At 38.5% G+C, this 60,948-nt stretch overlaps 1 protein-coding gene across 1 annotated transcript; it reads left to right on the top strand.

Annotated features, from left to right (window-relative positions):
• Nucleotides 1–1,193: 1,193 nt before the first annotated feature.
• On the top strand, nt 1,194–23,876 carry GHRHR (growth hormone releasing hormone receptor). The gene is made up of 13 exons (XM_030496087.1): nt 1,194–1,250; nt 6,170–6,275; nt 7,467–7,574; nt 10,344–10,444; nt 12,302–12,399; nt 14,089–14,221; nt 15,104–15,257; nt 16,546–16,606; nt 16,713–16,782; nt 18,379–18,470; nt 19,199–19,328; nt 20,883–20,924; nt 23,427–23,876. Exons 1-13 carry the CDS (start codon nt 1,194–1,196, stop codon nt 23,547–23,549), a joined length of 1,275 nt encoding a protein of 424 aa, XP_030351947.1. The 3' UTR covers nt 23,550–23,876.
• The last annotated feature ends 37,072 nt before the right edge of the window (nt 23,877–60,948 follow it).

The following is a 60,948-nucleotide window of genomic DNA, read 5'->3' as shown; positions in this document are numbered from 1 at the left end:
GCTGTGGCGATTCTAGGAGCTGGGAGACTCCTTCCCAAGGTTTCAGCATTCTCCTACACAACCTGTGTAGATAAGCAGTAATAGGTTATTTGATATAACTGCAGAAAGATTAGCAGGGAAGATGAACAAAAAGCAGTGTCAGAGGCGAACACAGGGTTGTAGGATGGACCATTGAGGGAAGATGGGAGCTGGCATTAAAAACTGATTTTGAGGAATGGCATGACATGAGAATAGAAGAGTGGAGAACAATATTTTAAAGTTATTTCGCAACTTTTCATATTTCTGATTTTGCAATGTTAACATTTGCTTAATGTTAATGTGGAATTTGAAGTCCTTCAAGATAGTATAAATTGATAGACAAGCTTTCATACATATGCAGCACAGCTGGAGTAGAGCTGACCTTACGATGCCTAGACATTAGACATTTAGCTCTAAGTGAGACTGAGTATTTCCAGAGTGGGATTCATCTGGCTTGTCTTAAAGCTTAGGATGAGCTGAATGAGCTGAACGAACATGTTTCTATGTTTTGACTAGAGAAGTTGGCTAGCTTGGATTTAAACACTAAACTGTCAGAAGTACAAAGCAAAGTGAGAAGGATAGCTTGTGAACTTTGCCAGCAAATCTATGTCCAACAGGTACCGAGCCGAATTTGTGTTCACATACCTGTGAGTAGTTTTTGATCCTGTATTTTAAAATATAGTCCCATGGCCATTATAATCCATACAAACACATCCACACACAGATACACTGAAGTCGCACTGTGAAATGTGTTTCATTAGAATAAAATGACATTAAAATTAGCTGTTAGGACAGGGTTTCTCTTATGTCAGCCATGTTGTTTTAATTCGGGATTAGCAACTTTTGAAGCTGTCTATCCTTCCTACAATAATAATGTGTTACAAAGGGAGAAACAGGGGTCTTGCCAGGAGTTACAGGATTCCCATAATCTTGGGATCAATTACTGAATCCAGTCCAGTATTTGAGCATGCAGCAAAGTCAAAAAGGTGGAAAGCAGGCTAAATACAGCTTAGAGAATTGTTAATATTTATCCCACTTCCCTGTACTGTTACGTCACTTCTGTGCAAAAAGATAAATGCTTCAAGTCAGCAACTGACAAGAGAAAGGGAAGTCAAAAGCAGGTGAAAGATGCTAAGAAAGGCTAAAGAAGTGAAGTCTGACTCTTGTTTTGGAACATGAAGTCTAGTGCTTTATACCACTGTGCTCTGTACACCCTGCGTCTGGCAGTGCTTGTAAGTAATTGCATGAAAAAAAAAGCTTTTACTTCATTGTTTTCCAATAATTGGAAGTTTTCTTCTTGGAGCAGATGGTCAGAGATTTACTTTTTGCATGTCTCTCTTTATTTGCTTTGGATACCAGTTAAACAAGGGAAGATGCTATGAAAAGTGTGAACAGCAGCAGAAGGGACACACATTGTAGGAACTATGTATCAATGCATTTCACTGCTTTCTTACCACATGCTCACTAAGGAGAAACAACATAATTGGCAGAAATCCCCCTTTTTGTGTACAGGCTTTAAAAGATAAGGACAAAGAAGAAGAAACAGAGGAGAACTGTTACATAAAAGGAGCTGAGTTTTGTTTAAGAGTTTTAAATTTCAGAGTAAGCAGTCTTAGTTACAATTCCAGCTGCCCTGTTTGTAGCATTAATGTTATTTAATATGTGAGCAGCTGGGATGCTACAGGTAAGAAATTAGTCAAATGAGCAGGGGTTATGGCAGAATCAGAAATATCCAAATACAGTAAAAAGCATAGAGGTCTTGCTGATATTTTACTTTGGACGAAGATTAGTAGACCAGCATTCAGGATCACACATATATCAGGAAAGATCTGTGAAAAGCGGAAGGATATTGTCTTTGCTTTTGAGAGTAATTCCATTTTGAGCATCTTCCTTTTGTGATCCCTTTGCTATATCTTTTCCTCTTCCATGGGAATCTCTTCTCTGAAGAAGCATTTCATGAGCACAACAGCTTGTTTTTGTGGGTCAAGAGAAATAAAACACTGTGAAATGACTGAAAAGACTTTTTGCTGATGCGAAGCTATTGTTCCTTTGTATCATCTGTGTGACAAACTCCACTTCCCTCTAGTGGGAGTAGATAAGTATGATTGCTCTCAAGTAGAATATCGGGATCCAGTGCTAGTACTTTACTATATCACTGAAGGTCTCTGTAAGAACCTGAGCCATTTACCCAAGCGACATAGCACAATCTTCTATAAAGTTGGATTGGTTATAATGTGATTATGCACTGATCAAAAACAAGTTTATGTGTAAGTGTATAATAAAATTTTCCTGGAGTGTGTTGCATATCTTATTATAGTAGGAGATAGATAAACAACTCTTATTTGAGTAGAAAATAGTGGGAAAACTGCCATCGGTTTTCACTGTTGGTGTAACTTGATAATATGCTTTCCCTGGAAAAGCTGAACTCAACTTTTGGAGAAGTTTCAGTATGCTTAAGAGGATGACTTATAGCTTTATAAACTTTTTTTTTCCCTGTCATTGCTTCTGTGGTGCCTACTGTAATGTGAAAATAATGGCAATATTAACCCATTCTGTTGTATATGAGTGAAAATGGAGGAAAAGCGTTATTCAAGTTTTGTATGCTATTATGAAAATATTGAGAATAATTAAAAAAAGAGAAGTTTACTTTCTTACGTGTGCATTTCATATCCCTCTTTGGAGCCAGATGTGGAAGAGGGTTTTCTCTTGGTTTTGTTGGTGGTTGTTTCTTTTTTATTATTATTTTTATCACATTAAGAAGACTTTCAGCAGAAGCCCTCTGACAAGGGTTGATTTTTGGTAGTTATGCTAACCCACAGCTCCATTTAATAAAACAACTGATGGACATAGCAACTGCAAATTCACATTCTATTTAGAACATATCAGTGTTTATTTCATTTGTAGTTTAGTCTTTCTCATTAGAAAGAAAATTTTTATATAAAGTTATTCAAGAGGACAACCTGAAATACTAACTATGGGCCTTTCAAAAAGATTTTCTATTTTGACTCCTGTTATGCAATTCCTATAATTTTTGCCCTTATAAACTTCTACTAGCATGGCAAACTCAAAGATTTTATGGAGTTCCATTTCTTTAGGGATCCTACAAACCAGAAACATTTGTCTTCTTATCAGCTGAGCTACAAGGCAGAGTAGCTCTGCTATAATGATCTGCGCACAAACCTGCGCAATGTCAGTAGCTGTAGTAAGCGGTATTCATCTAGCTCAGTGCTGACGCCGAAATTTAAAAGTAACCATGAATTTAACAGTCAGGGGAATCCTAGTGAATTGAGTCTAAACTATAGCTCATTCCATGAAGAACTAAATGTATAAAATAATTCAACTGATCTATGCACAAAAATGCTAGCTTCTCTCCATTATCCGCATAAAAGGAACCTGAGATAACTAGATCAGATAATGACTTCTCTGTAGATGTAGACACCAAAGAGAGCTAAATCACATACACAGACATTTATTCTTGTCTTAAAGAATGGCTCATACCTCTATCCCATTATTTGATGCTTCCAGAAATGGGCAGAAAGGAAGAAGGCAGAAAATGAGATTAAACAAGTAAGTCTATAGATGTTTTCAGAGTAATTTGGAACCTGATTCTACATCTTGTTTGGGACTACTATTCAGGCTGTTTGTTTGAAAAGTATAAGGGTCTGCTAGATGTAGTCAAATACTCTAGGGGGATGAATATCTCTAGAACATAGCCTAGGAGTGGAATAAATCTTTTTAGCTTATTTTACCTGAGTTTCTGTCATAGCAGATCTTGCACTCACTGTTTATTAAAGCAGCAGTTAATTCTGACTTGAATATAAATTGTGAGAGGATCTCTTCAAGTCAGGTCTTCTTGAAAGAAGAGGTAATAATTTAAATACCCACCACTTGATCAGCCTAATTTTTTCATTTGAGATGCATATGGTAAAGTGTTCTCACAAATCTGGAGACTTAGAAAGAAAAAGAAAAAAACTGTTTCCTGTACTGGTGAATAAGCCAAACAAGCTTTGTTCTTGCCATGAACACTTCAGTAAGCAAAGACAGTTTTCATAGGCATAACCTAGTCATTTTTTTGCCAGGAGAAATAATTTAGGACTGTGCAAATGGATACATTTCCTGCCTACTGAGGTTTTTCTGGGCACAGTTTGCTGAACCAAGAGAGTGTTGTAAAACATTTTTTCAGTAAATCAGTTGATTGTTTTTTCTACTGACTAAGAAAGCTAATTTTTGCAATAGCTACTGTACATAATGTAATGAGGTACTGTACATAATGTACATAAGGTAATGAGCTTTTCAGCATAGATGAATTTCATTGTCCAGGGTGAGTACAAGGGGGAAGAATATATGTTGGCATCAGAAGAGATATCAAGTGGTCAACAGTATTAAGACAGATGCTAATATTCTGCCATCGTGCCTACTATGGCTTATCTTAGTGGAGTTGAGGGGCTCCCTAGACTACCTGTTTTCACTGATTGGGGCTGACATCACTGAGGCTTCCCACACAACAGATCTCCACCTCCCGGGGCTAAGGCAATGACTGGCCCCTGCTCTATCCATTCATTGTTACCTTCCTCTCAAAGGTAACCAAAACCAAGATTCATTCAGCCTTGAGCATGGAGACCTCCTTTTCATTGTTGCCTTAAACTGATCCATGGAACAGCTGTCTGTCAGTTTGGCAGAAAAAATGCATCCTCCTAAAAGTCCATTAAATGGGAAGCAGACTATGTCCTCGAAGGGCATACATGTGGATGCTTTTTTTAAGTGCCAGGGTCCAAACCCCAGAAGGCTGCACAAATAATCCAGTATTCCCTAGAAGCCTGAAAGCCTCAATTTTTTAGTCAATATGCAGTCCAAATGCTCTGCAGATCAACATGAGATATGGACATTAACATGCATGGGAAACACCAGCTTATTGGAATGGATACAATCTGCCCTCTGAATGAACTGAAAGCCAGACATTTATTTTTCAAATTCCCTGAATATTAATCTTCCCTGGGTGGAATAAAACTGAACCGTATGCCAGCCACTTCTTCAAGATTCAAGTCTTATCCTGAGTTTATTTTCTGTTGCGTCTATCTGTATCTCTATATCCATATTCACACATTCAGAGCACACTGGCACCAATGGCCAGGGTGTAGATGAGAGTGTCTCTGATGACAACTGGCCTTCTGGGACTGCAACAATGGCTATGGTTGTACAAAGCACGTATTGCTTTCTTTGTGAAAAATAGACGTGTCTACTTCTACATAGTGGGTACATCAGTTGCGGTGTGTACCAGCCTGCTGCAGACTTTGTCTTTTGGTCAAAGTACTTTGGTGGCCAGAGTACTCTGGATGTCTCCTAATTCTATTGTGGTGTCCATCTAAGCACAAGTCTGAATAAGGACTAAAGCAACTAAAAGGCTCCTGCTGTTAAAACACGTGGTGCCAATTTTTTCTTTATACGAGTATACCAAACCAAAAAAGGCTTGGGTGCAGGGATTTCTTCCAAAGAAAGGAATTTTGCCTCCCACTCTGTGTAAAGAAAAACAGATGGCATAAGGAGAGAACAGATTCCCTCCTTTTGGGATGAAGAGCTCATTTAGAAGATAATTTTGCAGTAATTGTATGTGGTTTCAAGATGTTTCTTCAAAGGTTGGAAGAGGCATGTCTATGCTAAGGACCAGGTGGGCTCTGTAGTATGCCTTGCAGTGCCGGATTCTTCACTGTTAAGAAAAGGAGCCTGTCCAAGTGCACGCTGTCTCCCTGGGTCCAGATTTAGCAGGGCTAAAGTTAGGGTGCAAACAAGTCCTGCACTCAAATCCAGGCCCTAGCAAAGATGCCTTTCCTTATAACATAGCCAGAGAATCTTATAAAACTCCCAGTACAGAGCTGTAGCTACCATCTTCTGACAGCTATACTGCCTAATGATTTACTCTGATGTAAAGCAGCACAGCTCAACTGCCTTTGACAGAGCTCAGCTGGGCTCATCTGCAAAAGCATTGCAATTTGTGCAGAGATGATGCCACCCTTTGACTGCTGAACCCAAAGCTAGTGTTCTATGTCCTTAATACAGACCTGTTAGTTGCAAAATTGAGTCTGGACTTAAAGGCTCATGAGATCCTACCCAACCCCTTCTTATTAATCAGGTGAAACTCCTCTCCTCTCTGTAGGTTGCTGGGAACGTCCACCCAGAATGTGATTTTATGACACAGCTGAAGAAAAAGGAGGCTGAATGTCTGGAGGACCCAGAAGAGCATGAAAATGCAACACCAGCAGGTATCCATATGTGAGAGATTAAAAGAGTGAGAGAGAAACAACACCTTACCAGAGTCAGAACATAGCCATGCTGCCAGTGTGTATGTCCAAGTGTTTCACTTATTGTCCCACATCCTTGTTCTCTGGTCAGCTCTTCTTCCACCCACTTCCAGTCATCACCCACTTTCAATTCTTTTTTTCAACTTTTTTTTCACATTCAAAAATGTGTAGTCAATCCGAGTGAATCCTTGCGTCCTTGTCCTATTCCTTCTCCAACTGGATGCTATCATGGCATCACACTTGATGTGTGAAGGCAAGCTGATCTTTAAAAATAGTGTAACCCCTTAACAAATACCACCATGTCGTGGTTTGAGCCCAGCCGGTAACTCAGAACCACACAGCCGCTCGCTCACTCCCCCCCTTCCTCCCCCCGCTCCCGGAGGGATGGGGAGGAGAATCGGAAGAATGTAACTCCCACGGGTTGAGATAAGAGCAGTCCCGCAACTAAGGTATAATACAAAAACCACTACTGCTACCACCAGTGATAATAATGATTAGTGAAATAACAAGGGGAGAGGATACAATTGCTCACCACCCGACGACCGATACCCAGCCCGACCCGAGCAGTGATCTGGGCCTTCCGGGTAACTCCCCCCGGTTTATATACTGGGCATGACGTGCTGTGGTATGGAATACCCCTTTGGCTAGTTTGGGTCAGGTGTCCTGTCTCTGCTTCCTCCCGGCTTCCCCTCCTCCCTGGCAAAGCATGAGACTGCGAAAGTCCTTGGTTGGAATAAACATTACTTAGCAACAACTAAAAACATCGGTGTTATCAGCGTTGTTCCCAGGCTGAAAGTTAAAAAACACAGCACTGCACCAGCTACTAAGCAGGAGAAAAATGACTGCTATAGCTGAACCCAGGACACACCATCTGCCCTTTCTTCCAGCAACATTCTCCCTCCCATTTCCGCAATACATTTTCACTTTTTGCATTATGTCTGAAAACCCACCCTATTCTTACACAGGGGGTCTAACTAAAGCAGATTAAATAGTCCTCTGGAGGTGTTTGTTTCTCACTATAGAATAAAATTGTGGCTAAATTATTTTTTATAAGATATGTAAAGGGTAGCGTGGCAAAGTGTAAAAAGGTTTGGGTTTTCATTATACTCAAATATAATTATTCTTAAAAATAAATTTTGCTTTCTATCTGAGGTTGCAAGAGAGCTTGGGACAAATTACTGTGCTGGCCAGAGGCAGATGCTGGAGACATTCTTGCCTTACCATGCCCAAACATTCTCTTTCACTTCATGAAGGAGTCAGGTGATGTACGATCATGGTTGTACTCCTATTATTGTGTTGCATGCTTGGCAAAAGCATTTCTAAAAATGGGGGTGAAGACAGAGCATTCCAAGTTCCCACTCTCTAGTTGGATCAGAACATTACTGCAAATATTTCAGTAGGATCTGAGGGAGCTTAGAAGTTCTTTTCATATTTTAAATGTATCCATAAATATATCCATATATATGTATGGATATATCCATATATACCCACAGTCTGTGATGAGGCCAAGAGGCAAAGAACACTGAAATCAATAAAGTGATTTCCATTGGTTTCCATAGACTTTGAGATCAACTTGTTGCATGAAGTCTCCACAGAGCTTGTATGGGGGTTGTTTAGGTCAGAACTTAAGCATAGAGCTTTATGAGATTTATGCTCTGATTAGTGTGGGATGAAATGAAAGGCAGAGGAATGAATAATGTGGTTGTTCTTTAAAATCAAGGAGATACAAAGCAGAATTTTGTCATTGAAGTAGCATATGTGTTGGGTCAAATGCAAGACTCTGCAAACTAATGCCTTTGTGACTGCTTACTCTGTGGGTTGAATATGGCTAGGAACAAACTGCAAGCCCATAAGAAGGAAACCACCTTCCAGGAAAGACCTAGATTTGGCAGTTCCACAAGAACTGGCGAATGAAGTTGTTAGCTGGCGAACGAAGTTGCTAAACCGCTGTCCATCGTATCTGAAAAATCCTGGCAGTCAGGTGAAGTTCCCGATGACTGGAAGAAGGGTAATATAACCCCCATTTTCAAGAAGGGGAAGGTGGAAGACCCAGGGAACTACAGACCAGTCAGCCTCACCTCTGTGCCTGGCAAAATCTTGGAGCAGTTTCTCCTGGAAAGCATGCTAAGGCACATGAAAAACAACGAGGTGGTTGGTGACAGCCAACATGGCTTCACTAAGGGGAAATCCTGCCTGACCAATTTGGTGGCCTTCTATGATGGAGCCACGGAACTGATGGACAGGGGCAGAGCAGTTGACGTCATCTACCCGGACTTGTGCAAATTGTTCGACACTGTCCCGCATGACATCCTTGTCTCTAAAATGGAGAGACATCAATTTGATAGATGGACCACTCAGTGGTTAAAGAACTGGCTCGATGGCCACACTCAAAGAGTTGTGGTAAATGGCCCAATGTCCAGTTGGAAACCTGTGACGAGTGGTGTCTCTCAGGGATCGATGTTGAGACTGGTCCTGTTCAACATCTTTGTCAGCGACATGGACAGTGGGATTGAGTGCGCCCCCAGCAGGTTTGCCGACAACACCAAGCTGTGTGGTTCGGTTGATACGCTGGAGGGAAGGGATGCCATCCAGAGGGACCTTGGCACGCTTGTGAGGTGGGCCAATGCCAACCTTATGAAGTTTAACCAAGCCAAGTGCAAGGTCCTACACCTGGGTCAGGGCAATCCCAGGCACAGCTACAGGCTGGGCAGAGAAGAGATTCAGAGCAGCCCTGCAGAAAAGGACCTAGGGGGTTGGTTGATGAGAAGCTTAACATGAGCTGGCAGTGTGCGCTTGCAGCCCAGAAAGCCAACCGTATCCTGGGCTGCATCAAAGGAAGCGTGACTAACAGGTCAAAGGAGGTGGTCCTGCCCCTCTACTCTGCTCTTGTGAGACCTCACTTGGAGTGTCGTGTACAGTTCTGGTGTCCTCAACAGAAAAAGTACATGAAGCTGTTGGAGCGAGTCCAGAGGAGGGCCACGAGGATGATAAGAGGGCTGGAGCACCTCCCGTACGAAGACAGGCTGAGAGAGTTGGGGCTGTTCAGCCTGGAGAAGAGAAGGCTACATGGAGACCTCATAGCAGCCTTCCAGTATCTGAAAGGGGCCTATAAAGATGCTGGGGAGGGACTCTTCTTTAGGGACTGTGTGGTAGGGCAAGGGGTAATGGCTTCAAACTTAAACAGGAGAAGTTTAGATTAGATATAAGGAAGAAGTTCTTTACAGTGAGGGTGGTGAAGCACTGGAATGGGTTGCCCGGGGAGGTTGTGGATGCTCCATCCCTGGCGGTGTTCAAGGCCAGGTTGGACAGCGCCTTGAACCACGTGGTTTAGTGCGAGGTGTCCCTGCCCATGGCAGGGGGGTTGGAACTAGATGATCTTCAGGTCCTTTCCAACCCTTACTGTTGTATGATTTTATAATTCTATGAAGAAAAAGAAACTGCAAGGCCCAACCTCTTCCTCACCCAACACAAGCTAGCTATAAATGAGGGATAAGGAAAATGTCTTTCATCTCTGGAGATTCATTTCCTGCCCTGGGATTCTTTTACTTACCCTTCATCTGACTCATAAATCTTTTTATGGAAACATGCTGTCCTCATAGAACAAACTGCTTATTCCAGCCTCTGATCTGCAAAGAAAGAGTAAGCCCCAAGGAAGGTGGGAGTGAGAAAAGATGCATAAGAGGGTGAGTGCTGAACAAAGCAGAATTCTGGTGGAGCAGTGCTTGCCTATTTTCTTCAGTAGACATCCTTGCCCCTGATGGGATTTCTTCTTTATTCCTTCCAACCTCTATCTCTGTCACCTCAGTTGTCTCACTTCTTCCCACTGTTTGTCTCTAGATAAATTAAAAAAGTTTCTTTCTGACTACCTGGATGTACCCATGCAAAATGTCCTATCAACTCAGTGAGATATTAATGGAGATGATCCTTTCCTCCTGATATAACCTTCATAAGAGCAAGAGGTCTTCTCATGCATTTTATTTTCTGTGTTATGGGACACTTCATCAGAAAAAATAAGTGTTTCTGTTTCAGCTGGGATAGTAAAAAGGAACTGCACAAAGAAAGGCTGGTCTGACCCATTCCCTCCCTACCATATTGCTTGTCCAGTAGAAGATGAGATTCCACTTGACGAAGTAAGTTTAACTAAATAAATATATGTGAATTGTGTGCTGATGTTATAGGATTCCTTTCTATTCCTGAAGACTACTGCGGAGGGAAATATAGCTGAAGCTGAAATTTCTTACCAAGTGGGGAATGCAGTTAAAATTTTTCTCTAGTTACTTATTTTGGAGAATTACTAAGGAAGTTTTATTATTCCAGAGTAAGATTGTAACAAAACCAAAGCCAGTCGCAAATCCCATGCCATCATGCAGGACTACTGAACTTGCTCATGGCTATAATAGCTAGAAATATATCACAAAATAAAAAAAAAATATGAATCCAGACATTTCAATAATATCAGTCAGCAAGATGATTTTCTGGCATAACAACATCAGTACAGCAAAGGTGCTGTTGTAACAGCACTATTTCAAACAAAGAAATATCACAGGATGAGAAGGATTTCTGGTTTCTCATCCTGCCTAGCATAAAATATCTAATTCAACAAGAAAAAAAATAAATAAATAAAAAACCCCTACATATCTGTAATGCAATCAGAATTTGTCATTTCTTCACCTAGGTTTGCACAATTGTTGATAATTAGAGGTTATATGTACAGGGAAAATATAGTGCTTGATCTCTAATAAGGATACAAACATATTGTATAGATGTGCTTAGCTTCCTGTAACTCCTTTTCCAGAGAAAAGAATACACTAATAGCCAGAAATGCGCACAACATGGATGTAGGATCCTCAGCGCCAAAGATCTTGCTTTGCTAAACCAGATCTATCAACCTGCCCTACACCTGCAGGTGTAGTGATAGAACCTTTTTCTTGCTGGCAGAAAGTGATAAGGTCTCATTGTACAAGGAGTTGAATTGTGTTCTGTGAGTGCTTGTTTTGAGGGAACAGTTTTGTGTTAACGACTAAACAGTACACTTCTGTGGCCATGCTCCCATACAGCTTGTTTTAGTATAAACTCATCTGCTCATACCTAGGCAGCTAACTTTTAAGCACCTAAAATAAATGAAATAAATCCTACTTTATGTCAGACTTATAATACCTTAAGTTATACTTATGGCTCAAAATAAGTATCTGCCCTTCCACACAGGGAACTGTAGCAATATGCTGCATAGCTGTGCAGATTTTAGGATATAAAAACCTTGAAATAGGACCTAAAAGAGAAACCATGTTAGATTTAATGGAAAGATTCACAGCCTAAAGCCTATTCGTTCTATTTTCTGCTTCCATGTGTGACAACTGAAGTCAGCTTATCCTTACTCAAAGATCATGCCTGATTGAAGTGCCATTTAAATTGAAATGGTTCTGATTGACATTCTGACTGAGTAACAATTGAGTTTGGCAGCAAGAAAAAAAACAGGGAAAAAAACCAAGGCCAGGAAAAAATACAGCTCACAACACCAAAAAAAAAAAAAAAAGGGGGAAAGGAAGAATAAATGGCAAAACAATAAGTAAGGAAATTGAAGAAATTTGGAGAAACATAAGGAAAGGCTGAAAGAATTCTGTATTCATCATGCAGTCAGCTGCCAGCAGTATTGTCCTGTGACTGCTGTGGAGAAAACATGGTATAAAATGCAGTGCTTATAAAAATGCCTTCTTGGAAGACTGGCTTGTTTTTTTATGATTTTTTGAATGAGCTTGAAACCATCCTGATCAATACATGTTTCTTTATCAGACTAGGCTGTGGGATGGGTCTTCACAGAAGAAGCAATGAGCAATTTCAGTTGAATTATGCTGTGGGATTAAAAGAGGAAAAAAAAGGGAGTCAGGGATGTGAACAGATTGGAAGCACCAAAGCAAAACTACCAGAACCTGTGAAACAGCTGTCATTTGCACACAAGCTATGTGACAAATAATTCTATTATTTTATAGAAATCCTACTTTTCTACTATAAGGATCATCTACACTGTAGGGTACAGTGTATCGATCACCTCACTCATTATTGCAGTGACAGTTCTTATTGCGTTCAGGTATGTAAAGTTAATCTCTAACCTCAATTGTTTTAACAGTTCTTGTATTTTAGGCTGTGTAAGATAACATTAGACTTAACAAAGTAATATTGATAGAAATCCAGAAGAATAAAAATAAAAATTTCTGGCCATATTGATTCAATAATATTAAATTGAGGATAGAAATGAAAAGCGATCAGGCATAAGAAGAACTGGGAAACCCTGACTGTCTATTGGCAACTCACTTTGATCCTAAATAACCAGTAGTTAAATTCACTTGCTTTAGCTAGAATGAACTTTTTAATAAACTATGTGTGTTTGCTTTTTATGGCTTCAATGAACTTTGTATTAAGAAGAATACACATAAAGAACTTGATTCTGAATCAATGTTCCTATGGCACTGCACATATTGCTGTTGAAACATTTACAACTAAAGACATATTTTGAAAGACAGGCACTCTATGTTTGGTAAGATTTCTTTCCTACTGAACTATCCAGCTATTAGATATTTTCAAATAAAATTTAGATTGTCTAAAGTAAAACAGATTGATTATTTTCTCATTTAATGTAGATTTGATATTTGCTGCCATGTAGGATTTGTTTAATTAATCTATGTTTATTGCTTGTAAATCCTCAAGACAAAAAAGAATAGTTTTAGTATTATGCTGTGAGAGTCATGTTTCTCTGGGGAAAGTTTCTTGACCTCTGCTGGTTCCTAGTTCATGTCTGGAAGGCAACAGATATGTTTATTGACATCCACTCTGACCTCAGAGAAATAAACCAGCCTAAACGAGGGGAAGGAAAGAAACAATGGTCATAAAGAGACTTATCAATAGGGAGGAAAAAGTTATAGTTAACAATGGGGTTGGCATTTGAGTTAAGTAATAAAAGTCTACACTCTTGAAGTGAGTTTTAAGATTAGGTGACCCTGAGATTACTGGATCTGGATGTAATTTAGCTTTTAATTGAACTCTTTGCTTATGAGGTAAAATCTTCAGCTTCAAAGAAAAATATAAAGTTGATGCTGTATAACTCCTCCAAAAGCTTGTGTTTAATAACAGTAAAAATTTAATCTGAATTAATTGAGAATTTAAAGTAGATGCAACAAATTGTTTTAAAGCTCTCGTGTGAATTAATTTAATTCATAAGAGTAACTTTGGAAAACTAAGGAAAAATATTTTGTTTCTGAATAAGGCTGTCCACACAGGGGTTTAATGCAGTTTAACTCACCCACGGCATAGGGTATAGAAAATCTTGCTAAGTTTTACCCTGTTCATTGAGAAAACTGTCTCAATGTCTGGGATATCTCTGCATGCTTGTTCTTGGGAGTAGTTTAGCCATAGAATTGTAGCAGTAAAGATAGTCCCTCAAATGCAGGTTTCTCTTGGCCCCAAAATAATGCCAGCCAGAGGCCTGGCTCAAACACAAACTAAAACTGAGATTCCTGAAATTTGGCAGCAGGTGGCAGCAACATCACCAGGGCACCACCTAATAGCGAAGGAGGTTAAGATGTAAGACTGTGGGGTGAATTGCTCTACACGAGGTAGGTTTCTAACTCTTCCTGCCTGCAAAGAAAGCTCAGTGGATGAACGTGTACTTTCTATACGTGCTTGCAAGTACCTGAGATTAAACAAGTGCTTATTGCATATTTTAATTACTGTCTGCACAAGTCAGTTAATTACTTCAGAAGGACCTCTCCTTCTCTTGCAGGAGGCTTCGCTGTCCCAGAAATTATATTCATATACAGCTCTTTTTTACTTTTATCTTGAAAGCTATTGCCATTTTCATTAAGGATGCTGTTCTTTTCCAAGAGGAAGACATTGATCATTGCAGCTTCTCTACAGTAAGCATATCAAAAGCAGGTTACTGTGGTACTTGACGTTTTTGCATACCATCTGTATATGGTTTCACTTTTCATGACTTTTTTACTACATTCTTTTTTTTTTTTTTTTTTCTCCTTCTAACCTGGTAAAGAGAATTATATAATTCTTTTGTTCAGTATGTTTTATCTCCAAATTGTGTACCTCCTGCCTTTCTCCGTTCTGAATGCATTAATTTGTGATCCTGTAGTTCTCTACATCACATATAGACTTTGACACAAGAAAAAGTAGTATCATTAAACTGTTACACTTCTGTAATCTAAAGCTTAAAATTTAAGATCTCTGAGTATCTCATATCATAACTTTTAAGAGATGTTTCTTCTGGAGATGTTGGATTTCATGTTCTGGCTGAAAGCTCTGAATTATAAGCCACAAAACACACAAGGTACTAGGCAATCGACTTATCTTTGATCCAGCCACAAATACTGGCAATATGGCAACGGTTTTCAAACAGAGGTTTATGGGATGATTATTCTACATTCATAGAAATTAGAACTGAGCTGAAGTAAGAAAGTGGGTCTTTGAACATTTGTTGAAGGGCTATGGAGTATTTGACTCTACTTGCAGAAGTTGCACTGAAGGCAGTGCATTTGTGGGAAAAATCATATGCTATATTTCTAACCTAGAGACATAAAGCAAAGTAAAATGGAGATTCCAAGGTATTATGATGATTAAAGTCTTACTATTCAGAAAATCATTTTACATTTGAAGCTCTCCCTTTAAACATTCATGTAATTGTGAGATCTTGTTCTTTGTAGATCTCAGCCAAAATTACAGATGACTACTACAAATCAAACACATGTATCCACAAGTAATGCTTAAATTATAAATTTCCTGTTCCTTAGACTGAATGCAAGATCTCAGTTGTTTTCTGTCACTACTTCATGATGACCAATTTCATGTGGCTGCTAGTAGAGGCTCTTTACCTAAACTGTCTACTACTGTCATCCCTTTCTCATGGAAGAAGATATTTCTGGTGGCTTGTTCTCTTTGGCTGGGGTAAGTAAGGCTTTTACACGAGGTTAATAAAAGGCAAGATGTTAAACAAGAATCCCATTAAAAGTACTGGATGTGGAATCTAATCTGCCCAGCTGAAGTGCCTACCTTGGCCATTGCTTTGACTTTATTTTTGCATGTGTACTAGTGAGGAGCAATCAAGACTTTTAAAAGTATGGCATTAAAGTTCCTATGAGATAAGTGGAAAATTAAGTACACTTGAGAACCCACAGAGTGTGATCCAGTCCACTTAAACTTCTCCCAGCTGAAAACACAGATATCTAACGAGCTATCACAAACACCAAAGTTAAGAGCACCTTGTACCTGTTCATGCGGAGTATAGTTACACAGTCTTCGTGTGAGAATGGATCCCTCCGGAGTCATAGCAGGCATTTGTGCAGTCTTGATATTGCTATAGCCCATTTTTTGAATTGGGCAATTGTATGAATAAAGGAGCTCTATCCACCTAATAACAGTGCAGGTATGACACAGCAACATCCCCACTCCTTTTTGTTGTAGTCTGCAGTAAATCTAATTGTTTAGACCTTTTTGGTGACTTAGAAATCAGAAACTAAGCAGCTGCCCACATAAAGTTGCTGTGTAAAGCTAAAAACAGAAAACATGGCAGGTGAATGCACTTGCCCAGGGGAATTTTTGGTCAGTTCAGGGAGGCAATCATGTGTGTTACCACCAAAGGCTAAGGTAGGCCTGGCAAATAAGGAAACTGAATCATTTTGGGTATTTTAGGGAGACTTAAAATGGCTTTTGAGAAAGGTTTAAGATAGACTGCATTATATTCTGTGTTTGTAAAGTGCTAACATTTCTATTGTTTTAAGATTTGGTAAATGCTATTCCCCAATATTTTGTCATGCAAAAAGCACCCTTATTACATAAACCCGGGGTTTAATGTGCTATCTGCATGCAAGCGCTAACTTCAGGTGACATCATACAGGTGAATTGTGTTCATGTTAGTAAGAGGCTGCAAGTTCAGGCCTCTGGCAGAAATAGATCATGTCCAAAGTGGCTTCTATGTCCCTTTATATCTTCACAGTAATGCATGATCACCAAACAGTCAATGTTGTAACTTGCTTCATTCCATCATGGGTATTAGATTTCTTTTTAGCTTTATACTGTAAGTTTAAAGTAATTCTCATTACATGAACAGGCCACAAAGGGCAATTCCAGTTCTGAAAAGGAATGACCTATGTCATCACAGCAGAATTTCAGTGGAAAATATTTGGATTAATTGATAAAACTAGACAATCACAGTTTTTGTTTAAATGTCTGACAGGTTTTCCAACGCTCTTTACCCTTATATGGATATTAGTAAAATTCTACTTTGAAGACACAGCGTAAGTCATTGTTTCCTACATTATTGTATATTCTTGAGTTATATTTTTAATTAATTTCAGTGATTTACATGCACATCTTTTCCTAAACTTACTGTTATTTTCTCAGGTGCTGGGATATTAATCAAGGCTCTCCTTACTGGTGGTTAATCAAAGGACCTATTATAACTTCTGTTGGGGTAAGTATTTCTGAGTTTGACAACATTAATTAGAAGAAAAAAGACTGTTAAAATCTGGTTAGTGTTTGCTGAAATGTTGTTTGAAACAAGGAAGAGGAATGGTAAAATTTCTACTGTAATCTTGCCTATGTCCAATGCAATCTAAAAAAAGGCAGAGAACTGACACCCCCACAAAACAAACATCCTACAAACTAATTAAAACTTTCATAGAATTGTTACTATGGTTGAAATTAACAGCAGGTGTGTGGCTAAACCATCCTTACAATATTGAAAATAAGCTTTAGCCTGAGTCCAGAATCAACCATGAATTTTAATATGAAATTTCAAAGTCAGTAAGTTTCTGTTCATAGGTGATAACAATGATAATAACTCTTGAGCCCGACATTTACTGAATAAACTGATGGGCTTTAAATTATTATCATGTATGATTACTTCCACATGTCTTAAACACTTCTTAAACAAGCAGTGTTTAAGAAAGCAGGTAATGGATGACCTTAAGGCCATTTATTAAAAGCTTAATTGAATTGAAGGACAGACGCATACAAATAAGGCATATATACACAAAAAATGTAAATGAAGAATCTCAAGTTGACTTCTGGTCATAGTGTGCCATGTTTCAACAAAATATTATATTTCCTTCTATTACCATAAATTTTTCCACCACTACTAGAGCTCATCTGACATCCACATCTGAAGTAAAGAGATTCAGAGTTTTGCAGTGATGATTTTTCTGCTGGAGTGTACTTGAGACATCACTGAAGAATAAAAAGAGGTTGGACTTTCTGGCAAAATGTGGACATTCTTAGGCAAAAATAAGCATTCAGCCTCAGCTAAGAAGAGCTGATGTGTACGGACAGGCAAAAATGCATAGGGAGAAACACTCTGATTGTGGAAAACTGAGCAGTTTCACAGACTTTGGTAAAACTGTGCCAAATTGCAGTTGTAGAAAATTTGCAAGTTAGGATTGACCCTAGCTAGCTTTGGAGCTAAGCTAATGCTCCTCAGTTTTCTTCAGAGTCAATAAAGAGAAATATGCACTCTTGGTATGTGATTCATCTGACTTATAATAGATGCTGCCTTTAGAGGAGATGATTCATCCCAAACCTCACCTGGGGCTCCACTTACTGGGCTGGCTGTCTCTCCATTAACTACAAAGGGAGAACAGGGTGATCAGCTCAGATGCAGGCATCTTGTTGTACATACCTATATTTAGTCAGATGACTTCTACTAATAATGTCTAAAGATATTAGCCAGAATTTAATGCAGTAGTCATCTCAAAAGAGATTCAAAATTATATGAGCTACAGAAAATTAAAAGAATCACACAAGCTATTGACAAAAATAGTTTCCTTAACAAAGTTAGATTCTGAAGTTTTCATCTTCAGCTGTTTCTTTAAGAAGGAATGCAACCTATTTAGATGCTTGAATGCTTTCGACAGGAATTACATTAATCATCTTGCACTGATCTCATTGAAATTGCACAAATTGCATAATAACTGAAGTAAAATCCCCAGATTTTAATTGCAAAGTTTTACATTGGAAAGTAATCTTTTGTTTTCTTTCTCCCCCCTCCCCCCCCCCCCAATATTGTGAACAGGTCAATTTTGTCCTATTTATCAACATCATCAGAATTTTGCTGAAAAAACTAGACCCTAGACAAATCAACTTCAATAACTCTTCTCAGTACAGGTAGTGTATGGAAGAATAATTAAAAATCCAATTATTTTAATAATAAAAGCTTATATCATCTTTTCTAAACAGAGAAGCACTTGCAGTGCCACATACAGGCTTGGTTTGTCTGGCATTAAATTTTAGAAATTTCTAATCTTATCCCATTACCAAGAAAACTAGTCAAAGGATGAAAGTCATCTTACTTAATGTTTGGCATCTAAATATGATGTGTTCAGATGTCTACCTTCCAATTACACTCAATGGGGACACCAGGAAACCATTCATTGAACTCACATTAGATCTCTGATTCAGGGCAGGATAAATTACTCTCTGTAGATCTCCTTTCCCATACTTGGACCATAAAGAGAGGCTGCATGTTACTTTATTTGTAACTGTTTAGTCACAAATAAACATCAGATTTTCAGTGGATCTGATAGGGCAAAACATGTTCTAGTCCTTTGTGTTTTCCTGACAGTAATCTCATTCAGAAAGATAGAATGCCAAAATAGCATAAGAAAAGCCATGAACATGGTATTACCAATAAGGCAATGAGCATCAGAAATCTATTTCCAGCTAGTTTCTCATTATGCTTTCTGCCCAGCACTGTAGTCCCAAGAGATATGAACTTCATATGTAAATATTCAGTTCCTCTTTTTAGCTTCTGCTCATTACTGTGGCATATCACATGCCTTAATTTTTACTCAGAGAAATAATATTACTTTACCTCTTCTCATGTCCTAAACTAGACGTCTCTCAAAGTCAACTCTGCTCCTAATTCCATTATTTGGAACCCATTATATTGTCTTCAACTTTCTTCCGGAATACACCAGCCTGGGGGTTCGGCTTTACTTAGAACTCTGCATTGGATCTTTTCAGGTAAAATGACTTCAAAGGCTTCCTTCTTAGTAGATTTTCTAATTTAATCTTGTAATACTAGTGTCCACATGACAACTAGTATTTTACAAAAAAATATTGGATCCTGAAGCTAGTGCTTCCTCACAGTTAGTGGTTCTTTGCTGAGTTATGATATCTGAAAATGTGAGCTACATCACCCTGGCTGTAGGCTAGACTGTATATTTGCAGATTTTGCAAATACAAGGCCAAGTCTTTCAGATGCATGTGTAAATTGAGTGGTGGGTCACAGTCAAGCATGTAAAACCTTGTTTGCTACCAGTGTCAATCCACATAGCTTCTCTGACTTCACTAATAAGATCAAGATGATTTGCGCTGGCGATAAATTATCCAGTGGCAATCGAAGTTGTAGGTCCAGCCTTCTTGTTGATTCTTTGTCAAAGAATAAATTGATAGGCAAACATATGAAAATCAAATAGTGCCTGGTACACCTATCAACCCCATACAAACTACTGCCCTTAGGAATGCTCCATGAGTTTCCCTCCTGGGTAAGAAAAATGTTTGGTGTACTTTGAATGCCCCCAGCTGGTCTGAGTTGGCACACAGGGCATGGACAGCTTGAGGAACTTGGTGCCAACTATAACAGCTACTGGGGCTGCTCTGGCATATCCTCCAGGTGGCTTTGCTACCTGAGTTATGAAGAAGGCAGCACTCAGCTGCCCTTTCATTTCTCCCTCTCCCTGTGCTGCACCTCAGAGTCTTCGAGAAGCAACTGTGGACAATCCTACCAAACTTCAAAGAAGCATATCTCCCTCTGAATGGTTGGATGGCATCATTTGCCAGCACTCATCACCAAAAATCCAGCAGTTATGCTGGTTTCATCTTCTTGAGGATTTAATCCATTTTGGCACTACTATCCAATAAACCCTGCACATCTTAATCCTGACCATCTGTACCTGGAGCTTGCCTTCATTATGTTAATTAACAATGTAAGAAATGAGTCAACTGAATAAAAGAGTGAGGTGTTTAGCTGGTATCTGATCACATAGGTCCATTGACCTCCTACGATTTTCCTGGGATTATCTCAGTTCAGAATCTTAACAAAAGTATTCAATAGGCTATAATCTGATCTTATCTGATATATTGCAAAGACACAGAAGTTGACTGAAAGCTGTATGAGCTCCATACATGGACCTCCTTATGAACTCTATGTTTCCTTAATGATTTACAGCACGCAGAGAATTAGCTTACGGTGTGTTTGGCCGTAGAATGGAACATACTTTTGTAAGCATAATGTGGGAGAACATCAATTGCCATGTTATCTGTCATTGTGAATTCAGATCATGTTACTGACTTTGGTGAAATGCCACTAACTAGCTGATTATCTGGCTGAGCAAATTTACTGAGATAAACATGGAGCAGATTTACTGGAGCAGGTTTACTGGAGAGAAAGAATTTTCCAATTTATAACCATTCTTCAACATACAGTGATACTCGTCACAAAGGCAATGCAAGATGCTTTTTTAAACTGTGCTAATACTCAATACTTCTGTGTTTTGGGTTTTTTTCTTTTTTCAGGGGTTTATTGTAGCAGTTCTCTACTGTTTCCTGAACCAAGAGGTAAGGGTAAGGAAACTATATTCTTTACAATATTGCTTTCACTGGCAGATATACAGAGTTAATAATCAGTTTCATATAAGCAGATAATCAAATCTCTTAGTTCTTAGGATTATCCGTTAACATGGGAATAAATGAAGATGAATTTAATTTCAACTATCTTCATGGGAATGAAGCCATCTCGTGGAGAAATGAACTTTTACTCCTTTGCTATTCCATCAAGCATTTTTTTTAGCATTTTTTTAGCCTTTCTGCACATTTCCATACCATAGCAAGGCTTGGAAAACCCATGCTAGGTCCAGATCTGAAAGTACCAGCTGCTGCAGTGATGCGAAGAGATCTCCATTTACTAAAAGTCTATGACTAAATTGGAAAGAATTTAAATTTATGCTGATTGCCCAATACTGAAATATAATTTTTTATTATTTTTAATATGCTCATGAAGTTTCCCAGTATTACTGCATGTTGATGAATCTGATTTTACATTTAGAATATGTAAGTCAGAATTTTACTGTTAATGAGACAGGAATAATTTCATTTAGCTTAGTCTCCAGATCCATTTATATAGTTTAGATGTTATGATTAGAATGCATCTTAAATGAATTATGTAGGAAACATAACAGTTTATACTCCATATTTTAGAATGGGTTGAAACCCTGAAATTTCCCTCTGACTACAGGGTAGCTGAGACAGCTATTTTAGAGTATGACTGGGGTTCAGTTTCAGACTACGCTAGAAGTCTGCTGGTTTCTACCTGCAACTCCTAAAAAAGGAGAGTCCTGATTCATATATACCACTCAACAGGGCATCTTCTAGTGTCAAAGGTGTGTTTAGGCTGTGAATCCTATCCCTAAACATCAGTCAGTGAAATATTCAAATGATCAAGTACAGTTGTTTGTGTTGCTGACCCACTCTGGAGTCCATGGGCTGTATTGTCTAAATCTCCATTTTTGAAGTTTAAAGTCTAGGGCTGATTAAGGCTTCAAACAGTATTTAATTGTCCACTTGTGCCATGGTCCACATTTTACTTAATTTTTTCAGGAATTTCTGAAATATTAAAACAAATATCTTCAAATACGATACAATACCTTTCTTAGCCTTTTGGTTTAGTTTATGGCTATGAGTTGTTGATGTCTCTAATGATGCTTGTGTTCAGTTAATACTCCTGTTCATTAGTTTATTAACAATCCTAATCTCTCCTGATGGTAGACCATAGATTTACATTCATTTTGACACCTCAGACATACAGCACTTCAATATAGAAATTTCCTTCTTATTAAACAACTGGGAAGGCACATTTCTAATAAGAATCAGATGCGCAAGCAGACTTTAGAGGCTTGTCTGGACCCACTGTATGCTTCTGTGAACATGCCGATGAGTGGTACATCAAAGAATAGTCATAGAATGGTTAAGATCATCTAGTTCCAAACCCCCTGCCATGGGCAGGGACAGCTCACACTAGACTATGTCACCCAAGATGCATCCAGCCTGGCCTTGAACACTGCCAGGGATGCAGCATTTACCACTTCTTTGGGCTGTTCCAGTTAATTTTATGTATATGTATCTGTCAACAACAGAAAGAAAATGTCTCCAGATTGTTGATGGCTTTCCATTTACCATCTTAAACACCAAAGTAGTATTATTTCTCAGCCAAAAATTGGTGAATGTTGGTGAAGAAACTTGCAGATTATACTTTTCTAGAAGCAGATGGAAACATGACAACATCCTTTAGCAATTAAGGAAGAGCAAGTAATGTGGAGTGAATGTGTTTAATTGTGTAGGCAATGTTGGTGAGACCATTACTAGGATACATTTTCAAAGAGATATTTAAAATAAATGGGAGAAGGTATAAAAAAAAAAGAGAAAATATTCTAGTGGTGGAGAAAATGTTTTACAGTGCTAGAGTTAGAAATCTCAAGCTCGTCCCATTTCTCAGAAGAAGCTTGAGGTGACCTGACTATGCATAAAGATATCAAAATATAACTACTTTGATGGGAGAAAGTTACTTGGTGTTAATAGACTTTCCAATTCAGTGGAGGAAGGGGAACTGAGGACTATCAGGTAGAAATTGAAAACAGGTAAGTTAAAAATGGAAGTGGTACTGTCTTAATTTATTCAACTATGTGACAGGTCTAATAATGAACTTTGATTGTTGGGCCCATAGTCACTTAGGAGGAACACAAAACTGGTCAGACTCATATAAATTATGTCTTTTCTTCTTGTAAGGAAGAGTGGAGCTCATTTACTCTTTCCAACATTGGAAGGTAACTCTGAAGTAGCCACACTAGATGTTTTCATCAGTGCAGAAGGATGTGCACGTTGAGCAGGCTGGATGAAACATTCTCTGGAGGATCCTGCATTTCCCTGCTAGCTAGAAAAATAGCCCAATGGACTGAGATGACTAAATTTTATCACTATAGCCACTGTTTTTGTCTTTCCTCTTTCTCACCAGTCTAGTCCCAAGCAGTATTTGACCGCAAAATCGCATTCCTCTTTCCTTTTGAGGTGCAAACGGAAATTGGACGGAGGTGGCACGGTAAGAGATATGGACTTATGCCAGTGTGGAGAAGGACAAGATGGACTGTGCCGTCCAGTTCTGGAGTAAAAATGACCACGTCTGTGTGCTAAAGATGACCTCAGGATCTGGAGTAATCACATATAAGAGCTTAAGGAAAAAACAAGCAAACAAAGAAACCAAAAAACCCACCAAACATAATGATTGCTGTTTATATCGAGCAAATTGGAGGAGGATCCCCTTCCACAGCAGTTTTTTCCACTGGACAAACATTTCAGTGACAGATTACTGACTGGCCTTCGAAATAGTATCAATATACTATGCATCACAGCAAGCACAAATACCAACTCTTGGTTCACTTCCTGTACACTTTCACTGATGAACCATATATAAAATTATGGCATAATGTGCCTAGGGAGTGGACAGCAAGAGTACCCTATGGTGACACCATAAATGACCAGCTCTGAAAACTGGAATTCAATCCTCATGCAATGGGAGATGTAGTCTACCCAGTTGTTCAAACTGTTTCTTGTTTTGATTCAGTAGACATACAAAAAAGAAACCAAATGCCTTGTTAAACTGCAACACATTGACTAAGCAGTCCTCTGACATTGTCTTTTTTATATCATCTCTTTAAAAGTTTCAAAGTTCACAATAAATGCAATGCCGTCTCGTGTTCTGATGTTATTTCAGTAGCTACAGGTTAGAGAATTTCTGACAGCCAAGTAGCAGTAAGCGAAGGTGTTGGGAAGGACAAGGCTCCATAAGATTCAGGAATTACTGCCTTTTGCAAATAACTTAAAAAGAAAAGCAAACTTTTGCAGAGAAAGAGAATGGGAGACAGACTATGACATTGCTAGCAATACTGCTAGGTACTTTCTTATGTGTGACTATTTTTGCTCTTCAGTGCTGTTAAACATGCAGAAGCTTAAAAATAAACTTTAATTCCCAATGTCCGTATGTGAGGGCTTTTGTTTATCTGTTTTGCTTTTGTTTGTTTTGTTGGGGTTTTTTTTCCCCAATGGTTGTTGTGACCTGTAGATGAATGGTTTGATAAACCTTTTTGATGGGAACATCCAGGCTTGGAAGTAGGTAACGAAAACTAAACTGAACCAAATAGTTTGACACTGCTTTTGTGGACAATTCAGTGAGCTGGAAAGTCCTATTAAACAACAGAAATTATAACAGAGAGAAGTGGACTTTCCTTCCTTTTTCTTTTGCTGTATCCAAGTAATTATGTCTAACCTGAAGAAGTGAAATGTTATGTCATCTAGTTTTTATGTAAACAAGATGGAGGTCTCTATCAACTAGAATAGAGCCCAGAGTAATAGCTTAACTAATATGTCTAAATTTTACTCATGTCTACACATACATGCTTAGATAGAAAATTTCCTACAGCTGCTGCATTTCTGTCGTTGTATAACTATCTGTGAAGTGGCAAATTTACTCTGGAGACCATCATGCTCCATAACTGAAAGATAAAAGAAGAAGCAATAAGAAAGAAAGAAAACTTTTTCTTCTGGCTCAGCTGATTTCTGAACGTGTGATGTTGTTTTCTTACCTCCATGTCTCAAGCAGTGATGTAACGTGTCATATTAAGACTCTTGTAAGTAAGTCTTGACTGTATCAAATAGATTTTCTGACCTGCAATTCTGAGATGTTGTTACTATGATGAATCTGACCTTAAATGTACATGTTAGTAACATATATGAAAGCACATGAATACATGGACTGCTCAGGGCTCTTGTTCTCTGCTTTTACAGTAAACCTGCATTAAGGGTTTGGCCCCAAATCCATCTGAATCAAGAATAATGGCACTCTGTCCAAATAATTTCCATTGGCTTTGTATCATATATAATAGGGACAATTATTTGGCTGCAGTAAAGTACCTGCAGCATCCATTCTCATTTAAGTAGGGTGATCAAACACTAGGTCTTCGTCCTTTTCTAGCCATTTCACCTTTTTCTAACATGAACAGAGGCAAGAATCTTCAGAGAGCATTTCATTCCTTCCTCAAAGAAACAGCTTCTGTAGGGGGAATAATTTTCTGTGGGATAGCTGAAACTGGAAACAGAAGTGGCTAAAATCAGAAGATGTGACTCTAATTAATATATCAATAGCAGTTATGACTAGGCATGGCGTGTATATTAAGGTTACAGTATATTTTTAGCAAATTCAATCTTGAATATAAAGTGTTAAGTACAATTTGAAAACTTAAGCAATTCAGTTTTTCAGGAAGTGAATTGCATTGAATTCAGATAATTTTTACCAAGCTCAACACTAGCTTAAGAGCATGTGCACACTTACTGCATAAGATTATGTTTCTGCAAGTTCTTGCCTGTCACATGCAAAGTTTGATAAAACAGGTATGAAAAGTGTGAGTAACAGAAACTCCTTAACCTTTGAAGAATAAATTTTGCTAAGTATGACTTACTTTCACTTGGAGTAGGGCCAAAGCAATGGAAAACTGACCTGATGATAAAGAATCATTCCCAGGGTGTGCAAATTGCTACAGGGTTTACACTGCAATAAGTCAAGACAGAAGTAAAATAAAGCTTCCGTGCATGACAGCTGAGTTCACCTCATTACAGGCTGCAGAAGGAAATAAAGATCAGCAGTTTTAGGTGCAACTGTCAGGTTTCAACCAGCTTAGGTGCAACTTAAATCACTTGGACTTGCTTTTGTATTGTATCACAACCGATTGTACGACATTGATTAACTTTTCTCCTTCTAATTTTAAAGACACCTGCCAGATTCCAAAAAACAAGTAATATTTTTGACAGCATGACATCACTAAAGACCCCATCTTCCATTTATTTTTTCTGAATGGAAAAATCTCACTGTAGAGTATTTGATTAGTTTCTTCTACATCACACATTCAGGTAGCATTTTCTGTTAGGGTCTTGTCCATCAGTTTTGTCCTGAATTTTTTTTTTTTTCTCAGTCAGGAAATCACCCTTTTATACTTTTTCATCTGTCTGTCTTACTGCCTTACATCGTTTCCCCACACATTATAACTAGTAATAATGTCAATGGCGAAGTTTCTCCTACTAACAGTATATATTTTCTATTTTATATTAAGAAAATGAAATGATGCATCATATAATGACTAACAGTGAACACTTGTGGTTCTGCTGTCCTATCTAACACCAAGACAAGGTTACTACTGTTTTTACATCATGAAATAATTTCAAATCTGAGTGAAGCAAGGGCAGCTTTTCAGTGTTTTGCCTTATTTGAATTATGATTCAAGCTGTAATACAGTAAACACTTGGTAAATCTGCCAACGAGTGTCCTACAGTGATAATGGCATTGACCTTATTGTAGGACACTGTAGAGAATACTAAAATATTAGAAGTGTCCCAAAGTGTTTAGTGAGCTTTAGGTTGATTATTCCAATAAAAACTCTGCTGGCAAAATCTGTTATCTAAACCAATTTTTACCTGAAATCCTTTCATGTATTAAGATCCCAGATTTTCTGTGTTGCCTGTATGCATCAATAAGAAAAAGGAGATGTCCCTGCCTATCTATAATAAATTGGGAATAAGCATGAAACTTCTTTTATTTGTAATGATACTGTTCCCTGATGATTGGGGAAAAGTCTGGAAATTGAGATCAGACATGCATAATCCACATCAGTTTTGACTGCAAGAGAGACAATTACATCTACACAATCACTGTCTAGCTTGAATTGTGCTCTTATATTATCAAATTAAGATATTAATATGGTATCCTGAAGGTGAACGTCTTGGAATTCTCCATAAAGAATAAAGCTTTTAATCATATTTTGCCTACTGCAAAAGATGTCAGAATGATGGGAGGTTTTTGGTTAGTGAAAATGATTTTATAACTTACTATAAAAACATTAGAACTAAAAAGAGAATTAAAATTAAAATCAAAGAACTTAAAAAGAGAATTGCATTTTGTATGAATATTTCCCAATTTTTATGCTTGCAGAACATCAGTGTTGTTCAGTCACAAATAAAAATACATTGTGTTCATATCTTATAATATAAAATTACTGGAAAAGATTATTTCTAATGTATTTTGATTCAAATGCTATAAATTTTTAATATATATTAATATTTTACAATATGAGGAAAGAAAGGGAAAAGATTATTTGTAATTTTAAGTAACAATAAGATTTTCCTGACTTTTTGTGATTGAACAAAACTGCTGTACCAAAGTGGACAATAAACACCTTTCTTAAAGTGACAGGAGCACATCTGATAAATCCTTAGTATTTCAGTGTTCATACAGATGTCTGCAATAAATCTGTGGTTCTTTATTTCCTCTATTATGCTCATTTAACTTGACAGATTATTTATCTGTACCATAATTGGTCATGTGCAGAGCTGTCTTCATGATGATGACATTCCTAAGCTCCAAGCTTAGTTTATATAATCCTCTCTTCTGGTCAACCCACTTCCACATTGGAGGGCTATGGGTATCCATTTTCTTTTCCCAAATTTAACTGTAATTAGGTTGATCTTTAACCACTTTTTGCATGTTTAAAATATTAAAAGAAAAATGTATATCTTTCTTACAACCATTACCTGTTAAGCCACAGATAGAAAATATTGACTGAGCCAAATTTCACCTAGAAATTCAACAAAGCAGTGTCAGGGAGGTGGGAAGGCACACCTGAAGTGAATCTTTTCCCTTTCTTCAACAAAAATGGGTGAAGCAGAAATTACTAAACTGGATTCCCAGTAATTGAGACAAACAGCTAGAACTGCACCATTAAATTATGAATAGGATTCACCTCTAGCTGTTGCAGCTAAGCAAGGTTAGGAAGTTATGAAAGGGTGAGGTAGTGCCTACCCTGCTTTACCCAAGCACAAGATTTTTTTTAATAGCTCAGGTTGATTTCCAGCCAGATAAAGTTCCTTTATCCAATGGACTGTGTCCGCATGAGCGCTAGTACCAGCACACAGGAAATTTTAGAAACACCTTTTTTGGTAATAGCATTAATTTGTGATGATTTGAAGAGATTTTAGAAACCAGATGAGCATCCACACCTAATCCACACTGAGTGCATTAACAGGTTAAGGATTTTCTTCACCTCCTTACTGAACCGGTAACAATAATGTGTAAACAAGAACATTGAGCCCAAATCAACTTGATGGGAAAAAACACATGATATTCTCTTTATACTGTGTTAACTGTGCTTTTCTATCCAGTAAGGTCTACAGTAACAAGGTAAAATTTTGTAAGGCAACATGAAAACATGTTAAAGGAAAATGAGCAGTGCCAGTCTGGAGGCAGGAGGTTTTTTCCTTTGAAAGTTCCACCAGCCCATGTACAATCCTGAAAGCCTTGACAGGTGTGCAAAGTTTGAATCATAGAATCATAGAATCATAGAATCGTAAGGGTTGGAAAGGACCTTAAGATCATCTAGTTCCAACCCCCCTGCCATGGGCAGGGACACCTTGCCCTAAACCATGTGGCTCAAGGCTCTGTCCAACCTGGCCTTGAACACCGCCAGGGATGGAGCATCCACAACCTCCCTGGGCAACCCATTCCAGTGCTTCACCACCCTCACTGTAAAGAACTTCTTCCTTATATCTAATCTAAACTTCCTCTGTTTAAGTTTGAACCCATTACCCCTTGTCCTACCACTACAGTCCCTAAGGAAGAGTCCCTCCCCAGCATCCTTGTAGACCCCCTTCAGATACTGGAAGGCTGCTATGAGGTCACCACGCAGCCTTCTCTTCTCCAGGCTGAACAGCCCCAACTTTCTCAGCCTGTCTTCATATGGGAGGTGCTCCAGCCCTCTTATCATCCTCGTGGCCCTCCTCTGGACTCGCTCCAACAGCTCCATGTCCTTTTTCTGTTGAGGACACCAGAACTGTACGCAGTACTCCAAGTGGGGTCTCACAAGAGCAGGGTCAAGAATGGGTCAAGACAAGGCCAGAGAAAAATAAACTGAAAATTTGGAGAGTGACAGAGTCACAAGCAGGTTAGAATCCAGGAGATTATCAGGGAAACAGGGTATACATCTGCCCTATGCTTGCACTCTTCCCTAGGTGTGAGCTTTGGCCACCATCATTGATGAAGTATAGGCTGCTCTGATGGACGAACAAACAGTGCTGGTCAGAAAGTTGTAAAGTGAACTTTCAAGAAAAACATTTGTCACCTTTTCCAGCAAAAAAAGTTGTGTTGTGAAGTGCACATGCTAGAAAACAAGCTGGGGAGGGGGGATTAAAATGCCATATTATTACTCTGAAACAGACCAACTTCTCTTTAGTTGGGAATGAAATCTCTTGTGTGGTTTTCTACTGAGCTGAGAGGGAAGACACAAACTGCTTAAGAAGCTGTGGGCAAGACAACCTCAGTATTACTTTATCCCATTTCTTGTGATTACAATGTAGTTCTGCACTCAGTTTCATTCCTGTCTAGGCTACTTTATTTCTTATGACCTTTTATCCAGTAATGAAGCTATTTAACCTACAGATTACAGGTTAGTTATGTTATTCCCATATTTATATATTTATTTTGGTCTCAAGACACATCACCACTCCACTAGATGGCAGCCGGGATCTTCACAGATCTCATCCAGCTGGAACTGGATTATATTTTTGACGAATTCCCTTGACACATACTAATTAAGATGTTCCATTCAATGGATTAATTATTTCACCGTCTTTCCAGTGACACTCTGAGCATTCAGAACAGCACCAATGGACTTCACAACTCATCCTACAGCCAGGACATGACATGTTTCTTTCCTCTTCAGCTTGCCCGGAATTGCTGAAATGACGATAAAGGCACCTGGTGGCCTCTCTGCAGAGTAGTTCCATGTGTTCACACTGGACATCCCAAGGCCAAGGAGCCCTTGAAGCCAGCCTATCAAGTCTTTTATAGGTTGTGAGATTGTAAGTGTGGATTCAGGCATGGATGTAGCTGATACTCATCTCTGAGCATGGTCTACAAGCTCCTGGACCACCAAACATGACTGGAGAGCAGCTTGCAAGCTGTTGGGAAGGCTACTGCTGGCTGGAGGATAAGTGGGATACATATCACTTCACTTTTGCAGCCATGCTGGTGGAAGCATCTGGGAGGATATGGACTTCTGTGGGGCTATTCCGTCCCATTTGGACAGATGACGGAGAAGCAGGCAGATGGCAAAGTTGACAAAGCAAAGGCTGACTCATTTGGCTTTGTTAATCAGTGCATTGGAACCAGTGTCTGAGTGAAACCAACTCCTGCCAGACGCTGGGCTTTTTCAGGCTATAACCCATCAAGCAACAAATGTGGACTCGGTGCAAAAGCCTGCACCTGAGGTACAGGCAGCAATATTGCTGCAGTTGTATAGAGCTCAATTCAAGATTTAAAATCCACCTGAGATACCAAGAAAAAAATGAATTAACTGCTGATATGGGCTTAGTGCCACAGCCGTTTGGCTGTTCACAGTTGTAGAAAACTCTTTCATGGGTGTTCCTATGGTGGCTCAGTCACTTAGTTGTGACAGTTGTCAACGCAGTTGTAGTCAGCTCAAAAATTATATAGGGCCCCTTTTTCTAGTATTGTGATGAAACATCAATAGTTTCCTGTCTTTATTTTGTCTTACTATAGCATTTATGGTATTTTAATACTTTATAATAGATTTTAGAAAGAAAACCTTGAAGGCTTGTAGTCACCTCTGTGAGAATCAGTTTTGGTAAAAGGGCTAGACCTGAAATGCAGATGGATTTGATTCTGGTAGGTGGTTGTAGAGCTGTAGGGTTCCTTTAAAAATAATACCTCTTTTTTTAGTGTTTGTGGATAGGCAAAAGAGGAAGAATGAATAAAAAGAAAATTTTCTGGCTAGATGAATGTTAATAGAATTGTTTTTCCCATACCACCATCACAGATTATAGAGTTACCGCATTTTATGCAGGGGATTAAAACATACCTTTCCAGTTCTGACTGAAAATAGCTTTTTCATTTTCCTTCTGATAAAGAAAAGGTTGCAACAATGAAGGGATTGGAAACATTAGCTTACTGTTCATTTTATAACCAGGGATAGATGGAATATTTTAGAAAAATAAATATTTTATTGAAATATGAACATTTTAATACAGATTTTACAGTCTCTAATGTTTCTGGAGAGTCGTGGCATTCTCAGATAAAAGTCTACACCAACTGTGCAAACCAGCTCAACCCACTCACATGGTTAATGCTGCACACATACTTAAGTCTCTTCCTGGAACAAGTGCTAACCATATTAATACAAAGCGTGGGGTTTTTTGTATCTTTGTCGATATAAAATTTGCTGTAGTATCTTTGAGCAGGAAATGCAGACAACTACCACCATTAAAAAACAAAATACTTTATTATCAACCTATGGTGTTCCCTTTTGTTGGACATCTTATTTTTTTTTTCCTGCTGAAAGGGTGTCTGCCATAGAAGCTGTCTTATGGTCTTTATAATAGAAGAATAAAGCTTTTACCATTAGACATGCAGCCCCAGTGGGATCATCTGGCCAGCTGCAAATAGATGGGATTCATCTGACATTATTTGGTGAGTGCCTAAATTCAGGCCTGGCTGTTTTTACAGTCAAAAGAGAGGAATAGATAATTTTGAGATGTGATATATCTGATCCATTTTACACATTCTGTATTAAGATGAGATTAAGTGTACTGCAGACTCCCCTTGGTAGCTCTCCATAGCTTATAAAGGAAGCCCACCTAGGTCAGCTGTAAATGCATTGAGATTTAGTGAGGTGATCCCTCCCTGCATGTTCTCCTACATACAGATCAGTAGCAGAAAGTTATGAACATGGACTGCACACGCTGTGATGACACTGTACAAAATTACAGCGTTCAAGACCACCCTGGAGTCTCCTCAAAGCTCCTCAAAGCTTAGGGTTGTTATCAGACCCCCTAGGCACTATGCTATTTTATCTGCCCTGGCACAATTCCTCTGGCTTTTCCAACAGAAATGCCTGCATGTGCTGGATCCATTGCTGATCAAGAAACATTGCTTGTGGCAGTTACAACAGCAAAGTGATAGGCCTGCTCTCTCTGTAGTCTGGTCCTTGTGTTGAAGAAGGTTTTTTGGCCATGTTAAAAAAGAAGTAATAGCCCAGCCTTGGTCCCCAGTGCAATTTTAGGCTTATTAGCAGAGTAAATGTATCCAATGCATTTTCATATCCTGATTTCTCTAACTGAACTACCCAGAAAAACTCGAAGTTTTTTTCAGTATTTAAGCAGGTGATTACCTAATTTGCTAGCATGTGGCATTTGCTTTGCTGTTTCTGGCATTTGCATGGGCACAGGACAAAATACACTAAAGCAACCAGGTGCAAGTGCTGTCCATCCTCATCTCTCAGCTTTTAATGCATCTGTTTTCCTGAGTGCCCTTTCAGAAACTCAGTAACAAAAAGAAAGTAGCTTTTAAGTACTGGTTGGATTTTAATCTCAGTCTGTCTCTGCTTTAAAATCTTTGGAAAAAAATAGACTGGCTTTTAATAAAGTAGCAACAACTGGAACACCAGTAATTTTCTTCCCTCCCAGAGACACAGTGGAGAATATAATTTAATTTGATTAATTCACAGCTCACATTTAAAATATTGGGTTCTTTTTCTTCTCTCTTTTTTATTTTTTTTTTTTCCCTTTGTCTTCTTCCCCTACTTTCCCTTTGGAACTTGCATTTATCAGTTATTTGAAAACAATTTGGATGCTGTTATCAGGAAGTGGTTACCTCTGTACCCAGCAAGAAAACTGCCAGAACATTGGTACCTCGACTTCTAATATGTAATGGAGAGGAACATTTGGTGAGTCATGTAATGACACACTGAGACAAAAGGAAGCGAAATTCCTCTAATTTTTCTGCTTTTTCACCTCACAGGTGACTATTCAGCATTTGGTCATGTACTATATTTCTATTAGTATACCACCTGCCTTTCTTTATAGCCACATATTTGAGCAATGAAATATTAAAGTTACAGTTCCACAAATGTAGAACACTCTTCTAATGATTTCTTGGTTGGTTTTGGTGGCCAGTATGTGTATCAAAAATCCCTTCTCAATGAAAACAAGATATTTTGCATATATTATTGACTTTGAAGAAGGATTATCAAGTTCATGTTGAAATGTTTGATCTATTTGGAAAAGTAAAGGTAAAATCAAATATCAGACCTGACTGTTTCAACACAATTTAATTCCATGAAATAATTTTGAATGTTTTACTTTTTCATTTTCCTCAGGGTCTCTACGAGCTGTTGGAATAGGCATTTGCACAATATTACTTTTGTTTATTACATAATAGCAATTCGCAAAGACAGGCTATCCTTATGTTATTGAAACTATTTTAAAACATTGATCTGCAGAGTAATTTCAGGGAGGCTTTTGGAGAAATGTTAAACTCTTTTAATTTTCTTTTTCTTAAGGAAAAAAAAAAGAGGCTTTTTCTTCTTAGCAGTAAAAATAGTCCAGAATGCACACAGCCACACAAACACGCAGGTACACGGACACACACACGCTTTTTCCAGAAGTGTCTTGCCTGGCGTTGCTTTTCCCTGTATAGAGATGTTGAGTTTTTTTCCTTTATAGTTACCTAGTTTCACCTCTTCCAAGTTACTGTTCCTCTGTACGTCTGTTTACCTGAGCACTCATAAAACAACTCCAAAAAGCGTAACCACTGGAAATATCTTGATAAAGAGATTGTAACCAGAATCTGTCACGGTGTGTGGCAGCAGCAAGAGGGGATATAGGCAACACTGAAATAAATACAGTCTGATAAAAGATTCTTTAAAAAACATGCCCCCTCTAACAGGCTTTTGAGATTTGGAGTGCTGAAAAGCTTTTTTGATGAGCCAAACAAGGCTTTTAGCAAAATTGGACAAACACCAAGTAGCTGATTTCACATTGGGTAAACGTGCAGAGGAAAAGGCAGCAGGGGAGTACATGGCCTTTGTGGGTAGTCTGTGTTTATCCTGTAAATGAAGGAGTTGCAGGAATTGACATGTGCCAGGTGAAAACAAAATATGAGAGCCTATTGCTAGGGGTGTATGCAATAGGGCAGCCCAAATAACCAAATACAGTGAGTTGTCATGGTCAGCTTTGCTGTAAACGCTCAGTTGGAGAGTGGGTATTGGACAGCAGGGGAGCAAAAGGGATTGTGGCAGGGGAGGCATGGGAGCTAGACTCAGCCATAGAGAAATGGTTAGTGCTGGTGAGGAGCTCCATTCTGCAAGGGGTGCTTCTATCAAGTCAAATTATGTCTGAGATATGTCACCAAAACCTCTAGGGGAAAAACAAAAAAAAATCCAAGTCTGAAGACCTTCATATTTTCAGTAGAGGTGCATCAGAAATCACATGAATTAATCTCTAAGGTTCAGGTTTGAGATTTGAGCCAGTGTGTGAAGTATAAATGAGATCAAGCCTAAGAAGCAGAATGCAGCTTGACCTTTTCCTGGTAAAATTCACACTGATAAGGTAGCTGAAAAATACATGCCATTCTTCCCTTTGTAGTTGTGTAAAGTTTAAAAGTTATCACCCAAGACCTCCTGACTCATGCATTCCTTTTTCTGGTTCTCCTGTCAAAACTAAACAAAAATGGCTAACCTTTGATAACCTTTAATAATAATTGTTAAAAACAAAATTTGTCTTCAAGCAGAAATACTGTTCTATATGGCTGGCTTCATCTGATCCGAATCAAGGTATGTGTCATAGGCTTCCTATGCACTCAACAGGCTATAGTAGCACCTCCAGGCAGTGGGTATTTTTTCCTGTCAAAACACTTCAGTGAGTGAGATGAAGCACACTGCAGACATTATATCACTCACCAGTGGCTTTAAAAGATTTCTATGTCTAATTTAAAAGTTTAATTTTTAGGTATCTAACTTTAAGTGTCTAAATTACAGCATATGAATCCCAATTCTAGAATCAAAGCTGAATTCTGTCCCTATTGCATGGATTTGTAAAACATGCTTTTTTTTTAACCGAATTTCGGCTGAAAGTGGGCTGATTCTTTTTCAATATCGCATTGCTTTCCAAAAAAACAAAGCATGTAGGATACCAAGACTGAGAAGGGAAGTTAAAGGAGAAACAGAATGAAAAGCAAGGGTGCCTTGTGAGATGTTGCAGACACAAGAGATGAAAAAAAGATAGCAAATGGAGCTGCCCACAAAGAAAAAGACAAGGGACACGTTAGGCAGAAATTCAGGGCAATCGCTCTGTGGCAGATGAAACAAAGCGAACTTGCTGAAATGTGTCAAAGCCTGTTCAATTGCCCCTCTTGTTTTCTACTTCACAGCCCTCTGCAGGAGACTCAGGAGACACCCTTGGTCACTTTCAACAGGTAAAATGTTTAATTTAGTCCTCTCGCTTCTTAGATGTTAGGGCTTTGAAGAAGAGAACCCTGCTGCTTGTTCTGATTTTTTCCAGAGAGCAAATTAAACTACCAAATAGATCTGCAATATGGTCCTTAGAACTGATTTTTCCTATCTGCTTTTCTATACAACTCTGCTTGGTCAGTGTTCATGAAATGAAGTTTACACAAAACAACAAAACAAAATCTTATTATCTGTTTTATTATTTCTTCAGGAGTTTCATTTTCAAAATAAGACATGGAAAAGCGTCAGATTTGCAGCTGTGTGGTTTCTGTTATGCTGTACACTGAACTTGCCTTAGGGAAAGTGTTCTTCATACTAGCTTTCCTATATATTTCAAGTATGAACTGTGCTGGTCTGTAGTCAAGTAATTTTCCATATAAAACTGTAATGTGTTTGCATAGCTCCATACAGAGAGGAGGCCATGCTGGGGCAGGTTTGCCGTCAGGACTTGTGACCCCATGGGGGACCCACACTGGAGCAGTCTGTTCCTGAAGGACTGTACCCTGTGAAAGGGACCCACACTGCAGCAGTTCGTGAAGAACTGCAGCCTGAGGGAAGGACTCATGTTGGAGAAGTTCATGGAGGACTGTCTCCTGTAGGAGGGACCCCACGCTGGAGCAGGGGAAGAGTGTGAAGAGTCCTCCCTTGAGGGGGAAGGAACAGCAGAGACAACATGTGACAAACTGAACGCAACCCCTATTCCCTGTCCACCTGTGCTGCTGCAGGGGAGAAGGTTGAGAATTCAGAAGTGAAATTGAGCCTGGGAAGAAGGGAAGGGTGAGGTGAAGGTGTTTTTTAAGATTTGGGTTGTTTTCTCATTACCCTATTCTGATTTGATTGGTAATAAATTAAATTAAATTAATTTCCCCAAGTCAAATCTGTTTTGCCTGTGATGGTAATTGCTGAGTGATATCTTCCTGTTCCTATCTCAACCCATGAGCCTTTCATTATATTTTCTCTCACCTGTCTGGTTGAGGTGGGTTGATAGAGTGGCTTTGGTGGGTATCTGGTATCTAACCAGGGTCTAACCACCACAGTAATTCAAATACTTTGGGTAGGACTTATTTACCTTAACATCAGAGTTCTACATCTCCACTAATCAAACAAGGCTTCCCTGGATATGTGATGGAGAGAAGTAGGTAACTTTCAGAGAGCAGTACCTTATGTGCAGTATCCTGCAACTTAATAAGTAGTCCTCTGGTGATACCTCTCTCTAAATCCATAAAGGCAGCTGAGTGGACACTTATGTCAGACTAAAACAGCAGCCTTTCAGTGCTATGTTAAAGGAGACAAATTCTGTCCTGCATTCTGAGATGCAAAGAATTTTCTTCTTACTAATTAATTATTAATAATATGTTATTATTAACACTTATACCTAGCTTCACAAAAGAATGTAGGTGTTAGATGTTATCAAGAGCTGGGACTAATATTAGCTAAAACTAACCTTGTAAAAAACAGCTAGATTAAATTTTTCACAAATGCCTACTGCTGTTCCAGATGTCCTGAAATGCCTCATACACCTACATGATGCTGGCAAATATAATGTAGGAGCTGCATGAAACATATGGCCTTATGAGAAGAAGGGGAAGTGGAGGTATATCTGATACTGACAGCTAATTAGGTAGCGTCTTAAGATGTTATTCAGTTGCCCATAGTCATCTATAACAATGAACATTATATGAGATACTCATATGAGTTAATACAGTGTTTCCAGGACACTTAAATGGGACTGACAGATGGGACCCAGGTCAGACAACTGACATCTGAAAACAGATCCAAAAAATTCTTCACTTTTACTCAAGCATTACTCATAACATATACCATAGACACTTAGATTTAAATGCCTGTATTCAAAGCTAAATCTCACTGCTAAAAGTCGGAACATTAATATGAAGGACTTGATCCAGTTGTCCATACACAGGACTCTTGTGTTGTTTGAGATGCCTTGGATTACTCAAGGTGGCACATATGATTGAGGTTCTACAGGAGACCTGTGTCCTTCTGAACCATCTGCTAGAGACCTAGTGAGATAAGAATTTCCAGGAAGATGAAGGACCAGTGCACAAGTTTCTTGAGCTGCTGGATTGTGTGGTAACTTAAACTGTGGATCATATCGACTTCAGCTTGAAGCATATGTATAATTATTGTTATTTTTTACTAATTTAGGTGTTAGGTTTGATTTGGTGTCCTGGTTATTTTTTGAAACAGTACCCTAAGAGACACTGAGATTACTGATTGGGACTACTGTCCCTTGCTGCATAACAAAGTAGTTTTAACCTCCAACCATGCTATATGATAAGGCAAGGCTCTACCAACTAAATTGAATGGGATCTGTGAAGACTGATCATAGCTTTTATCCAGTGGCATTGTTTTTGGTGTTGCAATTTAGAGAAAAATTATTTTATTTTTAATGTCTGTCTGGAGGTTAGAAGGCACAGGCAAAATTTCATTCTAGTCTCTCACTGTAGTGTCTTCTCAAGAGAATAGAAAAGAAGTGTGAAGACTTCAAGCATTTCAGAGTCTCAGGAAAAACAAAGACTGAAAGAATGAGAACAGCACAAGTTGAAGAAGCAGCATCTTCTTTTATGAAATATTTCTTTTAAAATTTATGCAAAGAATATACAGCAAAGGGAATTGAACATAATCCCAAACACTGATGTCAGTGATCAGACAATGAGGCAAGTTGTTTAATTAGGTATTCAAATTGCAGAAGAATTAATCAAAATTCATGGCCTCATAGAGCATCATTGTAGTGTTTAGTCCTCTTAGATGATAGAAGGCTTGAAAACAGAAGATACTCTTTATTATTGCATAGGTGGAGGGAGATATTTTTCAAAGGTATGTAATGGATTTTGATGCATAAATCTGACTACCTGACAATTAAACCTCATGGCTAGTTACTATGGGCAAGCTAAAAATCCTCAATTTAGATTGCATTGTAACTTCTAGATATTGCCCAGGGGAGGATCTGGGAAATGGGGGCAGAAGGAGTATGTGCACAAAGCCTTCATAAAGATATAAGAAGACTTAGAGAGTGATGAACATAAATTAGTCTAAACAAAACAAGTAAGCAGGTGAAGTTCTTTTACCTTTTATTGGATATTCAGAAGTTAGAAATCAAGTCTAAGCTGGTTGTGTTAACCATCTCTATAGTGAATAAAATGAAATCAAATGAAATGAAATACAGAATTTCCCATTACTATTTTATCTAACCTCTGTTGGTCACACCTGAAGGGAGACTGAATTAACATTTGGAAGTGCCTGTCTGTCTCCACTGACTGTCTACAAATTTAGCTTGGAAAATAGAATAGCATCTTTTTGTTTGGAAGTGACCTACAATGATCATCTAGCCCAACTGCCTGACCAGTTCAGGACAAGACACTTAGCTTTTAGGTAAGATAAATCCAGCTTCATCTATCTGCCAGAAAAAGGTGTTTTTTTTCTAAATTATTGTTCATCAACAAGTGCAATTTGTAGTGCATGAGAGTGGCACACACAGAGCATCTGATTCCTTCTAGGTACCAGAAAGTATGAATGCGGAGATGAACGGATGACTTCAAGTTTATGGATTGCTTTCACCTTCAGTTGATTGACATTTTGCTTCTGATCTTTCATAGACCTTAAATTTCTATTTCTGCTAATAAAGAAACCCTTACACTATATGTAGATTGAGAGTGCTTTAAAAGCTGGGAAATTCTGCCTGCAAAGGACAACCAAAGGAAGATATATACATAATTTATTTTCCCTTGGGTAAGGGTATGAACCAGATTAATCACTTTTCACGAGCAACCACTGGCAGATTGACCCCAGCTATTATTATAACCATTAAGTATCTAGGAGGAAGGTAATCAATCAGTCAGTCTGTTAGACTTGTAATCTTAGCATCTGAAACAATCAAGGAGCAGCAGATCTATTCATGTGCCTGCCTGTCTGTCTATTTTTCTACCTATTCATATCTTCTAGATTGCTGTATCTATCTGTCTATCTATCTATCTATCTATCTATCATCTAATAGTCACTATTTTGTAAGACTCATTCTCAGCTGGTAGCAATGTAGAATTGTTCAAACCAGCTGAACATCAGCAGTTTCCTTTCCCTGATGGGTCAGCCCAATATTATTTCCTCTCTGTAGAGTGAAAGTTGGATGAAAATTAAAACAATTAACATTCAGATGAGCTGAATCAGGGACAGTTGGATCAAAGAAGCATAACAGAAACTCAGCATTGGAGAGGTGCTCTCTCTCTTTCCATCTCCAGAAGATTTCACGTATTAAAGATAAGCACTTTATTTTGCATTGTGATCAGGTCTTAATTACAGATGCAGTTACTAACAAATATCATTGCCAACAGCTGTTTCTGTTAATATATTGCATAAATCATGTCTCTACACATTAATCAAGTGGATGCAGTTCTTCTCAGAAGGGACCTTTTCTACCACCATTCTTCTGCCACTCCTGTTAGACCTATTGTCTTTAAGGATGCCTTTTGTGGAATAAGATAGCCTTCAGTGTAAAGATGGCCAAAGAACAGAGAGAAAAACTCAATGATTGTTCACATTGCTGAATGCCAACAAAGCTTTTGCAAGTGTTATTAATTCATGAGAGAATGGAGCCATTTACATGCATGTTTATCTATAGCACATACTGCTTCTGTAAACCAAGCAGTTCTCTGTCAAAGATCTTCCAAGTAGCCTAAAAAGAGCCAATTTATTTGTGATGTGCTGTTAAGTAATTGAAGAGACTAACAGAGGAATAATAACATGAGTTTGGTAGCTCATATAAACATGAAATTTCTATCATCTGTAATGATCCTCCAAAATTATTATTGTGCATTTTGAATCATATATCAATAACAAGTAATTTGGCTGGCTCTGTTTTGAAGATCTCTGTGCAGCCTGTGTCCCAATTTTCTTCAATTTTCTGTCAATGAAATCCATGCCCTGATAGACATGCTGTCTGGTTTTTCACTGCAGATAAGCACAAAACCAAAAGATCATTGAAAATAGAGCTGGAATGACCTCAAGAGGTTGCCTAGCCTATATTCTTTTCCAAGGGAGGCCCTGCTTACATAAAGAATTAGTTGAGATATTTATACAGTTTGTTTCTAATGAAATCCAGAACTGAGAATATTGTAATCTGTCTGGAAATACTTTTTGCTAGAATGCTTTAAAACTAATGCCTTTATAATTACCTGAAACACCTCTTGCTGAGATTTAAGTCTTTTATTAATTTGTTTTAGCCACAGTAGATGGAAACATGAACGTACAGCTTTCCTTTTGACAGACACATGTCTTTAAAAGACTGTTATCTGGAAATTGTAGCTGAAAAGGAGTAAGTATTATTTCTTTTGCTTTATACAGGCTTCCTACCCAGAATGTAGCAGATAGATAGAGTTGGAAAATCCTACAGATTAAGATACCAAATGCCAGAGAGAGAAACACAGCTGAGACACACACACACAAAAAAACCAAATAAAAATACTTCTGTGTTATGCTGTTATTTTTAAGTGACTGCATAAATGATGGAAAATAAAGTTCACAAAACCCAAGAGTTTCACATTTTTATTTTTTTCTGTTTTTTTCTCAGTTTTGCAGCTAAACACAAATCACAATTTACTATGCCTCCTCAAGCTGCATAGAATGATTTAGGTTGATATGTTAATTGACCATAATTTTATCATGAGAGGTCTCAATTCAGGCCACATAAGTAAGCAAACTATTTACTTAGAGTATTTTTGCCTGAGGTCATACTTATAAAACATGCAATTCACCTCACCTAATTATAAATATTTAAAATTTACATCTCTCTGTTTATACTAGTCTCCCATCTTTTATAGTCACTGGAAAGAAATATGCACCTAAGGAGGTAATTTTTATCTCAGAATTAGACAGATCCTCCTATTGCAGTTTTTATTTCTCTCCAGTGAATAAAAGAATGACTAGCTTAGGCTTCCACAGTCAACCTGCATACATGGCATAAATAAATTTCACCTAAGAGCAGAGAAAGAAATATGAACACAAAGTAAATTAAATTTAATGAGACTCTTTAACCAACCAAGATGGAATCGAAAGGGGATTTACCTAAAATTGTGTCAGAGGCAAGAACCAAGCACAGTTCTCCAGAGAGTCGTAGTATTGTAATACAGAGACATAATGAATTGTAAATCCCTGGCAGTATGATTGGTTGTTTCTCCACAGTAAAAAGTGAGGCAGGATGAACTGAGATGAGATTAGATGCTAGTGTTAAGTATAAGGTATCACTAGCTGTTGCCAAGAAAAGCCCCACTTAAACCAGAAAGCGAAAAACAAAAAGTGACTAAAAGTGCAGGGCAAATGTTCTCTAAGCATTTTATTTGTGTCAAGTATTTTTTCATTTATCCTATTGCCTTCCTTCCTTCACTGCTCATTAGAGAAGAGAAATCATGTAGCCCTCACTACATTCTCAGAATAATGTACCATCTGAAAGTTATGGTCTGGAACACACAAAGCAAGACCTTCAATGCTCACATCCTAGCCCTCTTGTAGATAACAGCAGCTGTTATCTCAAAATCAGAGTGACCTTTTCTTTGTGTTTTGTTAGAGAAGGAAATTGTTCATTTCAATTCCAAAGAGGCTAATGGTCTGCAAATATTTTCCCAGTTGAAAGCAGACAGGTTGAATTTCTGGGCTCTTTATATATAAACAGTATCTTGTCTACGAGTATGTGATGTGTCCAGGCCGCTGCCCGCATTTTTGATTCAGTTGTGATAATATAGCTGTTAGGTGATACTGGAGATACCCTAGGATGTCTGAGCGGCCTGCGCTGTGACTCACTGGTAGCCCCCAGGGACCAACAGAAAACCGAAACCAACTTGCTGTGGTAGGTGCTGGGAGGTACATCCTCATGTATGGTCCTCCATCTGAGTGGAAAAGCTCTTTAGGCTCCAAAGTATTGAGCAGACCTTCGTTGACCCTAATGACCACTTAGATACTTTGCACACGTATAGCTATCTATATTTAGACAATTATATTGGTCTGTTTTAATCTACACTTTGAGGTCCACCACTAAGGATGAGCAACTACTCGTAAATATACAGAAAGTGCCTAGGATGCCTCGCATGCAGAAGATGAATGAACATATATGTTTATAACAAGAACATCCCTGATTGCTTGAAAGAGACAGATCTCTACTTGCCCAAGGAAAGTTTTTTAAAATAAGGCTCTCTGTGAATAGCATTCACATAATCTCTTGGCAGATTGATTACAGTTAATCACTGACCAGATAATTTAACGGCCACCCAGACTCAGATCATTCCTCTGTGAAGGAGTTTATCAAGTATCTAAAAGGTTTCAGAGGTAATCCATACTGATTTTACACCAACAGTTCCTCACTTCAGTAAGAAAAGGGATATAAGGAAAGGGACACAAAAATTTTACTTATTAAAATTTCTTTCCTGATCCTTCTGGCAATGGAACTCCTTGGTTTTTGTTTGTTTCTAAGTAAGCATGCCAGGATCTAATATTTTAATCTCTATTTATTGAAATTATTTGAGGATTTAATCCTCTGGATAGAGAGAATTCTGACAAGTTTCTTCCCACTAGTTAATGATTCTTTAAGAGCTGGAGTTCTTAAGATAAATGTACCTATCTGTAAGTAACTTAGACTTTCATCACAGGTAGCTTTCATTTTAAATTAGCCAAGGCTCTCTCTAATTTCAATTAATATTTTTCAATTTCTGCATACACACCAAATTCAGGAAAATATGATCAGGAAGTTAATTAAGATGAGCCAGTGATGATATCACTCACTGTATCATTTAATAATATAAGTTGATGAATGGTGTAAAAATAAAACCTTAGCAAGAGTTTCAGATTTTTGATTGTCATGACCATAGGGTAGTCCTGGAGGAGTAAGGGGAGCAAGTAACTCTTGTATGTGGTATGGCTCATTAGGACAGGTCACTGCACCCAATGGCATCACTGCAACATACATTCCTGCTTTATCAGACCCTAAAAAGTTGACTACTCTTTTTTTTCACCTTTTTCTTTTTTTTCCTTTTTTTTTTTTTTTTTTTTTTTTTTTATTCACATTGGCAAATTTCTTTCTGCCTTTCTACAGGTAAAAATCTATAGACTATAATTATTATTAATGTGAGGACTGCATAAAGGAAACAGAGCCTGCCTGCTGCTCTTCTTAAAATAGATACTAAATCACTGTCATTGGCATCCCTTTTGTTTGTGCAGTAGCTACAGGGCTATAATATTCTCTTCGTGTTGGCAGTTCTTGAGCAGTACGTAAGAGAGCAAGATTCCAACTTACACAGAGAATGGCATAAACATCTGCTGACGGTCTAATATATACAGGAGAAATGATGGAGACAAAGAAAAGGATTTAGCTTGCTGTAAGAACGGCAAAGACTGAATTAATTTCCTGGAGAATTAGGGCACATTAGGAATTCAACTGCTGCTTTTTTGCATATTCAGTAAGGAAGAGAAGGCAGTTCAATTAAACAACTCCTTCAAATATATCCTGAGGTTGTTTCTTATTCTAAAATAAATATTTATATATTTTTGCAGATATTTCTGTTGAGTCAGGTGTGCATTGGTGTTTAGTTTTGTTGAGATGGAAATTGCACTTACTAGGATTTATGAGAGTAATGATGTGTGGTCCAAAAGAGGTCTTAGTGCAGGAAAGTCTAGCATTGATTGATAGTAGGAAGACAAAGATAAATTCAAATTAAGTTTCAATAATGAGGGAAAACAATCTGTGAGCTACTTATTATCTTCCTGAACACCAGATTCCCCCTGAATACTGGAGTGGTTTTTCCGGGTTTTGAAAAGAGACCCTTCAAAGCAGAGCCCATTCCAAGATTTGAGAAGCTTTTTGCCCTCTCGGAAAAATGATTGAATGAAATTATGAGGCGAAGTGGAAGTGTATGAGACCAACTTTTTATCTTTCCTATGCTTAAGCCTTTGTAAGTCATGGGTTTGGATCTAGGCGTAAACAGACTCTCCTTCTGTAAGTAAGTCCTTCATTTTTCATTGGCAGCAGCATGACTGAATTAATTTTCCAGGGGCTTTCTGAAAATATCAGCTTGAGCCCCTGCCCAGAAATCTGGAAGCTAAATCCAACTCCCTGAGTACTTACAGAGCTCTATTCCCAAATTATGAAACAACTGCCTTGACAAAACGACACTTCTTTGAGGGAGATGGGACAAAAGAAGGACAGATAACAAAGAGCATACAGGAAGGAACTACCCCTTTGCCAGGATACAGCAGCAATAATTTTAAACTCTTTAATTTTCTGATGAGGTGACTGTAAGAGAAACTGAGTAATTTCCACTTCCTTTGTAACACCTTTTGCAGGTTGGCTGTGCCAAATTATGAGGTCTCTCACTGGTCTATAGATGAACAGGAATTTAGTGAGCTGCATCTGACCCTGTATGTAGAGCTGCCTGGTAACCCACTGCAGCCAGCCATTCCTTTTTGTAAGCTTTCTCAGTAGCTACTGATTGCAACATCTGCCTCTTTATGATCTTTGCTGCTTAGCAGAAAAACAACAGACTATGTACCTTAGAACAGTAGCTCACTTTCCCCTGCTCTGATTTATGGTTTTGGAACATTAAGGTTACAAGCTCTACAATTCAGTTAGTTTGAACAGGTCCAGGCAGGGCTAATTTGTTTGTTCAGACTGATAATGATAATCACGTTATTTTGTTAAGAGTAGAGTGTCCCTGAGTTTTGAGGACTAAACTCTCCTACATATAATAAAATATAAAACACAAATAAACAATTTTTTTAGGCACTCCGAGTAGTCCTACTTAGCTACCTTTATTTCCATTGAGGGCCAACAACACTATTGCTATTCAAATTTACTTTCGAATGAGCTTTGTGGGAGGTACTACTCCTCTCTTTTCAGCTTCAGTAACCAGAATGAAACTTCTTTTGCATGTTGTGTTTAAAATACAAGAAAAAGAACGGTAAAAAAAAGATAAATAATTCCATTTTATTGCTTATATGTTTTGTGGGTTTTTTTTTTAATAGCAATCTTTTCAAATCAAAATAGGAAAGAAACCATCAATACATCAAACAAGACAGTCAAGTTACATTTCACGTTACAAAATGCCTATCCATGAAGCATAAAATGAAAAATAATTGTCTTTCACCTGACAAATCAGAATTTGACTCGGGCAATATGTGCATGACTGAATCATGAGACATTAAAATGTAACTGAAGAGCATCTGGTTGTCGAGATTTTCTGAAGTTAAGTCTTCAGAGAAAGCATAATTTAGTAGATAAGGTATTGCATTATGATTCAGGAGACAAGTTCAACCCTGCCATCCTCTGTGCATTTCTTGTATGCCTTAATAAATCTCTTTGGATTAGATCTGTGAAGGTGGATAATCTGTCACAGTGCTACTTGTTACAGTGCCTTCAGGTACCAGGCTGCTGAGCAGAATTCAGAGGCATCCAAACTAGACTTGAAGAAGTTAGGAGAGCTGAAACAGCTGGTTCTGTCCATAGAAAACTGCAGGCTGGCTTGACTTCAAGTAATGCAAAAGAGGGGGTTGTGTCTTGAATTATGTACCTCCAGAAGATGTCAGTATTTTATTCTGAACTGTGGGGAGCTGCTTTTTCTTCATAGCGAATTTGCAGCTTTATGCACACTCCTGGAATTAAATGGCTTATACCGTGTTTACATTTTAAAAGAGTAAATAATAGTGCACAGGAATCTTTTCTTCCATGGAAGAAATGCTGCCACCCTTTACCTGGGAGGATGCTCAGCAGAACCTCCCCCTCAACAGTAAGAAACCTAGGTCTACTTCCAGAGATTAAACCTACATGTGTGCACAAGGTACTCAACCAGAAGGCTATCAGCTGCCGTGGACTTCTCTAGTACAGGGGAAGCAGATGTTTTCACTCTCTCTCTAATCTGCTCCACTTTGCATGAAATAATTCAGTATGAATTGGACCACTGAGAGAGAGATAAGTAAATGTAATTTTGAACCCCAGAGGATAGTCACTTACTGGAGGGAAGGAAGCTAGACTTCAGTCCAACTTCCAATTAACATAAGTAATGTATGTATTCATCAGAGCATGGTGTAAATGCAGCTCCCTGTCTCCTGGGTACATCAGCTAACCACAAATGCTATTCCTTTCTCAAACTCAGGTAACTGATAATTAGCATGCATAGCAGAAAAAAAAAATGCAGGAGGATTATAGAAGCCCACCAAACTTTAGCCTAATGGTTAGGACTGGTTTATGTGGGTTTAGCTCTCCTTGGCTGAGAGACAGACTTAAGATCTCTAACCATGAGTTGCTAGATAAAGAGGAAAAAACAAAATGCTTCAATTTGCTGAGCCTGCAATTGGTGCAAAAGCTTTCTGTATGTCTTTTAACTGGATTCAGAGAAATGATTGGTTTCTAAATCCCAACAGAGCATAAATATGAATTACACGCTTAGCTGCTCAGTGCCATCAAAATGAATATGGTTCTGGGCATGCCCCAGAGGAAACATTTATCTGCTCATAGAAGTTGACTGGTGGAAGTGCAATCAATTTAGGAAGCATTTTTGTTAATGTGAAGGCTGCTGTTGATTGCAGCCTGCTGCTTTTTTCCTCCTGTAAAGCTTGTCTGTTTGGGAACCGAGTGACTGGCTGATTTTGAATGTGAAGTGTGGGCTTTATATGAAAAAGTGAAGGTGTTTATAGCATAGATATCTATATATGACCCGGTATCTTTGACGCCCTCTATAGGTGGTGGAGATTTAGTCAATACACTCAGTGGATTAATTGTATGACCAACTTGCTCCTTACCAAATACACATTTAAAATAGATTAAATAAAGCAGTCCTAAGGTAACTATCCCTCTCCATTAGCTCTTAAGGAAGCCAAACAGGTAATTTATAAAAGAAAACACAATTTTCACAGGAGTTTTGGCCACCAGTTCCCATAGTCCTTCTCCATATTTTGGCATGTGGTGCTGTCATCCACATCTCAGCACAGAAGCTGCATGACACTGATTCAAACTTGTCAGTGTATTACAGAATCAGCAGGTGGTTGCTGCTAACGAGTTTGGGTATTATGAAGAGCTACCAGCAATTGGCAGCAGCTGCTGCTTCTCAGGGGAAAACTGCAAGGGACTCTGGAACTTTATTAACTCATCTCTTTCACTGCACACCACAACTGATAAGCAGCTTATGCATTGTCAACCACCACTTCTTGGCTAAAGGGCAATATTGTATTCTCACTTGCAGTCAGGAAAAAAAAAAAGCTTCAAAAAGGATCAGGGGAACACAATTTCGACTTCCATCCTAGAAATTAGGAACATTAATTTAGATAAGTCTATTTCTTCTTTGTTATACAGTTCTGTAGCATTTCAAAGGTGGTTTAGAAATGAGTCTAATGAGTACTAAGTCATCATGTGATGGTCCAATGCTTTTAGGTGTCATGAAAATTAATACGGCCTTGTGGTTACTGTCAGGCAGCTTTTTAAAATAGCCCAGCTACTACTGCCAAAGAGCTATTACATGCTATTCATTTTAAGAGTGATGGAGCTCAATTAAAGACTTTGATATATTCCTGCTCCCTTTCACATAGTCTGTCACTATCATGTTCCTCCACATTCATTTGCCTCATTATTACTTCTTTTTTTTTTAAGAGATCTTACCTTTATGATTCTAAGTGAATATTAAAATGTTCCACTGTCTGGTTTCAAGCAATCTTCACAGGCAAAAACTGTAGTGGAAGATGCTGAGTGGCTAGAAATGCCACAGTATTTTATTAAATGAACACAGTATTTTATTAAATGCAGTGTAGGTTTGACCATTTGTTTGCAGTAACTGTTCATTTAAATTATTATCCCTCAGATTTTATTGAATGTATGATATTTTAGGGGAAATCCCCCAATCCATAGTTTCCTTACTTTAGCCTAAAAAGAAATGTCTTCCTGGAAAAAGAGGGACTAATTGCAGGAGCTATAGTGTCTATTTTTAGGTATGAAATTCATGTCCTTACATACAGTTCCCAACTCAGACACCTAAATTTAGGTGTTGCAGTCCAGACCTCCATACATGAGTTAGGTACCTGACCTCCTCTCCAGGAACCTGTATAAAGACATGTAATGTAAGTTGTCACATGGTATCCAAACATCTATATGGAGTTGGCAGATATAACAGAGAACCTATATGCAACCTGTTGTCTTCTGGAAGGGGAGGCAAGACCTGTCTGGGGTCTGGGCTTCTCCAACTTCTGTGTGAGCAACTGAGATATCTAGGGAAGTAATTGTCCCCGTGTACTTGGCACTAGTGAGGCCAAACCTGGAATACTGTGTTCAGTTCTGGGCCTTTCATTACAACAAAAACATTGAGGTGCTGGAGCACTTCCACAGTAGGGCAACAAAGCTGATGAAGGGCCTGGAGCACAAGTCGTACAAGGAGCAGCTGAGGGAACTGCGGTTGTTTAGCCTGGATAAAAGGAGACTCAGAGGAAACCTTATTACTCTCTACAAGTACCTGAAAGGAGGCTATAGCAAGCTGGGGGTCAATCTCTTCTCCCAAGTAATAAGCAATAGAACAAGAGGAAATGGTCTCAAGTTGCACCAGGGGAGGTTTAGATTGGATATTAGGAAAAATTGCTTCACCAAAAGGGTTTCCAAGCATTGGAAAAGGCTGCCCAGGGAAGTGGTGGAGTCACTATCCTTGAAGGCATTTAAAAGACACGTAGATGTGGCACTTAGGGACATGGTTTAGGGTTTAGTGGTGGACTTGGTGGTGTTCAGTTAACAGTTGGACTTGATGATCTGTGATTCTATGAACTCTCAAAGTGGGTGGGATGAGCTATCGTCTGAAGAGCCCCTTCTCTTTGCAGTTACTGAGATACCTTAGACTGCATACATGCTATGAGTAGATAACATGAATCTCTCAATAAGTTTCCATAATCCCATTTCCAGATAGTTTACATCTACTGTGCAAAGAAGCAAAGTTGAAAAATATATGTGTAGAGTATTTGGGTACCTACATTTTTTTGAAATCAAGAAAAGAGTTTCTATACTGGAGATTTGTTAACACTTTGTAAGATCCTATCTTCAATTTCTCACAAGATTAAGTGTTCCAGAAACTCTCTGTTCTGTTCTTTAGGATTTTTCTTAAAAATTTCATTTTAAGTTCATGTGGGAAAATGTGAAAGAGACTGTATCTATAGATAATTCCTTGACCATGGAGCTTTAGAGATTGCAGAGGAAGCCTGCAGTGCTGCCTATTTTTAAGGTACAACTTGTCTTCAAAGACTTAATTGTTTTAAAATATTCAGGATTTTCACCTAGCTAGCCCTATGTCCTCTGCATAAAAAAGGTCATTATACCCGTCTAAAGGTCTGTCCCTTCCACAATTAATTCAGTATAAATATATAAGTATTTATTAAATCTTCTTGAAAAGAAAGCCAGGCAATACCAGATTTGTTAATAGTCACTATTTCAGTAAACCACTGAAGAAGCAGTATATTCTCATTGCATTAAACAACAAAGTACTATGTAGTTAAATAGTTTTATCAGCCAACAGTACTTTATAGGTGACTGAATGCCACTTGGATTTTAAAAGACATGATAAAATTCTTCTAGATTATCTAATTAATCTCCTTGTTAAAACTACTGCTCCTAATTTGTGTGTGTTTATTAGCCTCCCTTGAGTATTAAATTATGTTCATGAAATCTTAATTCCATTTCTCACATTACACAAACATAGTAATGATCCTTGGTATCTAAAGCAACTATCAAGGGGTAATAGCTAGCATACAGCTAATTTTTTCACTGACTATACTACACACACGAAAAATCCCTTTTCCTCTCAGCTAACAGATATAGTATGAATGTTTACTCTCTCTCTCTCTCTGTGGTTTTGTTTCTGCAAGGAGATTATTCACTTTACTAAGGAATTTACAGTTAAGGAATTTACATGTAAAACTAATCAAAATTAAAGGAGCAGCTCTTCTGAGTGGTTCACACTTGTGAATTTTTTTCTGCACCAGTTTATATTTAATATAATTATACAGAGAAATGTATGTCCATGCTTGTGGAAGAACATCTTCCAAAATTCATCTAAAGTAACGTTTCTAATGAGCTTTACTTAGCTTTGGGTTGTGACTTCATGTACAAAACTATCTGACATTTTGCTATTAGTTTAAGAAAGCATGAGAGTTTCTAGTGAAAGTAACTCTTTCTTTTGGAAGAGGTATGGAGCAGATATTAAAATCCATCTTCTGCATTTTCACCGTCAAAGACTTAGCGTCCAAAGGGCTGGATGTCTGCCTCTGAGATAATGGTCATCTTCTGCGCTCCTCTGCCACTGGAAGCTCCTCCAGAGCTTACACAACTGATGAATTTTTGCATGGTTCCTTGGAAGTGTTTATTTCCTTCCATGGATGTCAAAGGCATCATCTGTCTTAAAATTAGACATCTACCTTTTAAAGGATTAAATCAGGACATGTGCGTCATATCCCAAACTATTCTTTCATGTGTTATGAGTTAAGGGAAGCATAACCCTTCCCAGAACATCCATTAAGCTGCACACTTTCATTGTACCTTTGCATATGCAAACCAGTGGTCTTTTACCTTCTTTTAATAGGTATGCCTGGTATTAAAAAAAAAACAAACAAATACCCCTCTCCCAAAAAACAACCAAATCCCAAACGTGTTAAAGATAGAGATCTTATTTGGGGCCTTATCCATATCAGTGTTATAAAATCCTGTGTCCTGTAATACAACATATAGTACATTGTACTTTTATAATATAGCACAGAGTGTCAACAGATACTGGTTCATCATAACTGCCTTATATATCAGTTTCAGAGTAGGCCAAAGGGATGTCTATAGGCATGTACCTTATTCTGTTTAGTACCTTATTCTGTTTACTATAGCCACAACCCAGGCTTTATCACAGAGCAGGAGGTCATTAAAACTCAGTTTTTGAGTAGCCTCCTCAATCCATTGGCATAGAGCAAGCTGATAACCAAAGACTGTCATGAGGAGGTCTATTTTCTGGATCTAATATGTTGGCAGCTCTGATCTTCACCATGACATGATGCCTTTACATCTTTCAGAGTTTGCCAGAGGGTATTGCTATGTTATTTGATGGAGTATTAGTTTACATACTGCTCAACATGAAGTTATATGACGTCTGCACTTTCATGTTGTTATTTCTCTCCTCGCTTTTCGTTTGATCTCTTATGAGTTCATTCAAAAAGTACAAACCGTGGCTATTAGTATTGAAAGCATAACATAAATCACCCTTGAAAGTGTGAAAAGGAAAACTGAAAAAGAAAAAACCCAACACCTTCATCAATCCCACACCTTGTTTTGATCACTGAACAGATGCAGTGCATTCAGATTAGTTTACTCAAATTTTATGTGATTTCTGATTTCCTGACTCTTTTGATGTCAGCCATAATAGACTGTAGAAAAAAGAAAATCATCGTGTGTTTGGTTTTGAGCATTCTATTATCAAGTGTATAATGACTTTGGAGTACATGGATACTGCGAATGAATTACATGAAAGAGTAAGTGACAGAGTTTCTGCTTTATAGTTTCTTACTGTGCACATATTATGCTGCTTCAAGGGTAACTGAATAGCACTTTGGTTTCAGCAGACATAATAAAGCCTCTAGGCAAGCAAGTTCTTTTTTTTTCTACCAAAAATGCTTTCTTCTCAAGTAAAATATAATTCGTTTCCTGCTTTATATTACCAGAATAACAGCATTCAACATTATGTTCAAGTGAAAAATAACATATAAAATAGCTTTCTGATTCAAGAAGTCTGAATAGTACAGATTTTAGTAGGGTAAAAATTGCATCTGTGCTAAAAAATGAGGGTGTAAGCAGCTGTATTTTCACCAACATCTTTGTAGATTTAAAAAGTGAATTTTTCCTGAACAGGGTGTGAGTAGGAAATAATAATCATTCACTTGACAGTTTGAAGATGTGCAGTATCTGCAACCTGGTACACAGATCAACTAACAGAAAGACCTGTTTTTCTTTATTTTGATTGCTTTCTCTGCAATTTCCACTAGCATTACTGAGAACCAGCTCAGTCAAGATTAGGATTCTCCTCACAGAGTTAAACTGAGTCCACAGATATTGCCAGAACCCTTTGTGCCACCATGATGGTCCCTTTCAGAGCTAAGTCAAGAACCTGTCTATGCTGCTTCTGCAGTTCTGCTACAGGCTCTCAAAAGAATTATATATAAAGAAAAAGAGGGAGGAACTGGTCTCTGGGCACTTCTCTGGGTGTCTGTAACTACAGGAGGTGTTTGGACCACAGGTGCTGAACTAAAGAAATTGGTGTCAAGTCTCACAGGAATTGAAATTTGGACTGAAACAAGATTTGCCATTGCTGCCCTCCTTGGCAAATATATATTAGGTGCCAGGGATTCAGGATGTTCAAATTAGCCAGCACAAGCCTGATCTCTCAACCCTTTCTAAAGCACATAAGAATAAATATCCAAATGGCATTTGTTCTATATAAGAGTAACAATAGAGCAAAGGATGTGGCACTTCTATTAGTCCCAAATCATCTCACAGTAATAGCAATAAGAAAATTTGTGGATTCTTGTATGTGGTGTTTGAAAACAAATTTAAATAGCACCTTGAATTTTAGAGCTACTGGTGTTTCAATAAGAATAAAATAAAATATAAAATATAAAATACAAAATATAATAAAATAAAATAAAATACAGTGGATTGAAGGCATCAGTGCTGGGAAAGGGAAAGGAGTGATTCTTCTGTAAACCTGATACATCAGGAAATATTGAAGTGTTAAGTTGTTTTTTTAAAGTTCCATATTCAGAGTAGCTAAACTAGAATGAATAAAAGCTAAAAGGAAGCAGAAAATTTGGATTTTTCTTCCTTCAGGTCTTGCTGAGGATGAAAAATAAAATGGCTTCATTTTTTGTATAGCAACAACAGAGAACTGAATGTTCCTTCTTGGACATTTTTTTAAGTAGAAAGATTCATATCTTACTGAAAATTTCACCAATCTGTTTTTTCCTCTGATTCTCAGACTGCAGTCAGGCAAATGAGAGAGCTGTATGTTGTTACTATAGTAATAAATGTTGCAGTGCATAAGAAGAAATTGGGCAGTCTAAGATACATATCTCCCAGGGAAAATGGAATACAATTTCTCATAATTTGACCACTCAGTGCCTTTGTAGCTGTGAGTTCTAAGAAATGAATGTCCTTATGTCAGTGCAAATGTTTTCCTACTCATGTGTTATTTTCAAAATGAGAAGACTTTTGAATCAAAGCTAAAAGTATATTCTAAATTGCTGGTGTAAGCAAGGAGACAGGGCTTACAGTGCAATTTACATTGAAATGTTGCTAGGCATAACTCATTATATTTGATGTCTTCTATACCAGCTTAATTTTCAAGCTTTGAATAAATTGAATAAATTGAATAAATTCATAAAGAAATAGAAATAAATTTACAGTTTAGTTGTTCATCTACATTACAGATACACAAATAGATTTTACGTACATTTATACACCAATCCTTAGTAAAAAAAATCGAAATAAATAATGATAAATTAAAACTAAAATTTAATAAACTATTAGAATGACAAGTAACTTCTTAATCACAACTAAAACACATGAGGACCTGGAGGTGACAGTGAATTCCAGTCTGCATATTAATTCAAAACTTGATGCTTTTACTGTTTAAAAAAAAAAAAAAATCCGATTTTGGGCTACATTACAGGTAAGTATCAGCTCACCAGTACCATGAACCCCTTTTGGTTAGAGTGTCTGGTTTTATGAGATGTAGATCAGATACTGAGAAAAGACGTTTAGTTACCTGGATAATGAAGGTGGCAGTCAACTGGCAGATATGATTGTCTCTATTTTAGCTGATCATCTAGAAACATCTTCTATTCAATAGGGAGATGCAGAAAGAATACAATTAGTCTCATGCCAGAGCAGACATCTGAATCATGCCCTCCACATCTGTGTTTCTGCCATTGACTACAAAACAAAAACCCCAAACCAACCAACCAAACAAAAAAAAACCAAAACAAAAAAATCAGAAAGACTAGATGAGCTGTTAATGCCTATGGTATAAATATATGTGGAATGAGTCTGATCCTTAACACTTGGGACAGCTACATAGAATGATGAAGGAATGCCCATTAATGGAGACATTTAAGAATGACATGCATCTGTGGAGTAATTTCAGGGTGTTTGACCCCATTAAGCATTTGGACATGGACTTGATGATCTTTCCATCTCTACATGTGACTGATTGTAAAAAAAAGTCCTTGTTTGGGATGTATATGGTGGTAGAGGCATTAAACACAGGCAAAAGACATCAAGCAGATATCGTTACAGTATCTTGATATGTATACAATATAGAATACTTGACTTGTCTTACATATTTTTCGTTCATCACACTTGTGAGAAGTAGATGTTTGATTCTGCATTTACTTTTCCTTTACTGTGCAAAGAATGACCTGACCGGTATATTGAAACCATTAATGTGAGAATCCACTCACATTAACCAACTGTTCCTTTCTCTGATCCCCTTCCTGTGTTTTAGAGCGAGAGCACAATTTTGGCTTCCACAGCAGAGCTAATGCAAACCACAGAATAAAAATTTAAATTTACTTAAATGACTTTTGAAATGCTCTTTTCTTAGGTTTGTTCCAGAAAGCTAAAGCAAGCCACGGTTTAACTCAGACTGATCTATCTGTTGTAACAAATTCCCCATCCACAGCCAACATCGTGCCTGTTACATGTCCACCTGGCCTTATTCGAAGGCTTGAGGAGTACCCTGGGGAGTCATCCCTCTGGCACTCTTCCACACTGCCTCCAGCTGAGTAATCTCCCTTGGCCAGACACATCTATCCTGGCAGAAAACTTGCCTTTAAATCCAAAACTGAGACTTAAAACAAGGAGGAGATTCATAACATTGTCTTTCTTCTGCAGCCTGTTGCAGCAAAGACACAAAAAGTAGTTTGGTAATACTTTAGCTATGGTGCATATGGACAAGAGAATGCAGGATTACACAGATTTAGCAATGAAAAATAGGCTCTAAAATATTTATTAGGGATGACATTTTCACTCTCCAAAGCCACCTTTAGGAGAAGACAAAAGTACGGAATTTATATCATCTTGCACCCTGTTTCTGGTAAAAGGGGCTATGTATTTTGCCAAGTTGCATGCATGAAGTAGCATATTGCGGACAAAGAAGCTGTCAGTTACGTAAAGTTGTCAGCAAAAAAAAGCACCTGCATGTGTGTGCGAAGCTAGTGAAAACATGGCACACAACTTACGAGTGATTACATTGGTTGTGCCAGCTCTCCAAAATGACTGTTCATTTCAAGATACTCGGCTCTGAAGTTGTGTAAAGTGGGGCCTTTTCTTTAGCTAGTGGTGAAAAATGTTCCTCACAACTCAGGCCCTGTGATATTAAAAAGAATACATTGCTTTTTCTTGTGTGGGGTTTTTTTTTTCCCCTCCGATGGGAGTTGGCAGATATTTTGAAACATGATGTTAGAAGTCAAGGGATCATCATTAATTCTCTAATTTGTCACAGGCTTCTTGTATAACCTTGGTCATGGCATGACTCTTTGCCCATCTTGACAGTAGGGAAAATTAAGTAGATTGGTAGTTACAGGAGGCTTAGAAATTGAAGTAAAAGTGTCCAGATCAATTACTTAGAGAAATATCTTTTCTATTTCAGATGTGTGAGGTATTTTTTCTTTTTTCCAAGAAAGTACTGTCTTGGTTTTTATTTCCCAGTGATTGGGAGGGAGAGTATCTGTTATCAGCCTTTTGTGAGTTTTCTTTCTTGTTAGTCTGAAGAAATTTCTCAGCTTTGCTGAAGACACACTATGGCAAAAAAATGTCTTCCTTACCCCCTCTACTTCTTACATATTCTATTAATCTGACTGCCTGTCAAGGCATCTTTATGCTAAAAGGATGACTAAGTGAAAGTTTCAGTCAAAGCACACTCTCATCAGAACAGATAAATTATCCAGTAGCGGCTGGACTCAACTGTAAAGTCAATAGCCAAACTCCTGTGATGGGCTGTTACATGAGGACTGTGTAAAATCAGTGACTGTCACTGAACTTCTTCCATTATGTCTGTAATTATGTCGGGTCTTAGGCAATAATGTATTTTCACATTAAAAACACATTTTCATTTAGTGACAAAGCTACCATCTTCATACATTAGCAGTAAACAATCATATCAGCTGACATCACTATATGGACAATAATATCAGTAACATTATTTTTGCAGAGAATTTTAAGATGTCTACAGTAAGAAATATAAGCTTCTTATGTTTCCCATTTTAAACATGTCCTGCAATAGCTTCAGCATGGTGTTGAGTCAAAAAATTTAAACATAGCTTAGGTGTATGATGGCAAACTTGTTTGGTTTACTGAAAAACTTAGACAAGTTAGACAGTAAGAACTGGAAGAAATGAGCTGATCTTTAAGATTAGTTTCCCACAGCTGAAAATGACTATGGAACTGGTTATAGAAAATACAATTAATCCTGCCTGATCTTAGACATTGAAAATTAGGCCAGCCATGTCAATTCCCTTTGAAGTCCAAGGGATAGACAGATTTCTTCAGAGTCAGCCCGTAATAACTGTTTAAAGGGCAATGAGTCATCTTTTAAAGATGTCTTTGCACTGATTAAGAAGAAGCTTGATGACTAGGTTAGACTAACTTTTTGATGATTGAAATTATAGAATTTCTATAGCTATAACTATCCTTGATACCCTTTTGTCTAGGGTCATTTGGTGTTCCGTGGCACAGTTCGGTGATTAGGCTAATCATGGGACTCTACCCAACATACAGTTTCAGTACAGTCACTCTACATGAAGGCCTAGAGAATGTCATTGTCCAGTCATTTTGAGAGCGTGTCATTTACCTTGAGGCCAGGTAATGTATTAGTACAGACATAGCTGGTAACTACTGGCTCAGTTAATATGAACACAGAATATACAAAAAATGTCCTTCCAGTACATTTTGTTTGTCACAATTTCGTGACAAACTTTCCCCCCACTAGGAAAGATGTGCTTTTCCCTGGTTTGTCACAGACAACACTTAGTGGCCAAGATGAATGTTTTGAAGGAGGTCCAATAGTTTGGCAAGGGATGTAAAAGATAACAGGAAAGGATTCTATAGATACGTAGCAAATAAAAGACAGGCTAGGGACAATGTAGGCCCTCTCCAGAAGCTATCAGGAGAACTGGCTACCATGGATTTGGAGAAGGCTGAGGTTCTTAATGACTTCTTTGCCTCAGTCTTCACCAGCAAATGCTCTGACCACACAACCCAAGTCTTGGAAAGCAAATGCAGGGACTGTGAGAACGAAGACCTTAGGCCCACTGTAGGAGAGGATCAGGTTCGAGACCATCTTAAGAACCTGAACGTGCACAAGTCCATGGGACCTGATGAAATCCATCCACGGGTCCTGAAGGAGCTGGCGAATGAAGTTGCTAAGCCACTGTCCATCATATTCGAAAAATCCTGGCAGTCAGGTGAAGTTCCCAATGACTGGAAGAAGGGTAATATAACCCCCATTTTCAAGAAGGGGAAGGTGGAAGACCCGGGGAACTACAGACCAGTCAGTCTCACCTCTGTGCCTGGCAAAATCTTGGAGCAGTTTCTCCTGGAAAACATGCTAAGGCACATGAAAAACAACGAGGTGGTTGGTGACAGCCAACATGGCTTCACTAAGGGGAAATCCTGCCTGACCAATTTGGTGGCCTTCTATGATGGAGCCACGGAACTGATGGACAGCAGCAGAGCAGTCGATGTCATCTACCTGGACTTGTGCAAAGCATTCGACACTGTCCCACATGACATCCTTGTCTCTAAATTGGAGAGACATCAATTTGATAGATGGACCACTCGGTGGATAAAAAACTGGCTCGATGGCCGCACGCAAAGAGTTGTGGTAAATGGCTCGATGTCCAGTTGGAAACCTGTAACGAGTGGTGTCCCTCAGGGATCGGTGTTGGGACCGGTCCTGTTCAACATCTTTGTCAGTGACATGGACAGTGGGATTGAGTGCGCCCTCAGCAAGTTTGCCGATGACACCAAGCTGTGTGGTTCGGTTGATACGCTGGAGGGAAGGGATGCCATCCAGAGGGACCTTGACATGCTTGTGAGGTGGGCCGATGCCAACCTTATGAAGTTTAACCAAGCCAAGTGCAAGGTCCTACACCTGGGTCGGGGCAACCCCAGGCACTGCCACAGGCTGGGCAGAGAAGAGATTCAGAGCAGCCCTGCAGAAAAGGACTTGGGGGTGCTGGTTGACGAAAAGCTTAACATGAGCCGGCAGTGTGCACTTGCAGCCCAGAAAGCCAACCGTATCCTGGGCTGCATCAAAAGAAGCGTGACCAGCAGGTCGAAGGAGGTGATCCTGCCCCTCTACTCTGCTCTTGTGAGACCCCACTTGGAGTACTGCGTACAGTTCTGGTGTCCTCAACAGAAAAAGGACATGGAGCTGTTGGAGCGAGTCCAGAGGAGGGCCACGAGGATGATAAGAGGGCTGGAGCACCTCCCATATGAAGACAGGCTGAGAAAGTTGGGGCTGTTCAGCCTGGAGAAGAGAAGGCTGCGTGGTGACCTCATAGCAGCCTTCCAGTATCTGAAGGGGGTCTACAAGGATGCTGGGGAGGGACTCTTCCTTAGGGACTGTAGTGGTAGGACAAGGGGTAATGGGTTCAAACTTAAACAGAGGAAGTTTAGATTAGATATAAGGAAGAAGTTCTTTACAGTGAGGGTGGTGAAGCACTGGAATGGGTTGCCCAGGGAGGTTGTGGATGCTCCATCCCTGGCGGTGTTCAAGGCCAGGTTGGACAGAGCCTTGAGCCACATGGTTTAGGGCAAGGTGTCCCTGCCCATGGCAGGGGGGTTGGAACTAGATGATCTTAAGGTCCTTTCCAACCCTTACGATTCTATGATTCTATTCTATGATTCTATGTCTCCACGTGCTCAACTTTTTGATGCAGAAGACACTGATTTTTCAGGAAGCAGACTACCTCAGCATAGCTCCAGCAATTTCATCCTTTATACTTCAAGATTTGTGCGTTGACAAAGCTTTTTCACTACTGAGCAATGACTGAAAATAGTAAAAAGCAGATGGTACTTCCTCGATCTCCATTAGAAACAAACAGCAGCACAGGAACCTTTTAGTGCTTTTCACTTTTCGCTTGAGCACTGGCATAACTGTGAAAATCAGACTGAGCCTCTTTAGTGATTTAATATGAGAAAACTTGAAATCAAAGCAGATTTCAGACAAGCTCACCCGCCTCACTGGGAAGGAAGGCATCTAGTTAAATACACACAAACAACCCCTCTGGTTTGTTTTCTTTTCCATATTGCTTTCTAGAAATACTATGTTGATTTTATTGCAAGAGCATGTAAGGGTAGATCCAAAGATTAGTTAAGGGGAGGTCTCCTTCACTTTAAACTTGTCCTTTTCAGCAGGTGCAGCACAGTTCAGTTCACATTCTGCTTCTCCTCCACACAGCTCCCTCCTGGGTAGCATATATAAAGACAAAGTTCATGGCAATACACCAGTGCCCTGAGCAATCTCATGTCCCATTGTGTGGCTGTACTTCGATTCTTGTCCCAGCACAACATGAGCCTCTGCAAGTCTATTCCCTGCCAAGAAGCCAGGAGCAGGTGAAATCTTCACCATCAAGAGCTGCATGGCTGAAATGAATCCTAGAATCATGGAATGGTTTGAGTTGGAAGAGACCTTAAAGATTGTCTAGTTCCAACCCCCTGCTATGGGCAGGGGCGCCTTCCACTAGACCGGGTTGCTCAAGGCCTCATATACAGCTGTCCCATAAAGGTGAAGAAAAAAACCCATCTTTTTGTCATTTTAATAGAAACAGAAACAATTTTTATTTCTAATAAAATGGTTTTTGTGTATTACAAATACTGCCCATCATTCCTCCAAATGTCATCAATTATCCATCCCTATTACCTTTTTTTTTTTTTATTTAATGCCCCTCAGACATTGTCATTTCTCTTTTATTTATTTGAGAGGATTATTTCTGGCTTTTATGAGACAGTTTTATGAGACATGACCAGAATTATGGAACAGTTCTCAACATGTTACATTATCCCTGATGAGCTGTAATTAGATGACAACAAATGTAGCCTTTTATGAGTGTTAGCTATCTTGTGAAGAAAAACCCAA

Source organism: Strigops habroptila, chromosome 1, assembly GCF_004027225.2.
Source record: "Strigops habroptila isolate Jane chromosome 1, bStrHab1.2.pri, whole genome shotgun sequence".
NCBI classification, from domain to species: Eukaryota; Metazoa; Chordata; class Aves; order Psittaciformes; family Psittacidae; genus Strigops; species Strigops habroptila.
Note: the sequence above shows the minus strand (reverse complement) of the source record. Positions and strands in the feature narration are given on the sequence as shown.

What these genes read in the sequence shown, in the direction of transcription:
- GHRHR (XM_030496087.1), top strand. Translation starts at nt 1,194, where the DNA reads ATGAAGTCTAGTGCTTTATACCACTGTGCTCTGTACACCCTGCGTCTG. An exon ending in ATGAGATTCCACTTGACGAA is followed by an intron (nt 10,445 to 12,301) that starts GTAAGTTTAACT and finishes ATTATTTTATAG; the next exon opens with AAATCCTACTTTTCTACTAT. An exon ending in ATCATTGCAGCTTCTCTACA is followed by an intron (nt 14,222 to 15,103) that starts GTAAGCATATCA and finishes CCTGTTCCTTAG; the next exon opens with ACTGAATGCAAGATCTCAGT.